At 44.4% G+C, this 72,089-nt stretch overlaps 1 pseudogene across 1 annotated transcript; it reads left to right on the forward strand.

Moving 5' to 3' along the window:
* Positions 1 to 21,768: 21,768 nt before the first annotated feature.
* LOC114261126 (uncharacterized) lies at positions 21,769 to 46,740 on the forward strand (annotated as a pseudogene). Its single transcript, XR_014331240.1, has 8 exons — positions 21,769 to 21,841; positions 22,915 to 23,346; positions 26,484 to 26,487; positions 40,087 to 40,188; positions 45,265 to 45,341; positions 45,670 to 45,799; positions 45,974 to 46,133; positions 46,232 to 46,740. The product of XR_014331240.1 is annotated as an uncharacterized LOC114261126 (transcript).
* The last annotated feature ends 25,349 nt before the right edge of the window (positions 46,741 to 72,089 follow it).

Genomic DNA, 72,089 nt, shown 5'->3' on the forward strand with positions numbered 1-72,089 from the left:
AGAGGCTTTTTGATCTTGGGCAATCGTGATATCCACGAACGGCGCTTCGAATCCAGAGTATTTATTCACACAAACGTGACCTGCACAGATAGGGCTCCGAAATCGGAGGCTTTTTTATCTTGGCCAATCGTGATAACCGTGAAAGGCGCTCCGAATCCGGAGTCTTTATTCGGCCCAAACGTGACCTGCACGGATGGGGCTTCGAATACGGAGGCTTTTTTATCTTGGCCAATCGTGATTTCCTTGAAGGACGCTCCGAATCCACAGGCTTATTCGCCCCAAACGCGACCTGCGCAGATGTGGCTCCGAATTCGGAGGCTTTTTGATCTTGGCCAATCGTGATATCCCCAAAGGGCGGTCTGAATCCGGAAGCTTATGCGGCCCATGCGTGACCTGCACGGATGGGCTCCAAATTCAGAGACTTTTTTTTTTATCTTAGCCAATCGTGATATCCAGGATGGGCGCCCCGAATCCAGAGGCTTATTTGGCCCTTCTTTGACCTGTGCGGATGGGGCTCCGAATTTGGAGGCTTTTTTATCGTGGCCAATCGTGACATCCACAAAGGGCAGTCCGAATCCAGAGGCTTATTCACCCCATGGATCACCTGTATGGATCGCGTACCGAATTCAGAGGCTTTTTCATCTTGGCCAATCGTGATATCCACGAAGGGCGCTTCGAATTCGGAGTCTTTATTCGGCCCAAACGTGACCTGCACAAATGAGAGTCTGAATTCGGAGGCTTTTTGATCTTGGCCAATCGTGATATCCACGAAGAGCGCTCCGAATCCATAAGCTTATTCGGTCAATGCGTGACCTGCACAGATGGGGCTCCGAATTAAGAGGCTTTTTCATCTTGGCCAATCGTAATATCCACGAACCACGATCCGAATCAAGAGGCTTATTCGGCCCATGCGTGACCTGCACGAATGGGGCTTTGAATTTGGAGGCTTTTTGATCTTGGCCAATCGTGATATCCATGAAGCGCGCTCCGAATACAGAGGCTTATTCGGCCCATGCGTGACCTGCATGGATGGGGCCCTAAATTCTGAGGCTTTTTGATCATGGCCAATCGTGATATCCACGAAGGGCGCTCCGAATTCGGAGGCTTATTCGGCCCATGCGTGACCAGCACGGATGGTGCTCTGAATTTGGAGGCGTTTTGATCTTGGCCAATCAATCGTGATATCCAAGAAGGGCGCTCCGAATCCGGAGGCTTAATTGGGCCACGCATGACTTGCACGGATGGTGCTCTGAATTCAGAGGCTTTTTGATCTTGGCCAATCCTGATATCCACGAAGGGTGATCCGAATCCAGAGGCTTATTCGGCCCGTGCGTGACCTGCACGGATGGGACTCTGAATTCAGAGGCTTTTTAATCTTGGCCAATCGTGATATCCACAAAGGGCGCTCTGAATCCAGAGTATTTATTCGGCCCATACGTGACCTGCATGGATGGGGCTTCGAATTTGAAGGCTTTTTTATCATGGCAAATCGTAATATCCACGAAGGGCACTCCGAATCCAGAGGCTTATTCGGCCCATGCGTGACCGACACCGCTGGTGCTCCGAATTCGGAGCCGTTTTGATCTTGGCCAATTGTGTTATCCAACAAAGGCGCTCCGAATCCATAGGCTAATTCGGCCCATGCGTGACCTGCACGGATGGTGGTTTGAATTCGGAGGCTTTTTTATCTTGGCCAATCGTGATATCCGAGAAGGGCGCTCCGAATACGGTGTCTTTATTCGTCGCAAACGTGACTTGCCCGGATGGGGCTCCAAATTCGTAGGATTTTTTATCTTGGCCAATTGTAATATCAACAAGGGGGCCCTGAGAGGCTTTTTCGGCCCATTTGTGTCCTGCATGGATGGGGCTTCGAATTCAGAGGCGTTTTGATCTTTGCCAATCATGATATCCACGAAGGGCGCTCCGAATCCGAAGCCTTTATTCCCCCAATACGTGACCTACACGGATGGGGCTCCGAATTCGGAGGCTTTTTGATCTTGGCCAATCGTGATATCCATAAAGGGCGCTCCGAATCCATAGTCTTTATTCGGCCCTTGCGTAACTTGCACCAATGGGGCTCCGAATTTGGAGGATTTTTTATCTTGGCCAATCGTGATATCCACGAAAGGTGCTCCGAATCCTGACGCTTATTTGGCCCTTGCGTGACCTGCACGCATGGGGCTCTGAATTTGGAGGATTTTTTATCTTGGCAAATCATGATATCCATGAAGGGCGCTCCGAATACGTAGGCTTATTCGGCCCATGCGTGACTTGCACGGATGGGGCTCTGAATTCGGAGGCTTTTTGATCATGGCCAATCGTGATATCCACGAAGGGCGCTCCGAATTCAGGGTCTTTATTCGACCCAAACTTGACCTGCATGGATGGGGCTCCGAATTCAGAGGCTTTTTGTTCTTGGCCAATCGTGATATCCACGAAGCGCGCTCCGAATCCGGAGGCTTATTCGGCCCATGCGTGACAAACACGGATGGTGCTTCGAATTCAGTGGGGTTTTGATCTTAGCCAATAGTGATATCCAAGAAAGGCGCTCCGAATCCGGAGGCTTATTCGGCCCATGCGTAACCTGCACGGAGGGTGCTCTAAATTAAAAGGCTTTTTGATCTTGGCCAATCATGATATCCACGATGGGCGCTCTGAATCCTCAGGCTTATTGGGCCGATGCATGACTTGCACGAATGGGGCTCCGACTTTGGAGGCTTTTTGGTCTTGGCCAATCATGATATCCACGAAGGGTGCTCCGAATATGGAGGCTTATTCGGCCCATGCGTGACCTGCACAGATGGGGCTCTTAATTCGGAGGCTATTTGTTCTTGGCCAATCGTGATATCCACGATGGGCGCTCTGAATTCGGAGGATTATTCGGAGCATACGTGACCTATACGGATGATGCTCCGAATTCAGAGCCGTTTTGCTCTTGGCCAATCGTGATATCCAATAAGGGTGCTTTGAATCCGCAGGCTTATTCGGCCCATGCGTGACCTGCACGGATGGTGCTCTGGATTCTGAGGCTTTTTTATCTTGGCCAATCGTGATATTCACGAACGGCGCTCCGAATCCGGAGTATTTATTTGCACAAACAAGACCTGAATGGATGGGGCTCCGAATTCGGAGGTTTTTTGATCATGGTATATCGTGATAGCCACAAAAGACGCTCCGAATCCGGAGTCTTTATTCTTGGCCAAACGTGACCTACACGGTTGGGGTTCCGAATACGGAGGCTTTTTCATCTTGGCTAATCGTGATTTCCACGAAGAGTGCTCCGAATCTGGAGTCTTTATTCGGCCCAAACGTGACCTGCACGGATGTGGCTCCGAATTCGGAGGCTTTTTTATCATGGCCAATTGTGACATCCACGAAGGGCACTCCGAATCTGGAGGCTTATTCGGCCCATGCATGACCTGTACGGATCGGGCTTCGAATTCAGAGACTTTTTTATCTTGGCCAATCGTCATATCCACGATGGGCGCACTGAATCCAGAGGCTTATTTAGCCCATGTGTGACCTGCACGGATGGGGCTCCAAATTCGCAAGAATTTTATCATGGCCAATCGTGACATCCACGAAGGGCACTTTGAATCTGGAGCCTTATTCGGCCCATGCATGACCTATACGGATCGGGCACCGAATTTGGAGGCTTTTTGATCTTGTCCATTCCTAATATCCATGAAGGGCGTTCTGAATACGGAGGCTTATTCGGCCCATGAGTGACCTGCACAGATGGGGCTCTGAATTCGAAGACTTTTTGATCATGGCCAATCATGATATCCACGAAGGGCGCTACGAATTCGGGGTCTTTATTAGGCCCAAAGGTGACCTGCACGGATGGGGCTCCGAATTCGGAGGCTTTTTGTCCTGGGCCAATCGTCATATCCACGAAGGGCGCTCCGAATCCGAAGGCTTATTGGGCCCATGCGTGTCCAGCACGGATGGTGCTCTGAATTCGGAGGCGTTTCGATCTTCGCTAATCGTGATATCCAAGAAGGATGCTACGAATCCGGAGACTTATTCGGCCCATGCATGACCTGCACGGATGGGGCTCTGAATTTAGAGGATTTTTTATCTTGGCCAATCGTTATATCCATGAAGGGCACTCCGAATCCAGAGTATTTATTCGCCCAAACATGACTTGCACGGATGGGGGTCCGAATTCGGAGGCTTTTCGATCTTGGCTAGTCGTGATATCCACGAAGGGTGCTCCGAATATAGAGTCTTTATTCGGCTTAAACGTGACCTGCACGGATGGGCCTCTGAATTCCTCTGCTTTTTTATCTTGGCCAGTCCTCATATCCACGAAGGGCGCTCCAAATCCAGAGGCTTATTTGTCCCATGCGCGACTTGCATGAATAGGGCTCCGAATTTGGAGGCCTTTTGATCTTGGCCAATCGTCATATCCACGAAGGGCTCTACGAATACGAAGGCTTATTCGGCCCATGCGTGACCTGCACGGATGGGGCTCTGAATTCGGAGGCTTTTCGATCATGGCCAATCGTTATATCCACGAAGGGCGCTCCGAATTCGAGATCTTTATTCAACCCAAATGTGACTTGCACGGATGGGGCTCCGAATTCGGAGGCTTTTTGTTCTTGGCCAATCGTGATATCTACGATGGGCGCTCCGAATCTAGGGGCTTATTCGGCCCATGCGTGACCAGCACGAATGGTGCTCTGAATTCGGAGGCGTTTTGATCTTAGCTAATCGTGATATCCAAGAAGGGCGCTCCGAATCTGGAGGCTTATTCGGTCCATGCGTGACCTACACGGATGGTGCTCCGAATTCAGAGGCTTTTTGATCTTGGCAATCATGATATTCACGAAGGGCAATCCGAATTCGGAGGCTTATTCAGCCCATGCGTGACCTGCACGGATGGGGCTCTGAATGTAGAGGATTTTTTTATCTTGGCCAATCATGATATCCACGAAGGGCGCTCTGAATCCGGAGTATTTATTCGCCCAAATGTGACCTGCATGAATGCGGCTCCGAATTCGGAGCCTTTTTAATCTTGGCCAATCGTGATATCCACAAAGGGCGCTCCGAATCTAGTGGCTTATTCGGCCCATGAGTGACCTGCACGGATGCGGCACCAAATTTGGTGGCTTTTTTATCTTGGCCAATCGTCATATCCACAAAGGGCGCCCCGAATCCGGAGGCCCATTTGGGCCATGCGGGACCTGCACGGATGGGGCTCTGAATTCGGAGGCTTTTTTATCATGGCCAATCATGATATCCACGAAGGGGGCTCTGAATTCGGGGCCTTTATTAGGCCCAAAGGTGACCTGCACGGATGGCACTCCGAATTCGGAGGCTTTTTGTTCTGGGTAAATCGTCATATCCACGAAGGGCGGTTCAAATCTGTAGGCCTACTAGGCCCATGCGTGTCCAGCACGGATGGTGCTCCGAATTCGGAGGCGTTTTGATCTTGGCCAATCGTGATATCCAAGATGGATGCTACGAATCCTGAGGCTTATTCGGCCCATGCGGGACCTGCACGGATGGTGCTCTGAATGTAGAGGCTTTTTGATCTTGGCCAATGGTGATATCCACGAAGTGTGATCCGAATCCAGATGCTTATTCGGCCCATGCGTGACCTGCACGGATGGGGCTCTGAATTTAGCGGATTTTTGATCTTGGCCAATCATGATATCCACGAAGGGCGCTCTGAATCCGGAGGCTTATTTGGCCCCTGCGTGACCTGCACCGATGGTGCTCTGAATTCGGAGCCGTTTTGATCTTGGCCAATCATCATATCCACGAAGGGTACGCCGAATCCGCAGGCTTATTCGCCCCATGCGTGACTTGCACGGATGGTGTTCCAAATTCGGAGGCTATTTTATCTTGGCCAATCGTGATATCCACGAAGGGCGCTCCAAATCCGGAGTCTTTATTCGGCCCAAACGTGACCTATACGGATGGGGCTCCGAATTCATAGGCTTTTTTATCTTAGCCAATCGTAATATCCATGAAGGGGGCTCCGAATTCGGAGACATATTCAGCCCATGCGTGGCCTGCACGGATGGGGCTCCGAATTCGGAGGCGTTTTGATCTTGGCCAATCGTGATATCCACAAAGGGCGCTCCGAATCCGCTGGCTTATTCGGCCCCTGCGTGACCTGCACGAACGGTGCTCCGAATTCGGAGGCTTTTTGATCATGGCCATTCATGATATCCACAAAGGGCACTCCGAATCCGAAGTCTTTATTCGGCTCAAACGTGACCTGCACGGATGGGCCTCCGAATTCTTAGGTTTTTTATCTTGGCCAATGATGATATCCACGAAGGGCGCCCCGAATCCGAAGTCTTATTCGGCCCATGCATGACCGACACGGATGGGGCTACGAATTCAGAGCCTTTTTTATCTTGGCCAATCGTGTTATCCACGAAGGGCGCTTCGAATCTGGAGGCTTATTCAGCCCATGCGTGACCTGCACGGATGGGGCTCCGAATTCGGAGGCGTTTTGATCTTGGCCAATCGTAATATCCACGAAGGGCGCTCCGAATCCGCAGGCTTATTTTCCCCATGCGTGACTTGCATGGATGGTGTTCCAAATTCGGATCTTGGCTAATCGTGATATCCACGAACGGCGCTCCGAATCCGCAGGCTTATTCGGCCCCTGCGTGATTTGCACGGATGGTGCTCCGAATTCGAAGGCTTTTTTATCATGGCCATTCGTGATATCGACAAAGGGCGCTCCGAATCCGGAGTCTTTATCCGACTCAAATGTGACCTACACGGATGGGCCTCCGAATTCGTGGGCTTTTTTATCTTGGCCAATGATGATACCCACAAAGGGCGCCCCGAATCCGAAGGCTTATTTGGCCCATGCGTGACCGGCACAGATGGGGCTATGAATTCGGAGCCTTTTTTATCTTTCACCAATCGTGATATCCACGAAGGGCGCTCCGAATTCAGAGGCTTATTCGGCCCATGTGTGACCTTCACGGATGAGGCTCCGAATTCAGAGGCTTTTTGATGTTGTCCAATCCACGAAGGGCGCTGCGAATCCGCAAACTTATTCGGCCCATGCGTGACCTGCATGGATGGTGCTCCGAATTCAGAGGCGTTTTGATCTTGGCCAATCATAATATCCACGAAGGTGCTCCGAATCTGCAGGCTTATTCTCCCCATGCGTGACTTGCACGGATGGTGTTCCGAATTCAGAGGCTTTTTTATCTTGGCCAATCGTGATATCCATGAAGGGCGCTTCGAATCTGGAGTCTTTATTTGGCCCAAACGTGATCTGCACGGATGGGGCTCCGAATTCATAGCTTTTTTATCTTGGCCAATAGTAATATCCACGAAGGGGGCTTCGAATTCGGAGGCATTTTGATCTTGGCCAATTGTGATATCCACGAAGGGCGCTCCGAATCCGCAGGCTTATTCGGCCCCTGCGTGACCTGTACGGATGGTGCTCCGAATTCGGAGGCTTTTTGATCATGGCCAATCGTGATATCCACAAGGGGCGCTCCGAATCCAGAGTCTTTATTCGGCTCAAACGTGACTTGCACGGATGGGCCTCCGAATTCGTAGGCTTTTTTATCTTGGCCAATCATGATGTCCACGTAGGGCGCCCCGAATCCGAAGGCTTATTCGGCTCATGCGTGACAGGCACGGATGGGGCTACGAATTTGGAGCCTTTTTTATCTTGACCAATCGCGATATCCACGAAGGGTGCTCCGAATCCGGAGGCTTATTCGGCCCATGTGTGACCTGCACGGATGGGGCTCCGAATTCAAAGGCTTTTTCATCTTGTCCAATCGTGGTATCCGCCAAGGGCACTTTGAATCTGCAGGCTTATTCGGTCCATGTGTGACCTACACGGATGGTGCTCCGAATTCGGAGGCGTTTTGATCTTGGCCAATCGTGATATCCACGATGGGCGCTCTGAATCCGCAGGTTTATTCGCCCCATGCGTGACTTGCACGGATGGTGTTCCGAATTCTGTGGCTTTTTTATCTTGGCCAAACGTGATATCCACGAAGGGCGCTCCGAATCCAGAGTCTTTATTTGGCCCAAACGGGACCTGCACGGATGGGGCTCCGAATTCGTAGGCTTTTTGATCTTGGCTAATCGTAATATCCACGAACGGGGCTCCGAATACGGAGGCTTATTCGGCCCATGCGTGGCCTTCACGGATAGGTGTCTGAATTCAGAGGCTTTTTGATCTTGGACAATCGTGATATCCACGAAGGCTGCATCGAATCTGTAGGACAATTCGGCCCCTGCATGACTTGCACGAATGGTGTTCCGAATTCGGAGCCTTTTTTATCTTGGCCAATCGTGATATCCACGAAGGGCGCTCCGAATCCGGAGTCTTATTCGGCCCATACGTGACCTGCACGGATGGGGCTACGAATTCGAAGCCTTTTTTATCTTGGCCAATCGTGATATCCACAATGGGCGCTCAGAATCTGGAGGCTTATTTGGCCCATGTGTGACCTGCACGGATGGGGCTCCGAATTCGGAGGCTTTTTTATCTTGGCCAATCGTGATATCCACGAAGGGCGCTCGAAATCCGGAGGCTTATTCGGCCCATGCTTGACCTGCACGGATGGTGCTCTGAATTCAGAGGCTTTTTGATCTTGACCAATCATGATATCCACTAAGGGCGCTCCGAATTCGCCGGGTTATTCGCCCCATGCGAGACTTGCACGGATGGTGTTCCAAATTCAGAATCTTTTTTATCTTGGCCAATCGTGATATCCACGAAGGGCGCTCTGAATCCGGAGTCTTTATTCGGCGCAAATGTGACTTGCACGGATGGGGCTCTAAATTCGTACGCTTTTTGATCTTGGCAAATCGTAATATCCACGAAGGGCGCTCCGAATCAGGCTGCTTATTCGGGAAATACGTGGCCGACACGGATGGGGCACCGAATTCAGAGGCTTTTTGATCTTGGCAAATCGGGATATCCACGAAGGGCACTCTGAATCCGCGGGCTTATTCGGCCCATTTGTGACTTGCACGGATGGTGCTCCAAATTTGATGGCTTTTTGATCTTGCCCAATTGAAACATCCATAAAGGCTGCTCCGAACCTGGAGGTTTATTTGCCTCATGCGTAACCTGCACGGAAGGGGCTCTGAATTTAGAAGCTTTTCGATCTTCGCCAATCGTGATATCCACAAAGGGCGCTCCGAATCCGGAGGCTTATTCGGCCCAAGCGTGGCCAGCACGGATGATGCTCCGAATTCGGAGGCTTTTTGATCATGGCCAATCGGGATATCCACATAGGGCGCTCCGAATCCAGAGTCTTTATTCAGCCCAAACGTGACCTGCACGGATGGGCGTCCGAATTCGTAGGCTTTTCTATCTTGGCCAATCAGGATATCCACGAATGGCGCCCCGAAACCGGAGGCTTATTCGGCCCACGCGTGAACTGGACTGAAGGGGCTCCGAATTCGAAGGCTATTTGATCTTGTCCAATCATGATATCCACGGAGGGCGCTCCGACTCCAGAGGCGTATTCGTCCCATGCGTGACCTGCGCGGATGGTGTTCCGAATTCGGAGGCTTTTTGATCTTTGCCAATCGTGATATCCACGATGGGCGCTTCGAATCCGGAGGCTTATTTGGCCCATGCGTGACCTGCACGGATGGGGCTCCGAATTCGAAGGTTTTTTTTCTTTGGCCAATCGTAATATCCACGAAGGGCACTCCGAATCCGTTGTCTTTATTCGGCCCAAGCAGAACCTGTATGGATGGGGCTCCGAATTCGGAGCCTTTTCTTATCTTGGCCAATCGTGATATCCACCAAGGGCACTCCAAATCTGGAGTCTTTATTCGGCCCAAAGGTGACCTGCACGGATGGTGCTCTGAATTCGGAGGATTTTTTATCTTGGCCAATCGTGGTATCCCTGAAGGGAGCACCGAATCTGGAGGCTTAATCGGCCCATGCGTGACCTGCACGGATGGGGCTCCGAATTTGGAGGTGTTTTGATCTTGGCTAATCATGATATCCACGAACGGCGCTCTGAATCCGCACGCTTATTCGGCCCTTGCGTGACCTGCACGGATGGTGCTCCAAATTCGGAGGCTTTTTTATCATGGCCAATCATGATATCCACAAAAGGCACTCCGAATCCGGAGTCTTTATTCCGCTCAAACGTGACTTGCACGGATCGGCCTCCGAATTTGTAGGCTTTCTTATCTTTCCCAATGTTGATATCCACGAATGGCGCTCCGAATCCAGAGGCTTATTCGCCCCATACGTGACCTGCACGGGTGAGGCTACGAATTCGAAGCCTTTTTTGCCTTGGCCAATCGTGATATCCACGATGGGCGCTCCGAATCCGGAGGCTTATTCGGCCCATGCGTGACCTGCACGGATGGTGCTCCGAATTCCGAGGTTTTTTTTTTCTTGGCCAATCGTGACATCCATGAAGGGCGAACCGAATTCAGAGGCTTATTCGACCCATGCGTGACCTGCACGGATGGGCTCTAAATTCAGAGGCTTTTTGATCTTGGCCAATCATGATATCCACGAAGGGCGCTCCGAATCCATTGTCTTTATTCGGCCCAAACATGACCTGCACGGATGGGATTCTGAATTCGGAGCCTTTTTTTATCTTGGCCAATCGTGATATCCACCAAGGGCACTCTGAATCTGCATTCTTTTGTCGGCCCGAATGTGACCTGCACGGATGGGGCTTTGAATTCAGAGGCCTTTTGATCTGGGTCAATCGTGGTATCCACGAAGGGTGCACCGAATCCGGAGGCTTAATCGGCCCATGCGTGACCTGCACGGATGGGGATCCAAATTCGGAGGTGTTTTGATCTTGGCCTATCATGATATCCACGAAAGGCGCTCCAAATCTACAGTCTTATTCGGCCCTTGCGTGACCTGCAAGGATGGTGCTCCGAATTCAGAGGCTTTTTGATCATGGCCAATCGTGATATCCACAAACGACGCTCTGAATCTGGAATCCTTATTCGGCTCAAATGTGACCTGCACAGATGGGCCTCCGAATTCCTAGGCTTTTTTATCTTACCCAATGATGATATGCACGAAGGGTGCTCCGAATCCGGAGGCTTATTCAGCCCATGCGTGACCTGCACTGATGGGGCTACGAATTCGAAGCCTTTTTTTCCTTGGCCAATCGTGATATCCACGAAGGGCGCTCCGAATTCGGAGGCTTATTCGGCCCATGTGTGACATTCACGGATGGGGCTTTGAATTCGAAGGCTTTTTGACCTTAGCCAATCGTGATATCCACGATGGGCGCTCCGAATCCAGAGGCTTATTCGGCCCATGCGTCGCCTACACGGATGGGGCCCCGAATTCAGAGTCGTTTTGATCTTGGCCAATCGTGATATCCAAGAAGGGCGCTCTGAATCCGCAGGCTTATTCGGCTCCTGCGTGACCTGCATGGATGGTGCTCTGAATTCGGAGGCTTTTTTATCATGGCCAATCGTGATATCCACAAAGGGCGCTCCGAATCTGGAGTCTTTATTCGGCTCAATTGTGACCCACATAGATGGGCCTCGGAATTCGTAGGCTTTTTTATGTTGGCCAATCATGATATCCACGAAGGGCGCTCTGAATCCGGAGGGTTATTCGGCCCATGCGTGACCTGCACGGATGGTGCTCCGAATTCGGAGGTATTTTGATCTTGGCCAATCGTGATATCTACGATGGGCGCTCCGAATCTGTAGGCTTATTCAGTGCATGCGTGACTTGCACGAATGGTGCTCCGAATTTAGAGGCTTTTTGATCTTGGCGAATCGGGATATCCACGAATGGCGCTCCAAATCTGGAGTTTTTATTTGGCCCAAACGTGACCTGCACGGATGGGGCTCCGAATTTGTAGGCTTTCTTATCTTTCCCAATGTTGATATCCACGAATGGCGCTCCGAATCCAGAGGCTTATTCGCCCCATACGTGACCTGCACGGGTGAGGCTACGAATTCGAAGCCTTTTTTGCCTTGGCCAATCGTGATATCCACGATGGGCGCTCCGAATCCGGAGGCTTATTCGGCCCATGCGTGACCTGCACGGATGGTGCTCCGAATTCCGAGGTTTTTTTTTTCTTGGCCAATCGTGACATCCATGAAGGGCGAACCGAATTCAGAGGCTTATTCGACCCATGCGTGACCTGCACGGATGGGCTCTAAATTCAGAGGCTTTTTGATCTTGGCCAATCATGATATCCACGAAGGGCGCTCCGAATCCATTGTCTTTATTCGGCCCAAACATGACCTGCACGGATGGGATTCTGAATTCGGAGCCTTTTTTTATCTTGGCCAATCGTGATATCCACCAAGGGCACTCTGAATCTGCATTCTTTTGTCGGCCCGAATGTGACCTGCACGGATGGGGCTTTGAATTCAGAGGCCTTTTGATCTGGGTCAATCGTGGTATCCACGAAGGGTGCACCGAATCCGAAGGCTTAATCGGCCCATGCGTGACCTGCACGGATGGGGATCCAAATTCGGAGGTGTTTTGATCTTGGCCTATCATGATATCCACGAAAGGCGCTCCAAATCTACAGTCTTATTCGGCCCTTGCGTGACCTGCAAGGATGGTGCTCCGAATTCAGAGGCTTTTTGATCATGGCCAATCGTGATATCCACAAACGACGCTCTGAATCTGGAATCCTTATTCGGCTCAAATGTGACCTGCACAGATGGGCCTCCGAATTCCTAGGCTTTTTTATCTTACCCAATGATGATATGCACGAAGGGTGCTCCGAATCCGGAGGCTTATTCAGCCCATGCGTGACCTGCACTGATGGGGCTACGAATTCGAAGCCTTTTTTTCCTTGGCCAATCGTGATATCCACGAAGGGCGCTCCGAATTCGGAGGCTTATTCGGCCCATGTGTGACATTCACGGATGGGGCTTTGAATTCGAAGGCTTTTTGACCTTAGCCAATCGTGATATCCACGATGGGCGCTCCGAATCCAGAGGCTTATTCGGCCCATGCGTCGCCTGCACGGATGGGGCCCCGAATTCAGAGTCGTTTTGATCTTGGCCAATCGTGATATCCAAGAAGGGCGCTCTGAATCCGCAGGCTTATTCGGCTCCTGCGTGACCTGCATGGATGGTGCTCTGAATTCGGAGGCTTTTTTATCATGGCCAATCGTGATATCCACAAAGGGCGCTCCGAATCTGGAGTCTTTATTCGGCTCAATTGTGACCCACATAGATGGGCCTCGGAATTCGTAGGCTTTTTTATGTTGGCCAATCATGATATCCACGAAGGGCGCTCTGAATCCGGAGGGTTATTCGGCCCATGCGTGACCTGCACGGATGGTGCTCCGAATTCGGAGGTATTTTGATCTTGGCCAATCGTGATATCTACGATGGGCGCTCCGAATCTGTAGGCTTATTCAGTGCATGCGTGACTTGCACGAATGGTGCTCCGAATTTAGAGGCTTTTTGATCTTGGCGAATCGGGATATCCACGAATGGCGCTCCAAATCTGGAGTTTTTATTTGGCCCAAACGTGACCTGCACGGATGGGGCTCCGAATTCTTAGGCTTTTTGTTCTTAGCCAATCGTGATATCTACAAAGGGGGCTCCCAATCAGGAGGCTTATTCGGCCGATGCGTGGCCGGTACGGATGGGGCTCCGAATTCGAAGGCTTTTTGATCTTCGCCAATCGTGATGTCCACGAAGGGCGCCCCTAATCCGCAGACTTATTCGGCCCCTGCGTGACCCGCACGGATGGTGCTCCGAATTCGAAGGCTTTTTGATCATAGCCAATCGTGATATCCACAAAGGGCGCTGCAAATCCGAAGTCTTTATTCTGCCCAAATGAGACCTGCACGGATGGGCCTCCGAATTCGTAGGGTTTTTTGTCTTGGCCAATCATGATATCCACGAAGGGTGCTCCGAATCCAGAGTCTTATTTGCCCCATGCGTGACCTGCACGGATGGGGCTCCGAATTCAGAGTCTTTTTTATATTGGCCAATGGTGATATCCGTGAAGCGCGCTCCGAATTTGGAGTCATTATTCGGCCCATGTGTGACCTGCACGAATGGGGCTCTGAATACGAAGGCTTTGTTATCTTGGCCAATCGTCATATTCACGAAGGACGCTCCGAATCCGGAGGCTTATTCGGCCCATGTGTAACCTACATGGATGGGGCTCCAAATTCAGAGTCTTTTTGATCTTGGCCAATCGTGATATCTACGAAGGGCGCTCTGAATCCGGAGGGTTATTCGTCCCATGCGTGACCAGCACAGATAGTGCTCCGAATTCAGAGGCATTTTGATTTTGGCCAATCGTGATATCCACGAAGGGCGCTCCAAATCCGCGGGCTTATTCGGCGCATGTGTGACTTGCATGGATGGTTCTCCAAATTTGGAGGCTTTTTGATCTTGGCCAATAATAATAGCCACGAAGGCCACTCCGATTTCGAAAACTTATTCGCCTCATGCGTGACTTGCATGGATGGGGCTCCGAATTCGGAGGCTTTTCGATCTTGGCCAATCGCAATATCCACGAAGGGCGCTCCGATTCCGGAGTCTTTATTCAGCCCAAACGTGACCTACACGGATGGGCCTCCGAATTCGTAGGCTTTTTTATCTTGGCCAGTCATGATATCCACGAAGGTCGCTCCAAATCCGGAGGCTTATTCGGCCCATGCGTGACCTGCACGGATGGGGCTCCGAATTCGAAGGCTTTTTGATCTTGGCCAATCGTGATATCCACAAAGGGCGCTCCAAATCTGGAGTCATTATTCGGCCCATGCGTGACCTGCATGGATGGGGCTCCAAATTCGGAGCCTTTTTTATCATGGCCAATCGTGATATCCACGAAGGGCGCTCCGAATCCGGAGGCTTATTCGGCCCATGTGTGACCTACACGGATGGGGCTTCGAATTCAGAGGCATTTTGATCTTGGCCAATCGTGATATCCACGAAGGGCACTCCGAATCCGGAGGCTTACTCTGCCCATGTGTGACCTGCACGGATGGGGCTCCGAATTCAGAGGCTTTTTTTATCTTGGCCAATCGTGATATCCACGAAAGGGCGCTCCAAATCCGAAGGCTTATTCGACCCATGCATGACCTGCACGGATGGTGCTCCGAATTCAGAGGCATTTTGATCTTGGCTAATTGTGATATCCACGAAGGGCACTCCGAATCCGCAGGCTTATTCGCCCCATGCGTGACATGCACGGATGGTGTTCCAAATTCGGAGGCTTTTTTTCTCTTGGCCAATCGTGATACCCATGAAGGGCGCTCCAAATCCGGAATCTTTATTCGGCCCAAACGTGACCTGCACGAATAGGGCTTCGAATTTGTTGGCTTTTTCATCTTCGCCAATCGTGATATCCATGAAGGGGGCTCCGAATCCGGAGGCTTATTCAGCCCATGCGTGGCCTGCACGGTTGGGGCTCCGAATTCGGATGCATTTTGATATTGGCCAATCGTAATATCCACAAAGGTCGCTCCGAATCCGGAGCCTTATTCGGTCCATATGTGACCTACACGGATGGGGCTCCGAATTCAGAGGCTTTTTGTTCTTAGCCAGTCGTGATTTCCACGAAGGGCGCTCCGAATCCGGAGGCTTATTCATCCCATGCATGACCTGCACGAATGGTACTCCAAATTCGGAGGCTTTTTGATCTTGGCCAATCATGATATCTACGAAAGGCGCTCCGAATCCGGAGGCTTATTCGGCCCATGCACGACCTGTACGGACGGTGCTCCGAATTCGGAGGCATTTTGATCTTGGCCAATCCTGATATCCACGAAGGGCACTCCGAATCCGCAGGCTTATTCGGCCCATGCATGACTTGCACGAATGGTGCTCCGAATTCTGAGGCTTTTTGATCTTGGCAAATCGGGATATCCACGAAGGGCGCTCCGAATCCACAGGCTTATTCGGCCCATGCGTGACTTGCATGGATGGTGCTCCGAATTTTGAGGGTTTTTGATCTTGGCCAATAGTAATATCCACGAATGCCGCTCCGAATCCGAAGGCTTATTCTGTAGCGATCCGGATTTTTCGTAAGTCATTATTTATTATTATTATTATTTCTTTATTTATTTTTGACTTTTTTAATTGTGTGGTTACATGAGGATTTAATGTGATATTTAATGAATTTAAAGTGGTAATTAATTAAGTTAATGTGTTATTTAATTCTATATAATAAATCTAAATATTTAAATATTTATATTTGTATAAAAAAAGATATTATTGATATAAATTTTATAAAAGATATTTATATTTATATAATGTTATATTTGTGATTTATTTGTATAAAAAAAAATATAATGCTATTAGGTTATTATACATTTAGACCTAGGTTTATTAGGTTGTCATCTTAATAGGGTGTAAAAGAATTGGCAACTTAGCAGCAGCCGTGGAGAAGAAAAGAAGAGAGAGAGAGAGAGAGAGAGAGAGAGAGAGAGAGAGAGAGAGAGAGAGAGAGAGAGAGATCAAAATCAAGAGGCTGATCCCAGAAAGCCGAGAGAGAGAGTATTTTGTGCCAAGAGAAAGAAAGGGACGGCAGGAGGAGACGAAAGAAAAAAAAGTAAAGATTAGGATTTTGTTTTGGTGATTTTTTTTAATTTTTTAAGTTACTTTTTGATCTTTAAAAAAAATATTGTGAGTATAAAATTTACTTTTCTTGATTTATGTGTAATTCGTTGTTTTTATTTATTTATTTATTTTTATTTGTTTGATATAAGTTTGATTTTGTTTTTACATAAAGATGATAGATTAATTTTAATTATTGTGATTAGTTGTGGATATAAGATTTAGGGTTTATAGATGATTGATTGATTTTAATTATTTTGTTTAGTTGTGTATGTAAGGTTTAGGGTTTTTAGTTGATTAATTGATGTTAATTATTTTGATTGGTTATGTATGCCAAGTTTAGGATTTTTATATGGATTTATTTTATGGTTGTAATCACACTCATGGTTATATGAAATTAAAATTAATTAAGAGCCCATAGATAAATTCCTTATACTCCACCATGACTCTATGGATTGTTGTTTTATTTGAGTGATGGTGAGAAAGAGTGTATAAAAAAAAGTGAGGATTATGTGATATATTTGAATGCCTTAGGCTTGGCATCGTTATGTTGTTCTCATGAGTGAGATGTTTTGTATATGTATATTGTTGCCTCGTTCTCATGAGTAGATGAGTGCTTTGATTTACGCGCGTACGTATATGCTAACCATCCGGAGAGTGTGAGTCAAACTCGGGACGATATCCCCGTACAAGTTTGGCTTTGGAGCGGTGTTAGGTATACGGGAGGCACATGGGTTATATGTGTAGGCCGGAAGTGGAGGGCCGAAGTGGTGGAGTTCAGGTACAAAGAATTTAATTATGAGATGATTGTTATAGTGTGTATTGTATTGATTTGTACATGTTGAGAATTTGTAAACGACCTCGATAAATTATAAAATTTGAGCAGAGGCATGTATACGTGATTCTAGACAACTTTTGTATTTTAGTTTTTATTAAAAAGATCGATTAGAACTTATAATCGGATGATCTTGATTATTGTCGGTTTGATTCATTTTAGCAATGCAGATTTTAGGAGCCGTTTTAACCCACGAAACGAGCTCATTTTTTTTTGGTTTCATGTAAACTAAAGTAAAACATTATTCTGCACACTTTTCGTGTTTTGAACTTTTTCAAAAAAAATCATATTAGGGAATTTTTTGTACGTTTTCAGTTTCAGATTTTTTCGAATGAATTCCGTCTAGGTTTTTCTATCAAGTTTTTCTCTCAACCTGTTCAGTTTATGTTAAATTCGTTCATGCTATCTTTTAAGAAATTTGATTCTGTACAACTTTCGTTCTTTGAGTTTTGATCAATTCGAATTATTTAAGCATGAAACGGTGCATTTTTATACTTCTTTGGCAAGTTACTTATGATTAATTTATACTAACATTATTTTCTTTTGCAGGATGGTGGGTCTTACTAACTTTTTATATAGGGCTGATCCACCATATTTCTGTTTTTATTTCTTTATTTTGTAATGAATTTATATTTCGTTGTGTACGGACAAGAAACTAAATACCACCGTATCTCGGGAAACTACCCATTTGTCTCGGTGCGGTTGGAACTACTTGTCTTGTCTCGTAACAAGAATTAAATGTATTTTTTTTTGTGTCTGGTAGACACATGTGTGTTAAATCTTGTACTCATACCAGTATACCTGTATACTGACCCGTTTTGTCTCTTGGCAACTCGGGTGCATTCTGTTTGAGCGCAGCTGTAATACCCCTGTTCCGTAATATGCTAATTGGTCCTTAAATTGAGTGTGATTATGTGTTTACCATGATTTTATGTGCCATTATGTGAATATATGTGATTTTGAAAGTTTTATCTGTTCACCGTAGGAATATCTGTTTGAATAATCCGCTTTGGAAATTAAATTGAGGGCCTTATCGGCCACTGAACCTGAAACTGAATACGCCATTGCGATTGGCATAATTTTTAGAGCCTACAGTGAAATTTAATTGAAAATTGATTCTGGTCAATTTAAACTGATTAAAATGATAAACTAAGTACCCCCTTTATTTTATATTATTATATTGACTTAGTGGGGCTTCTTGTATATGAGCACTACTCAATTAAACTCCCTCTCTAATTCTCACTTGGCTGATATACACTCTAAGGAGAGGAAAGGGCCGGCCATTAGAGAGAGAGAAGAGAGAGGAATCTGTGTTTGATCTTGAGGGCTTGGAATCTTGAAGTCCAACTCAAATTGGACCATAGATTGCAGAATTGGACTTCTAGGTAAGCCATTGACTCTTGAAATTATGAATTGAACTTGTAATCTTGTGAGTCCAAGAGTTGTTTGTGATCAAGAGCAGGTAATAAGTTAATTTTGTTGAGTTTGAAGTCTTAGAACTCATGCATGTAAGAAATTACTTTGAATTTACATGTTTGAGCTTGAAACACATGATTCATGTAGAGTTTTGGTTGAAACTCATGTTTTGATCACCATTTGTGTTATCTAAGTTGAGAATGTGGCTAATTCATCACATGCATGTGCAAATTGAGAAGATATGAGCTGGAATGCATGAATTTGTTATATTGATGTTGAGTTTGGCATATTTTGGGACATGCATATGGATAAATCAAGAAATGGAGCTTCATAATGTTATAATCTTGCATTGGTGCCATGTTAGTATGACTATATTGAGATTTGAGCCATTGCATGCAAGTAATGTAGCTGGAAAAACCAATTTGGAGCTCAAGAACACATTCTGGGAAACCCAGAATTTTGATGTCCGCTCGAGCGGGGTAATGGCCGCTCGAGCGGGAAAATCGTGCTCCCAGCACTTTTGCAGAGTTGGATGTCAGCTCGAGCGGGATAACTCACGCTCGAGCGTGGAGTTTTGTAGACGGGCCTTCAGCTCGAGCGCTCTCTTCCACGCTCGAGCGTATTTTTCATGCAACCAGTACTTTTGCAGGCCTTAAGGGTCCGCTCGAGCGGGTGAATTGACGCTCGAGCGGGGACCCTAATTTCTGGAATTTTGCTCATGCGTTCTGTGTTTCGTTTTCCGTTCTCTTTCACTTGTAATCACTCTTAGGTGTGTGTTAAACATTATAAATGAGTTAATGAGTTAAGAATAAAGCCTAAAGAGGAATAAGTGAATTAAGGAACGGATTGAATTGTTAATGACCCTTCTGTGTTCATGGAATGTGTAGGGTCAAGCTCCAGGGCGAATCCACAAGCCGATCACTGTGAGTAATGTCAATATTCGAAATCTTGTCAACGTCCAATTGTTTATTCCCTTAAACTTTATGAGTTGTTAATTGGGATTGTGGACAAGAGTCTGATAGGAATGAATGGATGGACCAAAGGTCGTTTTGATATAAATGAATGGACCAAAGGTCGTCCTGATGTAAATGAATGGACCAAAGGTCGTTTTGACACATGTGAGTGGGCCAAAGGCCGTTTTGATATGAATGAGTAGGCCGAAGGTCGTTTTGACGTGAACGAGTAGGCCAAAGGCCGTTTTGATATGAATGAGTAGGCCGAAGGTCGTTTTGACGTGAACGAGTAGGCCAAAGGCCGTTTTGACATGAATGAGTAGGCCGAAGGTCGTTTTGACATGAACGAGTAGGCCGAAGGCCATTCTGATAGAAATGAATGGGCCGAAGGCCGTTTCGACACAAGTGAATGGGCCGAAGGCCGTTTTGCCATGAATAGGTGTATGAATTGGGCCCAAGGCCGTTTGGAACATGTTGTTCTACATTGTTATGTAATTTCTGCATTTGATATTATTCACTGGGCTATCGCTCACGCTCATTCATGTGTTTGTAGGTGAGCCAAGGGAAGTCCAAACCCAGCCCCAGTGAAGTCCGCTAGGAAAAATCCAAGTTTTGAGGAAGTCAGCCTTGCGTCTCACTCTTGAGACCTACCCTTGCCTTTTTGCTATGTAATTATGCTTTGTCTTGCCGGCAAGGACTTTATGTATATCTGTAAATAGTCTGTCATAGGTTGACTCGTTTTGGTTGATCCTGTCTGTAATGAATTTGGTGGAACTGTACTTTTGATGTGGGTTATTAACGTAACTGAATATGGTCTGCTGATGTGCATGTAAGCACGGCTCTATGGACAAAGTTTTTATTCGATGCTTCCGTTTGGCCCCCTTTACTCTGACAAGTTATGTCTGTTTTGGTCTGAGGCCGTAGGTAATCTCAAGATTGCTGGCCGGTTATGTCTTTAACCCATAGGGGCGGGTTAGGGTCATGACAGCAGCTGAGCTTCCTTTGCAGGATTAGTTGGGTCTACGGTGGTGACGTGGAATTACTATAGTTGTTGGACTTGTCGTTTGAATTTGTTTTGTTTTCTTGAGCTTAGGGTTGATACTAGTTTATGTATTTATTTTTTTTATTTTTATGAGTTTAGTATTGGAATAATTTGGCATGGTTTGTAACCGTACTTTATTTAAGTTGTTTTGACTATTTATTGTTACCTTGATGTTGAGGTATTGGTTAATTATGAATTTATGGAGGATGGTTTGGTTTGCGTTTAGTTTTTTTGTTTCACCCCTAGGCTTTGGATAATGGAATATTGATTGGGCTTAGTCCTAATATAATATTTAATTGTCTGAATTTTGGGGCGTGATAGTTTGGTATCAGAGCTCTAAGTTACCCTAGACTTGTGAGAGTTATCCTCGGATTGTGGAAACATGGGTTAGTTGGTTTAGGTTGGTGGTTGAGTTTATTCTAAATATTTTTGAACGAATTTTTTTTTTTTGTGTTTAACTTAAAGGTGATGGCTAGAAGGTATCTTTAATTTTTTTCAAGAACCCATTAGAGTATTTTTTGATACTCGTATCTCTCATTGTTTCATATCTAGGCAGTTTGTAGAAAGAGAATGTATTGTAACCTATTCGTGTCGAGACCCCTTTAAGAGGGACAGTTACTCTTTATGTCATGTGTAAAGATTTTGAGATTGACTTTGTGGGCAAGGTCTTGTATGCAGACCTAATTGTTTTAGGGTTTGAGGGGTTTACAATTATTTTGGGCATGGATTGGCTGTGAAAACACTTTGTGACTCTAGATTGTGTTGGAAGGACTGTAAATATAGATATTCCTGGTATGCCACGGCTTACCCACACTTCTAGCAATGGAGAAGAGTCGGTGATGACGAGTTTTCTGTGCTCGGTAGAAATCCCTAAGCAGGATATTAGTGAGGTAGATGTGGTATGTGAGTTTGAGGATGTATTTCAAGAGATACCTGGACCTCCATCTTGACGGGTAGTAGAATTTTGCATTGACCTAGTGTCAGGAACTGCACCAATTTCTAAGGCGGCATATAGAATGGCGCCTAAGGAGCTTGTGGAGATAAAAAAGCAGCTGGAAGAGATACTTCAGAAAGGGTTCATTCGATCAAGTAACTCCCCATGGGGAACACCTGCAATCTTTGTCTCCAAGAAAGATGGCACTCTCCGTATGTGCATAGATTACAGAGAGCTAAACAAGGTGACTATCAAGAACAAGTATCCGCTAACTAGAATTGATGACTTGTTTGATCAGTTGAAGGGGGCAGCCATTTTCTCTCAGTTTGATCTCAGAACGGGTTACCATCAGATGGGTGTGTCAGAGGAAAGTATACCGCTTACTGCTTTCCTGTAATGCCTTTTGGTTTGACCAATGCTCCTGCCTACTTCATGGACTTGATAAACAGAATTTTTCAACCATATCTAGATAAGTTTGTGATTATCTTCATAGATGATATCCTGGTGTATTCTAAAAATGCGGAGGAGCACAGAGAACACTTGAAAGTTGTGTTGCAGACTTTGAGGGAGCAGCAGTTATACGCTAAGTTCATTAAGTGTCACTTTTGGGAGAAAGAAGTTTGATTTTTGGGTCATGTTGTATCCAATCAAGGGATAGCGATAGATCTTGAGAAAGTTGTTGCGGTCAAAGAATGGAAGCAGCCCACGAATCCTACAGAGGTGAGAAGTTTTTTAGGACTAGCCGGTTATTACAGGAGATTTATAGAAAAGTTTTCCACTATTGCAGTACCCATGACCAAGTCGACTCGCAAGAATGTAAAGTTTGTATGGACAGATGATTGTGAGAAAGCTTTCCAGGAGTTAAAGCAGCGGTTAACTACAGCACCAGTGTTAACTATACCGGTACAAGGGAAAAAGTTAGTAGTGTTTACTGATGCGAGTGGAACTAGGTTGGGATGTGTGTTGATGCAACATCAGAAGGTTGTATCTTATGCTTCTCGACAATTAAAACCTCATGAGAGACGATACCCTACTCATGACTTAGAGTTGGTAGCAGTTGTTTTTGCGTTGAAAGTGTGGTGACACTACTTGTTTGGGGAACATTTTGAGTTGTACACAGATCACAAAAGCCTCAAATATCTCTTTTCTCAAAAAGAGTTGAACATGAGGCAACAGAGGTGGGTTGAATTCGTCAGTAGTTATGATTTCGAGATCCTTTATCACCCAGGGAAAGGAAATGTGGTCGATGATGCACTTAGTCGACAACATGGGGTTATAGCTTCTTTGATGATTCAAGAATGGAAGTCCTTGGAGTTAATTTTGACGCATGATGTTCAACCAATAGAGTGTGCTGAGAAGGCATACATTGGTAGTTTGACCGTGCAACCGACGTTACTGGGTAAAGTTCGTCAGATGCAGAATTTAGATGTGTTTGTCGTCAGCAAGCTGGATGACCTTGTAGTGGATTTGATCGATGATTGTCCTACTGATTGGTCTGTGGACTCAAATGGGGAATTGCGATTCAAGGACAGGTTGTGTGTACGTAACATTGTTGAATTGAGGAAAGAGATTATGGATGATGCCCATAGGTCTCGATATACGATTCACCTTGGTGGGACTAAGATGTATCATGACCTAAAAAGGACATTTTGGTGGGAAGGTATGAAGAAAGACGTAGGAGAGTATGTTTCTCGATGTTATGTGTGCCAACAGGTTAAGGCAGAACACCAATGACTGTTTGGACTTTTGCAGCCTCTTGAGATTCCTACATGGAAATGGGAGTACATCTCTATGGACTTCGTGGATGGATTGCCGTGATCTAAGTGAGGAAATGAATCTATTTGGGTGATAGTGGATTGACTCACCAAGTCTGCTCATTTTATTCCTATCAGTGTTCACCGAACTGCGGATAAACTGGCTAGGCTGTATATTTGAGAGGTAATGCGACTGCATGGCGCACTCATTTCTATAGTTTCCGATCGTGGTCCGTTGTTTGTGGCAGAGTTTTGGGAGAGTTTTTAGCATTCTTTGGGTGCTAGGTTAGACTTGAGTACGGCTTACCATCCTCAGACAGATGGGCAAACTGAGCGGGTAAATCAGATCTTGGAAGATATGTTGAGAGCTTGTGTCCTCGATCTTGTTGGTAGTTGGGAAGAACACTTGCCATTGATGAAGTTTGCTTATAATAATAGCTATCACTCCAGTATCGGGATGGCCCCTTTTGAGGCTTTGTATGGGAGGCCATGTCGATTACCTGCTTGTTGGATGGAGGCAGGTGATGCGCCGTTGTTGGGGCCAGAGTTAGTGAGAGAGACCACGGAGAAGGTAAACATTATTCGGGAACGTATTAAGACTGCACAAAGTCGACAAAAGAGTTACGTTGATAGAAAATGTAAGGGGATTGAGTTAAATGTTGGAGATTTTGTGTTTTTGAAGATCTCACCGATGAAGGGTATCATGCAATTTGGAAAGAAGGGAAAATTGGCACCTAGATTTGTCGGACCATATGAGATCACTGAGAAGATTGGTAATGTGGCTTACAAATTAGCCCTACCACCTGCGTTATCTATGATTCACAATGTGTTCCATCTATCTTCATTGCGGAAGTGTGTACAAGACCCTTTCCAAGTAGTATCACCAGAAGTGTTAGAGATTAGTGACGATCTAACATATATGGTGCGACCGGTTACTATTCTAGATCGGGATGTAAAGCAGTTGCGGCGCAAGAAAGTGAACTTGGTGAAAGTGCAATGGAGCGAGGATGAGAACGATATTACCTGGGAGTTTGAAGAGAAAGTTCGGCGTATGCACCCGGAACTTTTTGCTTAGTACTCTCTCCTATCGAATCTCGGGACGAGATTCTTTTGAGGTGTGTATATTGTAGCGATTCGGATTTTTCGTAAGTCATTATTTATTATTATTATTACTTTATTTATTTTTGACTTTATTAATTATGTGGTTACATGAAAATTTAATGTGATATTTAATGAATTTAATGTGGTAATTAATTAAATTAATGTGTTATTTAATTCTATATAATTAATCTAAATATTTAAATATTTATATTTATATAAAAAAAAGATATTATTGATATAGATTTTATATAAGATATTTATATTTATATAATGTTGTATTTGTGATTTATTTGTATAAAAAAAAATATAATGTTATCAGGTTATTATATATTTAGACCTAGGTTTATTAGGTTCTAATCTTAATAGGGTGTAAAAGAATTGGCGACTTAGCAGCAGCCGTGGAGAAGAAGAGAGAGAGAGAGAGAGAGAGAGAGAGAGAGAGAGAGAGAGAGAGATCAAAATCAAGAGGCTGATCCCAGAAAGGAGAGAGAGAGAGTTTTTAGTGCCAAGAGAAAGAAAGGGACGGCAGGAGGAGAGGGAAGAAAAAAAAAGAAAAGATTAGAGTTTTGTTTTGGTGATTCTTTTAATTTTTTAAGTTATTTTTTGATTTTCAAAAAAAATATTGTGAGTACAAAATTTATTTATTTTTATTTATGTTTAATTCGTTATTTTTATTTATTTATTTATTTATTTTTATTTGTTTGATGTTAGTTTGATTTTATTTTTACATAAAGATGATAGATTAATTTTAATTATTGTGATTAGTTGTAGATATAAGATTTAGGGTTTATAGATGATTGATTGATTTTAATTATTTTGTTTAGTAGTGTATGTAAGGTTTAGGGTTTTTAGTTGATTAATTGATGTTAATTATTTTGATTGGTTGTGTATGCCAAGTTTAGAATTTTTATATGGATTTATTTTATGATTGTAATCACACTCATGGTTCTATGAAATTAAAATTAATTAAGAACCCATAGATAAATTCCTTATACTCCACCATGACTCTATGGATTGTTGTTTTATTTGAGTGATGGTGAGAAAGAGTGTATAAAAAAAAGTGAGGAATATGAGATATATTTGAATGCCTTAGGCTTGGCATCGTTATGTTGTTTTCTTGAGTGAGATGTTTTGTATATGTATATTGTTGCCTCGTTCTCATGAGTAGACGAGTGCTTTGATTTAAGCACGGACGTATATGCTAACCATCCGGAGAGTGTGAGTCAAACTCGGGACGATATTCCCGTGCAAGTTTGGCTTCGGAGCGGTGTTAGGTATACGGGAGGCACATAGGATATATGTGTAGGCCGGAAGTGGAGAGCCGAAGTGGTGGAGTTAAGGTACAAAGAATTTAATTATGAGATGATTGTTATAGTGTGTATTGTATTGATTTGTACATGTTGAAAATTTGTAAACGACCTCGATAAGTTATGAAATTTGAGCAGAGGCATGTATGCGTGATTCTAGACAACTTTTGTGTTTTAGTTTTTATTAAAAAGATGGATTAGAACTTATAATCGGATGATCTTGATTATTGTCGGTTTGATTCATTTTAGCAATGCAATTTTTAGGGGCTGTTTTAACCCACGAAACGAGCACATTTTTATTGGTTTCGCGTATACTGAAGTAAAACATTATTCTACACACTTTTCGTGTTTTGAACTTTTTCGAAAAAAATCATATTAGGGCAGTTTTTGTATGTTTTCAGTTTCAGATTTTTTCAAATGAATTCCGTCTAGGTTTTTCTATCAAGTTTTTCTCTCAACCTGTTCAGTTTATGTTAAATTCATTCACGTTACCCTTTAGGAAATTTGATTCTGTACAACTTTCGTTCTTTGAGTTTTGATCAATTCAAATTATTTAAGCATGAAACGGTACATTTTTATACTTCTTTAGCAAGTTACTTATGATTAATTTATACTAACATTATTTTCTTTTGCAGGATGGTGGGTCTTACTAACTTTTTATGCAGGGCTGACCCACCATACTTCTATTTTTATTTGTTTATTTTATAATCAATTTATATTTTGTTGTGTGCGGACAAGAAACTAAATGCCACTGTATCTCAGGAAACTACCCATTTGTCTCGGTGCGGTTGGAACTACTTGTTTTGTCCCGTAACAAGAATTAAATGTATTTTTGTTTGTGTCTGGTAGACACGTGTGTGTTAAATCTTGTACTCATACCAGTATACCTATTTACTGACCCGTTTTGTCTCTTGGCAACTCGGGTGCGTTCTGTTTGAGCTCAGCTGAGCTTCCTTTGCAGGATTAGTTGGGGCTACGGTGGTGACGTGAAATTGCTATAGTTGTTGTACTTGTCGTTTGAATTTCTTTTGTTTTCTTGAGCTTAGGGTTGATACTAGTTTATGTATTTATTTATTTTTTATTTTTATGACTTTAGTATTAGAATAATTTGGCATCACTACAAGAAAATACACAATTGGTGACCACTTTTGCCGACTAAAAATATTTTGGTTGCCAAAAGTTGTGGAATTGGCGACCAAAAATTATGTTAGTCGGTAAAAGTACAATATTTGGCTACTAAATTTTTTTGGTCGGGGTATATTAATTTTTGGCGACTAAAAAAAAATTTAGTCGCAAAAAATCTCACAATTGGCGACTAAAAAAAATTTAGTCGCTAAATTTGCCACAATTGGCGACTAAAGAAATATTTTTGTCGCTGTATATATAGTTTTGGCAACTAAAATAATTTAGTCGCTGAAAGAAAAATAAAAATTTACTTTTTATCTTTGGCGACCAAAAGTTTGGTCGGCAAAACTTTAATTTCAGCGACTAAAAAATATTTTGGTCACTGTATATATAGTTTTGGCAACTAAAATAATTTAGTCGCTGAAAGAAAAATAAAAATTTATTTTTTATCTTTCGCGACCAAAAGTTTGGTCGGCAAAACATTAACTTCAGCGACTAAAAAAAATTTTGGTCGCTGTATATATAGTTTTAGCAACTAAAAAAATTTAGTCGCTGAAAGAAAAATAAAAATTTATTTTTTATCTTTCGCGACCAAAAGTTTGGTAGGCAAAACTTTAATTTCAGCGACTAAAAGATATTTTTGTAATACCCCTGTTCCGTAATATGTTAATTGGTCCTTAACATGATGTGATTATGTATTTTGATATGATTTGTGTTCCACTATGTGAAAATATGTGATTTGAAGTTCCATCTGTTCACCGTAGGAATATCTGTTTGAATAATCAGCTTTGGAAATTTAATTGAGGGCCTTATCGGCCACAGAACCCGAAATCGATTACGCCATTGTGGTTGGCATAATTTTTAGAGCCTACGGTGAAATTTAATTGAAAATTGATTCTGGTCAATTTAAACTGATTGAAATGATAGATTAAGTACCCCATTATTTTATATTATTATATTGACTTAGTGGGACTTAATATATTTGAGCACTACACCTTATTTCTCTCCCTTGGCTTATTTTGGCTGATTCTTGAACTCAATTTGAGAGGGAGAGCCGACCATAGGAGGGAGAAAGAGGGATTATGCAACTTTGGTCTTGAAACTTGGAGATTGGAAGTCTAATTCAAGATTTGATCATAGATTGTGAGGATCAAGCTCCTAGGTGAGTGATTCTTGGATTATAATTGTAATTTTGTGCATGTCCAAGCTATCTTGGTGATCAAGAACAAGATTGTAATGAAGTTGAGTTGTGTTTGTTGAATTGAAGCTTAATATGTGCATGCATGTAAGAAATACTTTGAAATTTGCATGTTTGAGCACAAATGTGTATAACCCATGTGAAATATTAAAGGAAACTCATGTCTTGATCACCATTGGTGTTATCTAAGTTGAGAATGTGGCTAATCCATCACATGCATGTACAAATTGAGAAGATATGAGCTTTGAATGCATGAAATGGCTACATCGGTAATGAGTTGGTGGAAAATGAGCCATGCATGTAAATAAATTATGAAATTGAGCTTCAATATGTTGTAATTCTATGTTTGTACCATGTTAGTATATGATTATGTGAAATTTGGTCCGAAATCATGCATTTAGAGCCTTTGAATGTCAAGATGAAGCTCAAGAACTCAATCTGGAAAACCCAGATTTTCGATGTACGCTCGAGCGAGTGAAGTTATGCTCGAGCGGAGAAATCGAGCTCCCAGCATTTTCTGCAGATGTGGTGTTCGCTCGAGCGGGGAAGTTTACGCTCGAGCAGGGAGCTGTGTAGGCAGGCAGTCCGCTCGAGCGGCCTAGTTCACGCTCGAGCTGGAATAGAAGGCAACCAGTACTTTCGCAGACTTAAGGGTCCGCTCGAGCGGGTAAGTCCACGCTCGAGCGGGGACCCTATTTTCTGAAATTCTGTTTTTGCATTTTGTGTTCTGTTTTCCGTTCTCTTTCACTTGCAAGCACTCTTAGGCATATGTTAAGCATTGTAAATGAGTTAATGAGATAATAATAAAGCCTAAAGAGGAATATGTGAATTAAAGAACGGATTGAACTGTTAATGACCCTTTTGTGTTCATGAAACGTGTAGGGTCAAGCTCCAGGGCAAATCCACAAGCCGATCACTGTGAGTAATATCAATATTTGAAAACTTGTCAATGTCCAATTGTTATTCCCCTATAAATATTATGAGTTGTTAATTGGGATTGTGGACAAAAGTCTGATAAGAATAAATGAATGAATGGGCCAAAGGCCGTTTGACATGAATGAATGGGCCAAAGGCCGTTTGACATGAATGAATGGGCCAAAGGCCGTTTGACATGAATGAATGGGCCAAAGGCCGTTTGACATGAATGAATGGGCCAAAGGCCGTTTGACATGAATGAATGGGCCAAAGGCCGTTTGACATGATTGAATGGGCCAAAGGCCGTTTGACATGAATGAATGGGCCAAAGGCCGTTTGACATGAATGAATGGGCCGAAGGCCGTTTGACATGAATGAATGGGCCAAAGGCCGTTTGACATGAATGAATGGGCCGAAGGCCGTTTTGCCATGAATGGAAACCCGGATGGGCCAAAGGCCAGAATGTTTGGAACTACAACTACTTGACTTGCATTTCGTATAGTTATATATATTTTGCTGTTAAACAGAAGTATGAATTGGGCCCAAGGCCGTTTGGAGCATGTTGATCTACATATTGTTATGTAATTGTTATATTTGATATTATTCACTGGGCTATCGCTCACGCTCATTCATGTATTTGTAGGTGAGCCAAGGGAAGTCCAAACCCAGCCCCAGTGAAGTCTGCTAGGAACAACAGGAGTTTTGGGAGAGTCAGCCTTGTGCCTCGCGCATGAGACCATCCTTTCCCTTTTACTATGTACCTATGTTTTGTCTTGTTGGCAAGGACCCAGTGCATGTCTGTACATAGTCTGTTATAGGTTGACTCGTTTTGGACGATCCTGTCTGTAATGAATTTTGTGAAGCTGTACTTTTGATGTGAGTTATTAACGTATCTGAGTATGGTTTGTTTGATGTGCATATAAGCACGGCTCTATGGACAAAGTTTTAAATTTTTGCTTCCGTTTGGCCCCCATTAACTCTGTTAAAATACGTTTAGAACAGTTTGAGGCCGTAGGTAATCTCATGATTACTGGCCGGTTACGTCCTTAACCCACGGGGGCGGGTTCGGGTCGTGACAGAGTGGTATCAGAGCACGAGTTAATAACTCACACACTTGTCCAAAAGAGCAATAAGCGTCTAGAAAAGATCTAGGATGCATTCATGAGATAAGTATGAATTCGAAAGCATCGAGAATATGCTTAAGTGTTTTGATTTGGGCAATTATGTGCTATAAGTTGTGTTGTACTTGCATTGCAAACTGTTTGATTACATATACTCTCTAGTATATGCATATTCGTAGAATCTTTTGTATATTGTATAATGCAAGTTTAATCAGACGGTGAATAAGAACTCCGTAAAGTTGTGTTTAACTTTAAATATTTGTTAATGATATGAAATGACAAAGTCCCCTAAAATGTTATGTTGGTATGAATTAATGATTGTTCAAAATTTTCCTTGAACATAATTGTGGTATCCTTAGCAGAGGCCCTCGTCCAGGGGACATAATACTGTGGCTTATGGTCATGAGGCCCTAGCCCGGGGGAAATAATACCGTGGCCTATGTATGAGACATGTTGCCAGTATCGAAGATTCCCTTATGGAACTTGATGTGCTTGACCAATATGATATGTTACGCTAAGGGAAGTACCACACATGACTTGAATATGAGATATGAATTGTTACACTAACGTGTCAAACAAGTTTGTTTTGTTGAAATGCACACCCATGAAAAGTTGTTTATGTGCATCCAATTCTGCCTACGGGTGTCTATGTGAAATATGAACATGATTTGAGTATATAATTACTTAGTAAATGTTCAGCATGCGATATTTGATAAATATGCAATTATCTGTTACGTAAGTGATTAATTGCGTGCGATATGTGAAAGGAGAATATAACAATGTGTCTATGTGCGAATGTACTCATGTGATTTTGTGTTTAATTTCGTATTGGGCATCCCAGTATTTGGTAAAGTTTGATAAGAATTTGTGTAGAGTGTGGGCAAATTAAGGGCATACGGGTTGGAAGGTTCTTCCACAGCCCGACTTAATAGTTCGGAAAGAGTAGTACAAGAATTGGCAGAGATCTTGAGACAACAGCGTCAGTTGCCGCTACGGCAAGAACCTTTGCCACCACCAGTGTGAGAAACACCGAGGAGTTTGTTATCAGACTCCTGGGGCTCGTTATAGATATGGTAAAATGGACCATACGGTAAGGAACTGTCCCCGGATTGAACGAAGTGTGAATGAATCCTCTGCCTTGGCTAAATCCGTACCAGTGGTAGGAATTGCTACTCAGGATGGAGTAATCACACTCATCCCAGAAAGCACTCAGAATGTTGTAACCATTATCCCAGGTATCTATACTGTTTACAAAACGAATGCTTATGTGTTGATTGATTCTGAATTAGTACGTTTGTATGTCTTCGCTTGGGATATTATTTGATTCGGATCGGCATATATTTCATATCTGCTGCATGTGTATCTAGATTGGTTAGACCCACATGATCGAGACTGTATTCATTGGAGGTATATGCCCCGTTTGGGAAATTTGTGAAATACGTTTTGGGATATTGATGGACTCTGCACATGCACATATATCTATCTACACCTAAGCTCAGGGTGATTTATTATGTTATCGTCGTCAATGACTAAACCACTGGAATTGTGACCTTGTGATTGTATAACTAAGTTGAGCACCCCAAATAATAAACTCTGCAAATTATGGATCATGTATGTGGAACTGGTAGAAAATTGACTGAACTGCGTGACTAAACTGAGCTTGACTCGTAAGTCTTTGTTTTGTGACCGATTTGGAACTTTTGCGTGACAATCCTAGGTTATGTGTAACTGAGGAACCTTGTTTACCGTGTTACTGTGCACTATGTACTTGCATATAAGACTTATTTGGGAACTGCTGATTTGATTATGATACATACCTTTTTATATGAACAACTGCATGCAAATGCATCTACACCTGGACTTATGTGAACAATGTCGTATTGTACGTGACCTGAGTCATTTTGATATAAACAGTTGTGATGAATGACCCTGATTTGACTTTGAGAACTGATAGACTTAGGACAGTTGTGTAACTATCAACCAAGTACCTAAGCAAACGAAGTATGCCTTACAGAACCGAATGTGCCTATTTGAGAAAATTTTTATCTGATTCGATCCGGTAGAACCTTTGCCTGATATTGTTCCGATGGAACCCTCATTTGATATAATTTGATGGAACCTTTGTTCGATCTAATCTGACAAAACCGTTGCTTGGATCGACCGATAAGACCCTCTATCTAATTTGATTTTGTAAAAAGGGGATTAAGAATGGCTTGTGAATAAATAGCCAGATTATTCTTGGCAGAAAAACTGATAAACCCAAAACTTGAATTCATTCGGGATACTTGATTTATTTGAAAGACCTTTTGTGGGCTATCAACAGATTGATCTGACTATGAACACCGTTGAGAACCAATCCCCAACTATTGAGAACATACGTGTTAAAAACGAACGGAATTGTACAAACCCCGTGATTGGGTGTCGTAAGGAGTGTTGTTCCATTTTGTTTGTTTGACGCTATGGGAACCGATGACGGTAGACTGATTTGATTTTGAGCAGTACTGAACATTTGTCTTTGACTGATCAGAACATGTTTTGTAAGGGAGAGTGGTTGTTTCAGTATTATCAGATTTTGGAGAAATCAGGTTATAGTGAATGGTGTTGTGTTGCTTTGATGACATTCTTAGAGTGTCCTTTTATGCTAGGGGACGTTAAGCCTATGTAGCACCTTTGATTGAGATACCTTTTGCCACCGACGGTTTCGTACGGGTGGGTTTGACTAATCGATCTGGAATCGGCCGCCGACGGTCGCAAACGGGTGTGCTTCGATTCCGAGACGATTATTCCTTTGTTTTGTTTGGAATGTCATCCTTTGGCATTATGTAAATGTTATAGACGTCCAAGAAGCTTTGAAAAATCCTGATCAACCATAAGTGTGCGAATTCAGTGCACCATGTGAACGCCTGCCCAGCGCCATCATATTCTGTAATTGGGGCCCTGAGGATGTGTAAATTGTGCTTAACATGTGATTGACTCCTTTGATACCACCTTTGCCATTATGGAGGTTTATATATGAATTGCCTTATGCTTTTAACGACTATAAGATAAAGTAGAAAGACTTGATGGAACAGAGAATTGAATACTGAACTGAATTGTGAATTACAAACTGTAAACTGTTGAATGAACTGAGAATACGTGTGTTCTATTAGAAGTCGATTGCCTCAGTGTTATTGTACCTTACAATCAGTATTATGGGGATGTCTGGACTATGTGTATTGTGTGGGTAATTACTTCGATGTTACCTTTGTTGTTTCGGGAATCAGTATCTGGATCCATCTTATGTTCCTGAAGACTGCTAATTGACCTTGGATAATTGTGATGAGTCACTGGACTAAATACCGAATCAGATCGTGAATTGGGAAAATTATTGAAGAATGAATTGAACTTTTGTGACACAGAATAGACCGAACTTCTGTGATAAAGTTAGCCGACATCTAAAATAAATTTGTTGGTGACCTACCATGAATGGGGCAATTAGTGAATTTGTGTTTGAATATTTTCGGTACCAACAGGTCGAAGTCGAATATCAGTGGTGGCAGAACTGCTTCAATCTCTCCATTTTGGAATGGGAATGGGAATATGTGGCTACGAATTTCGTTGTGGGGCTACCTTGAGCACCCAAGGTATAAGTCCCATTTGGGCTATTGTAGGTAAAATTATTGAAGTTGCCCATTTCTCCCTATAAAATTTTGTATGATGCTTGTAGACTAGCCACTGTTTACATCGATGAGATCGCTCATTTACATGGAGTCCCAGTACCTATTGTTTAGACAGAAATTCTAAAATGTGTTTGAATCCGGAAAAGCCTTCAAAAGGCAATGGGGGCTCAGCTTCTGTTCTGTTATGTTACCCGGACCCGAAGGTTCCCTTATGAAACTGGTTATTCGTAACCTCACATGTATATGTTCTGTACTGTTCCGTTCTGTTCTGTTCTGTTAATGCTAATGGATGTGTCACGTAAACTTAATCATGACTTATGATTTCTGTATATGATCTGGACAAATTACGAATTTGATACGAAACTGAATTATGATTCGGCGCCGTTTTTCCATCCGCAAATTGATGTATGATCAGAAAGAACTTGTTAGACTCTGGGAGAAATGCTCCAAATGTGTACCTTAGATTTTCGAGGAATTGGAAAGATCTATTCATCGTTGGCAGACCTTACTCACGACGACGGCTTACACTTTAGTTTCGGTATGGCACCATATAGGCCTTGTATGGAAGAAAAGGTAAGTCTCTGACCGAGTAAGAACTGAGTTTTGTTTGACTTTGGGGCTAAGTAAGTGGCTATCAAAAAGAAATGGAACCGTTGAATAAGAAAGTATTCCGAATTATTTTCGACTACAGGTAAATTAAGTTTGGAGGACCAAACTTCCTAAAGGGGGGAAGACTGTAATACCCCTGTTCCGTAATATGTTAATTGGTCCTTAACATGATGTGATTATGTATTTTGATATGATTTGTGTTCCACTATGTGAAAATATGTGATTTGAAGTTCCATCTGTTCACCGTAGGAATATCTGTTTGAATAATCAGCTTTGGAAATTTAATTGAGGGCCTTATCGGCCACAGAACCCGAAATCGATTACGCCATTGTGGTTGGCATAATTTTTAGAGCCTACGGTGAAATTTAATTGAAAATTGATTCTGGTCAATTTAAACTGATTGAAATGATAGATTAAGTACCCCATTATTTTATATTATTATATTGACTTAGTGGGACTTAATATATTTGAGCACTACACCTTATTTCTCTCCCTTGGCTTATTTTGGCTGATTCTTGAACTCAATTTGAGAGGGAGAGCCGACCATAGGAGGGAGAAAGAGGGATTATGCAACTTTGGTCTTGAAACTTGGAGATTGGAAGTCTAATTCAAGATTTGATCATAGATTGTGAGGATCAAGCTCCTAGGTGAGTGATTCTTGGATTATAATTGTAATTTTGTGCATGTCCAAGCTATCTTGGTGATCAAGAACAAGATTGTAATGAAGTTGAGTTGTGTTTGTTGAATTGAAGCTTAATATGTGCATGCATGTAAGAAATACTTTGAAATTTGCATGTTTGAGCACAAATGTGTATAACCCATGTGAAATATTAAAGGAAACTCATGTCTTGATCACCATTGGTGTTATCTAAGTTGAGAATGTGGCTAATCCATCACATGCATGTACAAATTGAGAAGATATGAGCTTTGAATGCATGAAATGGCTACATCGGTAATGAGTTGGTGGAAAATGAGCCATGCATGTAAATAAATTATGAAATTGAGCTTCAATATGTTGTAATTCTATGTTTGTACCATGTTAGTATATGATTATGTGAAATTTGGTCCGAAATCATGCATTTAGAGCCTTTGAATGTCAAGATGAAGCTCAAGAACTCAATCTGGAAAACCCAGATTTTCGATGTACGCTCGAGCGAGTGAAGTTATGCTCGAGCGGAGAAATCGAGCTCCCAGCATTTTCTGCAGATGTGGTGTTCGCTCGAGCGGGGAAGTTTACGCTCGAGCAGGGAGCTGTGTAGGCAGGCAGTCCGCTCGAGCGGCCTAGTTCACGCTCGAGCTGGAATAGAAGGCAACCAGTACTTTCGCAGACTTAAGGGTCCGCTCGAGCGGGTAAGTCCACGCTCGAGCGGGGACCCTATTTTCTGAAATTCTGTTTTTGCATTTTGTGTTCTGTTTTCCGTTCTCTTTCACTTGCAAGCACTCTTAGGCATATGTTAAGCATTGTAAATGAGTTAATGAGATAATAATAAAGCCTAAAGAGGAATATGTGAATTAAAGAACGGATTGAACTGTTAATGACCCTTTTGTGTTCATGAAACGTGTAGGGTCAAGCTCCAGGGCAAATCCACAAGCCGATCACTGTGAGTAATATCAATATTTGAAAACTTGTCAATGTCCAATTGTTATTCCCCTATAAATATTATGAGTTGTTAATTGGGATTGTGGACAAAAGTCTGATAAGAATAAATGAATGAATGGGCCAAAGGCCGTTTGACATGAATGAATGGGCCAAAGGCCGTTTGACATGAATGAATGGGCCAAAGGCCGTTTGACATGAATGAATGGGCCAAAGGCCGTTTGACATGAATGAATGGGCCAAAGGCCGTTTGACATGAATGAATGGGCCAAAGGCCGTTTGACATGATTGAATGGGCCAAAGGCCGTTTGACATGAATGAATGGGCCAAAGGCCGTTTGACATGAATGAATGGGCCGAAGGCCGTTTGACATGAATGAATGGGCCAAAGGCCGTTTGACATGAATGAATGGGCCGAAGGCCGTTTTGCCATGAATGGAAACCCGGATGGGCCAAAGGCCAGAATGTTTGGAACTACAACTACTTGACTTGCATTTCGTATAGTTATATATATTTTGCTGTTAAACAGAAGTATGAATTGGGCCCAAGGCCGTTTGGAGCATGTTGATCTACATATTGTTATGTAATTGTTATATTTGATATTATTCACTGGGCTATCGCTCACGCTCATTCATGTATTTGTAGGTGAGCCAAGGGAAGTCCAAACCCAGCCCCAGTGAAGTCTGCTAGGAACAACAGGAGTTTTGGGAGAGTCAGCCTTGTGCCTCGCGCATGAGACCATCCTTGCCCTTTTACTATGTACCTATGTTTTGTCTTGTTGGCAAGGACCCAGTGCATGTCTGTACATAGTCTGTTATAGGTTGACTCGTTTTGGACGATCCTGTCTGTAATGAATTTTGTGAAGCTGTACTTTTGATGTGAGTTATTAACGTATCTGAGTATGGTTTGTTTGATGTGCATATAAGCACGGCTCTATGGACAAAGTTTTAAATTTTTGCTTCCGTTTGGCCCCCATTAACTCTGTTAAAATACGTTTAGAACAGTTTGAGGCCGTAGGTAATCTCATGATTACTGGCCGGTTACGTCCTTAACCCACGGGGGCGGGTTCGGGTCGTGACAATTTTGGTCGCTGTATGTATAGTTTTGGCAACTAAAATAATTTCGTCTCTGAAAGAAAAATAAAAATTTATTTTTTATCTTTCGCGACCAAAAGTTTGGTCGGCAAAACTTTAATTTCAGCGACTAAAAGACATTTTGGTCGCTGTATGTATAGTTTTGGCAACTAAAACAATTTCGTCGCTGAAAGAAAAATAAAAATTTATTTTTTATCTTTCGCGACCAAAAGTTTGGTCGGCAAAACTTTAATTTCAGCGACTAAAAGACATTTTGGTCGCTGTATGTATAGTTTTGGCAACTAAAATAATTTCATCGCTGAAAGAAAAATAAAAATTTATTTTTTATCTTTCGTGACCAAAAGTTTGGTAGGCAAAACTTTAATTTCAGCGACTAAAATATATTTTGGTCGCTGTATGTATAGTTTTGGCAATTAAAATAATTTCGTCGCTGAAAGAAAAATAAAAAATTATGTTTTATCTTTCGCGACCAAAAGCTTGGTCGGCAAAAATTTAATTTCAGTGACTAAAAAATTGTTTGGTCGCTGTATGTATAATTTTGGCAACTAAAATAATTTCGTCGCTGAAAGAAAAATAAAAAAATATTTTTTATCTTTCGCGACCAAAATCTTGGTCGGCAAAAATTTAATTTCAGTGACTAAAAAATATTTTGGTCGCTGTATATATAGTTTTGGCAACTAAAATAATTTAGTCACTGAAAAAAAAATAAAAATTCGCTTTCTATCTTTAGCGACCAAAATTTTGGTTGGCAAAAATTTAATTTCAGCGACTAAAAAATATTTTAGTCGCTATATAAATAGTTTTGGTAACAAAAATAATTTAGTCGCTGAATGAAAAGTAAAAATTCACTTTTTTATCTTTGGCGACCAAAATTTTTATCGGCCAAAATTTAATTTCAGTGACTAAAAAATATTTTAGTCGCTGTATAGATAGTTTTGGCAACTAAAATAATTTAGTCGCTGAAAGAAAAATAAAAAATTACTTTCACTCATTACTCTTTCTCTCTCTTTCTATCTATCTGTCTCTCTTTTTCTCTCTGTGTCTCTACCTCTGTCTCTATTCTCTTTCTCTCTCTCTCACTCATCACTCATCACTCTTCTCTGTCTGTCTGTCTGTCTCTCTCTGTGTCTCTATTTTTGTCTCTATCTCTCTTCTCTTTCTCTCTCTCACTCATCACTATTCTCTATCTGTCTGTCTCTCTCTCTGTGTCTCTCACTTATCTCTCTTTTCTCTATCTCTCTCATCTCTCGTCTCTCTTCTCTTTATCTCTCTCGCTCATCTCTTCATGTATCTCTCTTGTTTATCTCTTTTCGCTCTTTTTCTCTCTCTCTCTCTGTCTGTCTCTTTTCACCCATTTTTCATCTTCCTCTCTCTATTCTTTTTCTCTCTCTTATTCATCACTCTTCTCTGTTTGTCTATCTATATGTCTCTCTCTGTCTATGTGTCTCTCACTCATTTATCTCTTCTCTCATCTCTTTTCTCTCTCTGTCTCTTTCGTTCATCTCTCTTGTCTCTATCTCTCTTGCTCATCTCTCTTCTCTTGCTCTCTCTCATCTCTCTTTTCTCTCTGTCTCCATCGCTCATCTCTATTATCTCTGTCTCTCTCTCTGTCTCTCTCATTCATCTCTCTTCTCTCTATGTCTCTCTAGCTCATCTCTCTTCTCTCTATCTCTCTCTCTATCTATCTCGTTCATCTCTTCTCTCTCTGTCTCTTTTTCTGACTCTCACTCTCTATCTCTTTCTCTCTTTGTCTTTCTCTCTCTCACTCATCACTCTTCTCTGTCTGTCTGTCTTTGTCTCTGTCTTTGTCTCTTTTTCTCTTTGTCTCTCGCTCATCTCTCTTCTCTCTATCTCTCTCATCTTTTTTCTTTCTCTATCTCTCTCTCATTCATCTCTCTTCTCTCTATCTCTCTCTATGTCTTTCCTACTCATCTTTCTTCTCTCTCTATCTCTCTCTTTTTCAATGTCTTTCTCTCGATCATCTCTTTTCGTTCTCTTTCTTTCTCTCTTTGTTTATCTCTCACTCATCTCTTGTTTCTCTCTGTCTATGTCTCTATCTCTTTCTTTCTCTCTCTATCTGTCTATCTCTCTGTCTCTCTTTCACTCATCACTCTTCTCTCTCTATGTCTCTTTCTCTATCTCTTGTTCATTTCTTGTTGTTGTCTCTCTCTCTCTCTGCGTGTGTGTCTATCTCTCACTTTTTTTCTTTCTCTCTGTCTCTCACTCATCTCTCTTTTCTTTCAATCACACTCATTTCTTTCTCTGAGCCCATTGTTGTTGAAAGAGGAAAAAGTCAAAAAATGAAATGGGTCTCTCTTTCTCTCTGTCTCTCGCTCATTCTCTTCTCTTTCTCTTTCACTCATCTCTCTTCTCTATCTCTCTCATCTCTTTTCAAATATTTTTTTTCAAATATTTTTTTTTCCAATTATTTTTTTTTCAATTATAATGTGTATGATCCCATCGTCATAAATAATAATAAAAAATATAAATATTTTAGGCCTAGACAAACATGTTTTTTAGTTTATATTTTAATTTTTTTTAAACATTTTGTTCAAATCAAATGCGTTTGTAATTTATGTTTTTCTAAAAATAAACAAAAATCAATTTATAAAATTTATGGAAAATATTTTTCATTAAAATATTACCCCTACTTCTACCAAATAAAAAAAAAAATCATTAAAATAAAAATGAAACAAAATTTCCCCTTTTTTTCACTGACCCGCCCGCCCAAACTTAATTTCCTCCCTTTTTTCGCTCTGCTTTTCCCCCCCCATTTTTTCATTTCCTTTCAGGTTTGCAGAGCCCTAAGTTTCAAAACATCACTCTCTCTCTCTCTCTCTCTCTCTCTCACACGGAGGCGAGCGACGAGCGGCGAATTTTGGTTTGGACGAGCGACCAGCAGGACCATGATTCTCGACAAGGGTCAACTTCTCGAGACCGAGCAAATGCTCCGCGACACCGGTGAGCAGTGGCCTGTTATTATCCCTGAGGAGGAGATCCGCCAAGCAGCCCCTGGTACTAAGGTAACAGTTTCTAATCAAATCTCGGAATTTTTTGATTCATACATTTGATTGAACAGTTGGTGGGTCTTGATTATTCTTTCTTCATTGTTATTGTGGGTTTGATTTTCCGTTACATGAATTTGATGGGTTTTTTGTTTTATTCAAATTTTCTATATATATATATATATATATATATTATGAGCAATTGGTGGATTCTTCAATCATGCATGTGTCAATAGACTCAATATTATATTTTTTGTTTTGTCCAAACCCGGCAAAAGAACCGGAGTGACTATCCATGTGCCTGTTATATTTTTGATTGGTTTCAGTTGTTAGACTTGCTTCATGGATTTACTGCTGAAGTTTGCCAAGGCTGGTGGCCAAATCTTTTAGGTGTGCATGAAAATTGTTTCGTTGTCGATTGATATTTATCAGAAACATCTTTTAGGTGATTGATATTTATGGTGATGGATAAAAAATTAGCAAAGAGAGAAAGAGATTTAACCAGGCCCAGTAATTACTCTCTCATAGGCCCAGTAATGAATACCATGTTCCATTATATGGTACCTGTATTGTAGTTAACAAAGAGAGCAAGAGATTTAACTATCCCCTATTTTTGGAGATCAGCTTCCAAAAGAATTAAAGCTTTAATAGAAAGTTCTTTTTTATCAGGGACAAGCCCTCCTTTTGTTTTTTTTTATTAGAGAAGGTGTTATCAGAAGGAACTGTGTTCAAAGATTTGACCATCACTGTCTATGGGTTGATCAGTGTATTGGAGTAGTATGTAATTTCTGGATGATCTTATCCTCAATACTTGGAATACTTCTATGAAATGTTGCTGTACAAGAAGTGATTCATTCATTTCTGCTATAAATTTTGTGATCAGTATTTCGTCCACTTACAAATAGAAACTTGAACATAAATAAATGCATATTAAAGAACAATTTTTCACAAAGAGGCACAGATGTTCTGTAATAATTATTTCTTTGTTGCATGCAATCTCTTAATTGTGTGAATGTGAATGATTATTTCTTTTGTTCTCTTGTATTTTTTTCCTCTTATTCTTATTATTATTTTTTCTCCTTTATGGAAATTGGATTTGAATTCCAAATGGGATGTTTTAAATTTGAATATCCATGTCATTTGATATCCTATACTATAGTCTTGTAGATAGGATGTCTTATAATTCTATGAAGTGCTATGAGAGGCAGATAGGATGAAGTGCTATAATTAGGATGAAGTGCTATGAGAGGCAGATAGGATGAAGTGCTATTAAATTTATTTTTATCTTGTTTGCTCTTTTTTTTTTTCTTTTTTTTTCTTTTGGGTTCAGTTTCTTGTTTCAATTAGTTGATTTTGGGAATTTTGTGTTATGTGCTTGAATGAAGTGATTATTAATAGTGCAACATAATTTAATTTATTTGGGTTTGTTACTCTGTCTATTGTTTTTTAGCCGGGTTTGAACTTTGAAGTCTTTATGAGGACTATACCTTTGTCAATTTCTATTGAAGGCAACCACTACATGGTATGTATATTGTTTATGTTACTTTTTGATCTAGCTTTACAATTTCAAGTCACCAAATAGTCTTTGAACTGTTTGTTAAAATGTCTGACCCGGAAATGTTTATTTTGAAATGATAAAGAATTAAGATGAGAAGGAATGGCTAGGCTACCAATGAGAATTTTATTTATTATTTTGTGGTTGGAATTGGGATTTTTTTTTTTTTTTTCTCTGATGTTCAAAATTCAGAAATTTGAAATGGTCAAATAGCGTTCGACTACTATTATTCAAAAACCTGAAATTGTTGGGATGTTTAAACCTTGAAAGCGTAGTGAATTTTTTAACCCCAATATGAACACTTGTGCATGTCAAGCTTTGGAATGACTTAGATGCCTTTGTTTTCACCTTTTCAACAGTGCTGCCAATATTTATTGGTCCTCCTAACTGCCCAAAGAGCATCCTTTAATATTGCATCATAGCCCTTTAAGTTATGCTTTCCAAATTTCCTAATGGATAGTAGTGTAGTCGTTACTTCCAAGTTCCAATCTACTTAAGTTATGCCTCCATTCATTTAGGGCCCCTTCTGTTTGTGGGAGTAAAATATGAATGTAGTGATATCAAGGTTCAAAAAATATAGGGACTTTGCTGATGTTGATTATTGCAGGACAGTGGTAGTTAACTTTAGTAGTGATATTAACATTCTAGAAGTGGTGAAATTTAGTAGTTAATAGAATGGCATACACAATGACTTTAATACATACAAAAGCAGAAAGCTTGTGTTGAAGTTTGAAATATTGATGATGACATATGTATGATACCTGTATTTTGATATCGACACGTAATCAATTCCATGATTTGTCAAGAGTTTTAATCTAGAGATTTCAAACATTTGGAATTGGCTTTTAGAAGATGAAATTAATGTAGTCCTAATATGTGGTTTTTCAATATATGTTTCCTTGTTGCAACTCATTGCTGTGATGGAAATATGAATAGGTTGAGCTTTGTTATAGCATTATTCAATTCAAGTTTTATTTGGTTGTGTTCTTTGTGCATGTTGGCAAAAGAAAATTTTACCATAATATTGTTATCTGCCTCAATCTGCAATATTTTGTTTGAAAACCCGTATAGTCATTTAATTGGCCTATATGCATACGTGAATGTGAATCTGTCGGAGATTTTTTCTGATGTTCGAACTCATCAAATGAATTCAAGTACTCATACAATCGTTGATATTGAGGCTTGATATTGAGGCTTCAGTTGTTTGATCTTCATGAGTCAAAGATCCAAAAAAATGATAATAATAATAAAAAAAATTAATAAATAAAATTAAAAAAAATCTTGATGACATTTTTTTAAATAACATATGTTACGTGGAGCTGTGTGCATGAACTTGGGCAGGTAAGTGCAGGTACCATTACTTGTGCGCAATTCAGTGTTTATGGTTTTGTTGTAAACAGGGTAGACTGGCTTTTTAAGGTTCGAGAAAAGAACAATGGTGTACTATTTTTTTTTTCTTTTTTCCTTCTTCGTGCTTTTTCCTCCCTGTTTTGTGTGTGTGTGTGTGTGTGTGTGGTTGTTAGAGACCGATGAAAACCTAAAAAGCATGGACACTATGGAGGAGGTGTGCCATGTCGGACAAGACACTCTACGAGTACTCCCAAGAGCGTGTTCGACGCTTCTTCAACCTGTCTTAATTGAAATTTAAATTCATAATATCGGACACTTCATAAACACTTCTTGAACCCTCCAAACTCAACTTATGTGATGAATCTCTTCATAGTAACAATCTGCATTAAGTATGTTTTGAAACATTTATTAGATAAATACATTATGTGTAATTTAATGTTCTACAATTGTTTTGCATTCTTTAAAAGCAATTGTTATGTGAATGATATCTTAATGTTAAGTTATGGTATATATGACTTTTTAATTTTAGTTATTGTCATGTTTCTCTATTTTTTTTTTCAGTACATTTGAATAAACTATGCATATGTTAGACATATAATAAATTTATAAAAATATAAAATTTTAATGTGTCTCAAGCTTATTGTCCTCATTTTTTGAAAATTGCCATGTCGCTGTTTCGTGTCACGTGTTTGTGCTATTTAGAAGTTAGATGAAAACCAATCTATTCATGGCTTCACTAGTTGAGGGATGTTATGATATGATTCTATAACTGGGGGAGACACTCTCAAGTTGATTTAGGCTATCTCACATTTAGATTGAAAACCTCAAGGAGAAAGAGTAGATAGAGCAAGCTGGAGACATATTTCATTTGGCTAGTTGCCAATAAGGTGAGCTATACCCATTGAGGGAGACAAACCTTTGTCAAATTGCCTACGTGCCTACAGCTACTTTCATTCTGCATGATAGTTACTGAATACTAGTTTCAATAGAAGAGACCTATCTTGACCCCATAGATCCCATAAACTCATCATTCAACATATAAGAAGGGTCTTGTAGGGCGTTAAGTAACAAAGGTCTAAGCATCTGGTGACAAACGTAAAATAAATGAAGTATATTTCATCTCGATGGTGGTAGTTGAAGTCAACAAGGGAGAGGAATGAGATACATCTAAAAAAGTGCCAAGGGCACTCCTTTATTATTCCCTTACAAGCACAAGTATTCCATCAGGAGCTGTTTGGTGGCCTCAAAATGTTATTTGGACCATTTTAGAAGCTGCAAACCAGAACAGGGTGAAAAGAACTAAAAGTCCTTTTAAGTTCGTCCGAAAATTATGCTTATGCACCATGCTCAAAATTCTTGGTAAACAATTGAATCAAAGGTCCGGAGGAGAACTGGCCATTGAATCTTGTGAATTAAATGAGATTAGAATTGGAGAAAGAGATACAATTGGAGGGAATAACCAACTAATGAAAGAACATGAAACCTTTTTGTTTCAATGGAGGAACAAGAAACAGTTGGGGGCAATAAAGTAGGTAAAGTGATTGGATTTTGCGTGTTGTTCCCCCATGTTGTTCCCCCATTTATGAATTAGATAATTAGATGTGTTTGGTTGTAAAATAATTCCCAAATCTACTATATTTTGCTTTTGTATTAAAAATTTAAAATCAATCATTCGTTATAAACTAAAGAATTACGTAATCTATAATTGGGAGATTTAATATATATATATATATATATATATGTATTTGTCCTCTTATGGCTATACCAGTTTTTGAATTAACTAATTTAGGATTGCTCATTGGAATTATTAAATTCTAAATGGAGTGGTTGAATTTGTGCAACCAAATGTGGCCTTTCTATGATGGGTACTCATTACTGAAATACAAGAATGTATTGCGTGGTAGATTATTGGAGGGTCACTAGTCATGTTCGTATCTCATGGCTTTAGTTAGGAATTGAAACTCTGAACCAGGGTTGAATTGCTGGACCTGAATTTATACTCATATATATCAACAAACACGTGTATATACGTATATTGATGCATGAATATGCACATTGGTCACATTCACGAGCATGAAGTATGTAATGGATTAGCTTCTCTTCTTTTTCTTTCTTTTTTTTTTTTTTGGTGCGTGTGTGTGTGTGTGTATGTTAAGTATGAAATCATTACTTGATGAATTTTGGTACAGTTATCCATATGTGACTGGTACATCAGTAATTGGCATCAAGTTCAAGGATGGTATTCTCATGGCTGCTGATATGGGAGGTAGCTCCTTAACTTGTCTTACTTGAATTCGCATGACATATACTTATTTATTGATTTAATTGATTTGATTTTTTTTTTGGTCAATATCCAATTCATTGGTACCAAAACATCTGTTTGAAGAGTATAATTGTTTAGATGCAGACAGTGGATAATCTACTGGAAGTCAACACCGAAGATTTGGCTATTTGCACTTTTTAGTTATTCATACTAGTAGAGATAGCATTGATACTTCTTTATTCCTCATGTTTCACATGTGCTTCTATCTGGGTACTTGAGACAAAATTCTAAAATTATGTGTACTTCAAGTGATTGATGCTTTCATTTACAGGTTCCTATGGGTCTACCCTGCGTTATAAGAGTGTGGAGCGATTGAAGTCTGTTGGGAAACACTCTCTCCTTGGTGCAAGTGGCGAAATAAATGATTTCCAGGAGATTTGATGCAACCTTGACAAGCTCATGTAAGCATCTGATCTTGTAAAAAGACTTGGCAAGTGATAAAATGCTTACCCTTTTGTATTTATTAATTTTTATTTGTTTTCTATTGTTACTATCACTATATGGAGGATGGTGGCGCTCCTAGTGTTCATTGTAGATTCGTGCTGACTTTTTTTTGTGAGTGCTTAATTTGGCAGTTTGTATGACAATATGTGGGATGATGGGAACTCACTAGGGCCTAAGGAAGTGCACAACTATTTGACTAGGATGATGTACAATCGTCACAACAAGTTCAACCCACTATGGAATTAACTTGTACTTGGAGGAGTGAAAAATGGTCAGAAGTATCTTGGAACGGTAATCCTGTCAGTCACTTAGTTCATTTTCTTGATGCTCAAGGATAAGCTTTCAGTAACCTGGAATATGAATAATTTGTTTTAGTAAATGTGATCCAGGTTAATATGATTGGTGTCCATTTCGAAGACGATCATGTGGCAACTGGATTTGGTCAGTGCATTGGAGTAGTAAGTAATTTCTGGATGATCTTATCCTCAATACTTGGAATACTTTTATGAAATGTTGCTGTACAAGAAGTGATTCATTCATTTCTGCTATAAATGTTGTGATCAGTATTTCGTCCACTTACAAATAGAAACTTGAACATAAATAAATGCATATTAAAGAACAATTTTTTACAAAGAGGCACAGATGTTCTGTAATAATTATTTCTTTGCTGCATGCAATCTCTTAATTGTGTGAATGTGAATGTGAATAATTATTTCTTTTGAAAAGGAAAATTAAAAAAAATAAAATTTTGAAGTAAATACAAGATATCAAGGACACTTGAAGCATATAATTTCTTGTTGTAAATGGGCTTAGCAAAAGGAGAGAAACAAAAGCAGCTAAAGATTTGAGACAGAGACTAATAGAACATGTAATCTTTCACTCATGTTCAATTATATGCTGCAATGGTTCATCTACAAGACATTATTGTTTCTTGCAGAACATCCTTGTTGTCTCAAAGTATTACTGAAGGATTACCTTGGCGAGACTTGCTGAGCTGCTTTGTCTCATTGTTTAGGTATGCCAATACTTAATTGTGGTATAGTCATCATCAAATGTTTGTAATGTAATCATATAAATTTTTTGCCATATGGTTAATTTTTTTCATTTTGGATGTTTTTCTAGATTTTAACTTTTCGTATTTTATTTGTAGGTGACTTCCAAAAACGATCAAGCACAAGGCTGATGCTTCAAAACCATATATATTCATGTTGTAGAAAAATATTTTGGATTCCTTCATTGATTTTCCTTTTAATTTTTGTTCAGTTACTTATTGGTTTTCAATGGATGGATGTTTAAAACTTGTCTCAATTAAGGTTTTGAATGGAATGATTGTAAAGTTTGGGATTGAGCAGGAAAATATGATGAATTTTAATGTTATATTTAGGTTGGGTTGAATGAATTTTGTTCAATATTGGATTGAATGTTTATAAACAAAAATTGATTGTGCAAAAAAAAAAAAAAAAAAAAAAAAAGATTCGGCGAATAGCTAATTAGTCGTTGATTGTTTAATGTCTTTTGGCGACAAAATATTTGGTTGAGAAAAGTTTTGGTTGGTCGCCAAATTCTACACTTTTGCGACTAAAATCATTGGTCAGCAATTCCTTACCTTTTGGCGACTAAATTATTAGTTGGTGATTCCTCAACTTTTGGCGACGAAAATAGTTGGTCGCTGATTTTTTGCTTTTGGCGACAAATATATTTGGTCGGGAAAATATTACTTTTCGCGACCAAAGTGTTTTAGCGACTAAATGAATTAGTTGTGGTAATGATATATTTAGCGATCAAAAATTTAGTCGTTGAAACTTTTTCCCGACTAACAAAGTTTTGGTCGCCAATTACTTTTGCCGACCCTCAATTGGCGACCAAAGTGGCGACCAAAAATATTGGTTGCGAATGCTTTTTGCCGACTAAAAATGGACTTTTGCCGACCAAATTTTTAGTCGGCAAAAGTGAAATATTTTTTGTAGTGAATATTGCCGACCAATCTTTTGGTCATGGAATGTATTGCCAACCAAATTTTTTGGTCGCGGAATGTGACAATTTGCGACCAAATTAGTTGGTCGTGGAAATGGGCGACAAATGCCGACCAAACTATTTGGTCATTGAATGTGCGAATCGGCAACTAACATGTTTGGTCGGGAAAATATGACTTTTCGCGACTAAAGTGTTTTAGCTACTAAATGGATTAGTCGCATTAATTATATATTTAGAGACCAAAAATTCAGTCGGCAAATATAACTTTTTCGTGACTAAAAATTTTAGTCGCTAATTACTTTCCGCGACCCTCAATTGGCGACCAAAGCGGCAACCTAAAAATTTAGTCGCGGATAACTTTTGCCGACTAAAAATGAACTTTTGCCGACAAAAATTTTAGTCGGCAAAAGTGAGAATTCTTGTAGTGCATGGCTTGTAACCATACTTTATTTAAATTGTTTTGACTATTTATTGTTACCTTGATGTTGAGGTATTGGTTAGTTATGAATTTATGGTGGATGGGTTGGTTTGCGTTTAGTTTTTTTGTTTCACCCCTAGGCTTTGGATAATGGAATATTGATTGGGGTTAGTCCTAATATAATATTTAATTGTCTGAATTTTGGGGCGTGACAATTCGCCTCATGCGTGTCCTGCACGGATGGGGCTCCAAATTCGGAGGCTTTTCGAACTTGGCCAATCGTGATATCCGCGAAGGGCGCTCCGAATCCGGAGTCTTTATTTAGCCCAAACGTGAGCTGCATGCATGGGCCTCCAAATTCGTAGGCTTGTTTATCTTGGCCAGTCATGATATCCATGAAGGGCGCTCCAAATCCGGAGGCTTATTCGGTCCATGCGTGACCTCCATGGATGGGGCTCCGAATTCAGAGGCTTTTTTATCTTGGCCAATCGTGATATCCGCGAAGGGCGCTCCGAATCTGGAGTCATTATTCGGCCCAAGCGTGAACTGCACGGATGGGGCTCCAAATTCGGAGCCTTTTTTATCTTGGCCAATCGTGATATCCACGAAGGGCGCTCCGAATCTGGAGGCTTATTTGGCCCTTGTGTGACCTACACGGATGGGGCTCCGAATTCATAGGCTTTTTGATCTTGGCCAATGGTCATATCCACGAAGGGCGCTCTGAATCCGGTGGGTTATTCAGCCCATACGTGACCTGCACAGATGGTGCTCCGAATTCGGAGGCATTTTGATCTTGGCCAACCGTGATATCCACGAAGGGCGATCCGAATCCGCAGGCTTATTCAGCGCATGCGTGACTTGCACGAATGGTGCTCCGAATTTAGAGGCCTTTTTATCTTGGCAAATCGAGATATCCATGAAGGGCACTCTGAATCCGTAGTTTTTGTTCGGCCTAAACGTGACCTGCTCGGATGGGACTCTGAATTCGGAGGCTTTTTGATCTTGGCCAATTGTGATATCCGCGAAGGGCTCTCCAATCTGCAGTCACTATTCGGCCCATGCATGACCTGTATAGATGAAGCTCCGAATTCGGAGCCTTTTTTATCTTGGCTAATCGTGATATCCACGAAGGGCGTGCCGAATCTGGAGGCTTATTCAGCCCATGCGTGACCTGCACGGATGGGGCTCGGAATACGGAGGCTTTTTGATCTTGGCCAATCGTGATATCCACGAAGGGTACTCCGAATCCGAAGGCTTATTCAGCCCATGCGTGACCTGCACGGATGGGGCTCTGAATTTAGAGGCTTTTTGATCTTGGCCAATCATGATATCCGCGAAGGGCGCTCCGAATCCAGAGTCTTTATGCGGCCCATGCGTGACCTGCACGGATGGGGCTCTGAATTCGGAGGCTTTTTCATCTTGGCCAATCTTGATATGCACAAAAGGCGCTCCGAATCCGGAGGATTATTTGGCCTATGCGTGACATACACGGATGGAGCCGCGAATTCAGAAGCTTTTTTATCTTGGCCAATCGTGATATCCATGGAGGGCGCTCCAAATCCGGAGGCTTATTCGGCCCATGCGTGACCTGCACGGATGGTGCTCCAAATTCGGAGGCGTTTTGATCTAGGCCGATCGTGATATCTACAAATGGCGCTCCGAATCCACAGGTTTATTCAGCCTATGCCTGACTTGCACGTATGGTGCTCCGAATTTGGAGCCATTTTGATCTTTGACAATTGTGATATCCACGAACGGCGCTCCGAATTCGCAGGCTTATTCGGCCCATGCGTGACTTGCACGGATGGTGCTTCGAATTCGGGGGGTTTTTGATCTTGGCCAATCGTGATATCCATGAAGGGCGCTCCAAAACCGGAGTCTTTATTCGGCCCGAACATGACTTGCACGGATCGGGCTCCGAATTTGGAGGTTTTTTTTATCTTGGCCAATCGTGATATCCACCAATGTCGCTCCGAATCCGAAGTCTTTATTCGGCCAAAACGTGACCTGCATGGATGGGGCTCTGAATTCGTAGGGTTTTTGATCTTGGCCAATCATGGTAACCATGAAGGGCACTACAAATCCGAAGGCTTATTCGGCCCATGCCTGACCTGCACAGATGGGGCTCCGAATTCAGAGGCGTTTTGATCTTTGCCAATCGTGATATCCACGAACGGCGCTCTGAATCCGCAAGCTTATTCGGCTCATGCATGACCTGCATGGATGGTGCTCTGAATTCGGAGGCTTTTTGATCTTGGCCAATCGTGATATCTACAAAGGTCGCTTCGAATTCAGAGTTTTTATTCGGCCAAAATGTAACCAGCACCGATGGGGCTTCGAATTCGTAGGCTTTTTTATCTTGGCCAATCCTGATATCCATGACGTGCGCTCTGAATCATATAGCTGATTCGGCCCATGCAGGACCTGCACGGATGGGGCTTCGAATTCGGAGGCTTTTTGATCTTGCCAATCGCGACATCCACGAAGGGTGCTCCGAATCAGGAGGCTTATTTGGACAATGCGTGGCCGGCACGGATGGGGCTCCGAATTCGGAGACTTTTTGATCTTGGCTAATTAGGATGTCCACGAAGGGCGCGCCGAATCTGCAGGCTTATTCGGCCCATGCGTGACCTGCACGGATGGTGCTCCGAATTTGGAGGCTTTTTTGTCATGGCCAATCGTGATATCCACAAAGGGAGCTCTGAATTCGGAGTTTTTATTTCGCCCAAACGAGACCTGTACGGATGGGCCTTCGAATTCGTAGGCTTTTTTGTCTTGGCCAATCATGATATCCACGAAGGGGGCTCCGAATCTAGAGTCTTATTCACCCCATGCATGACCTGCACGGATGGGACTCCGAATTCGGAGTCTTTTTGATATTGGCCAATCGTGATATCTGCGAAGGGCACTCCGAATCTGGAGTCATTATTCAGCCCATGCGTGACCTGCACGGATGGGGCTCCGAATTCGGAGGCTTTGTTATCTTGGCCAATCGTGATATCCACCAAGGGCGCTCCGAATCCGGAGGCTTATTCGGCCCTTGTGTGACCTACATGGAAGGGGCTCCAAATTCAGGGCCTTTTTGATCTTGACCAATCGTGATATCTACGAAGGGCGCTCCGAATCCGAAGGCTTATTCGGCCCATGTGTGACCTGCACGGATGGGGCTCCAAATTCGGAGACTTTTTGATCTTGGCCAATCATGATATCCACGAAGGGTGCTCCGAATCCGAAGGCTTATTCGGTCCATGCATGACCTGCACGGCTGGTGCTCCGAATTCGGAGGCATTTTGATCTTGGCCAATTGTGATATCCACGAAGGGGGCTCCGAATCTGCTGGGTTATTCGCCCCATGCGTGACATGCACGGATGGTGTTCCGAATTCAGAGGATTTTTTATCTTGGCCAATCATGATATCCATGAAGGGCGCTCCGAATCCGGAGTTTTTATTCGGCCGAAACGTGGCCTGCACGAATGGGGCTCCGAATTCGTAGGCTTTTTGATCTTGGCCAATCGTGATATCCATGAAGAGGGCTCCGGATCCGGAGGCTTATTTGGCTCATGTGTGGCTTGCACGGATGGGGCTCCGAATTCGGAGGCATTTTGATCTTGGCCAATCGTGATATCCATGAAGGGAACTCCGAATCTGGAGGCTTTTTCGGTCCATGTGTGACCTCCACAGATTGGGCTTTGTATTCAGAGGCTTTTTGTTCTTGGTCAATCATGATTTCCACGAAGGGCGCTCCGAATCCGTAGGGTAATTCATCCCATGCGTGACCTGCATGAATGGTGCTCCGAATTTGGAGGCTTTTTGATCTTGGCCAATCGTGCTATCCACAAAGGGCGCTCCGAATCCTGAGGCTTATTCGGCCCATGTGTAACCTACACGGATGGGGCTTCAAATTCAGAGGCTTTTGATCTTGACCAATCGTGATATCCACGAAGGGCGCTCAAATCCGAAGGCTTATTCAGCCATGCATGACCTGCACGGCTGGTGCTCCGAATTCGGAGGCGTTTTGATGTTGGCCAATTGTGATATCCATGAAGGGGGCTCCGAATTCGCTGGCTTATTCACCCCATGTGTGACATGCACGGATGGTGTTCCAAATTCGGAGGATTTTTTATCTTGGCCAATCGTGATATCCACGAAGGGCGCTCCGAATCTGGAGTCATTATTCGGCCCAAACGTGGCCTGCATGAATGGGGCTCCGAATTCGTAGGCTTTTTGATCATGGCCAATCGTGATATCCACGAAAGGGGCTCCGAATTCGGAGGCTTATTTGGCCCATGCGTGGCCTGCACGGATGGGGCTCCGAATTCAGAGGCATTTTGATCTTGGCCAATTGCGATATCCACAAAGGGCGCTCCGAATCCGGAGGCTTATTCGGCCCATGTGTGACCTACACGGATGGGGCTCCGAATTCAGAGGCTTTTTATTCTTGGCGAATCGTGATTTCGACGAAGGGCGCTCCGAATCCGGAGGCTTTTTCGTCCCATGCGTGACCTGCACAAATGGTGCTCCAAATTCGGAGGCTTTTTGATATTGGCCAATCGTAATATCCACGAAGGGTACTCCGAATCCGGAGGCCTATTCGGCCCATGCGTGACCTGCACGGACGGCGCTCTGAATTCGGAGGCGTTTTGATCTTGGCCAATCGTGATATCCACGAAGGGCGCTCTGAATCCGCTAGCTTATTTGGCCCATGCGTGACTTGCACGAATGGTGCTCCGAATTCAGAGGCTTTTTGATCTTGGCAAATCTGGATATCCACGAAGGGCGCTCTAAATCCACGGGCTTATTCAGCCCATGCGTGACATGCACGGATGGTGCTCCGAATTCGGAGGCTTTTTGAGCTTGGCCAATAGTAATATCCACGAAGGCTGCTCCGAATCCGAAGGCTTATTCACCTCATGCATGTCCTGCGCGGATGCGGGTCCAAATTCGGAGGCTTTTCGATCTTAGCCAATCGTGATATCCACGAAAAGCACTCCGAATCTGGAGTCTTTATTCGGCCCAAATGTGAGCTGTACGGATGGGCCTCCGAATTCGTAGGCGTTTTCATTTTAGCCAGTCATGATATCCACGAAGGGCGCTCCGAATCTAGAGGCTTATTCGGCCCATGCGTGACCTCCACGGATGGGGCACCGAATTCGGAGTCTTTTTGATTGTGGCCAATCGTGATATCCGTGAAGGGCGCTCCGAATCTTGAGTCATTATTCGGCCCATGCGTGAACTGCACGAATGGGGCTCCGAATTCGGAGCCTTTTTTATCTTGGCCAATCGTGGTATCCACGAAGGGCGCTCCGAATCCGGAAGCTTATTCACCCCATGTGTGACCTACATGGATGGGCCTCCGAATTCATAGGCTTTTTGATCTTGGCCAATCGTGATATCCACGAAGGGCGCTCCGAATCCAGAGGGTTATTCGGCCCATGCGTGACCTGCACGGATGATGCGCCGAATTCAGAGGCATTTTGATCTTGGCCAATCGTGATATCCACGAAGGGCGCTCCGAATCCGCAGGCATGTTCAGCGCATGCGTCACTTGCACAAATGATGCTCCGAATTTAGAGACTATTTTATCTTGGCAAATTGGGATATCCACGAAGGCGTTCCAAATTCGGAGTTTCTATTCGGCCCAAACGTGACCTGCACGGATGGGGCTCCGAATTCGGAGGCTTTTTGATCTTGGCCAATCGTGATATCCACCAATGGCGCTCCGAATCCGGAGTCTTTATTCGGCCGAAACGTGACCTGCACGGATAGGGCTATGAATTCGTAGGCTTTTTTATCTTGGCCAATCGTGGTGTCCACGAAGGGTGCTCCGAATCCGGAGGCTTATTCGGCCCATGCCTGACCTGCACGGATGGGGCTCCAAATTCGGACGCTTTTTGATCTTGGCCAATCATGATATCCCCGAAGGGCACTCCAAATCCGGAGGCTTATTAGGCCCATGCGTGACCTGCACTGATGGGGCACCGAATTCGGAGGCTTTTTTACCTTGGCCAATCGTGATATCCGCGAAGGGCGCTCTGAATCCGGAGTCTTTATGTGGCCCATGCGTGACCTGCACGGATGGGGCTCTGAATTCAGAGGGTTTTTTATCCTGGCAATCTTGATATCCACGAAAGACGCTCCGAATCCGGGGGCTTATTCGGCCCATGCGTGACATACACGGATGGCGCCGTGAATTCGGAAGCTTATTGATCTTGGCCAATTGTGATATCCACGGAGGGCGCTCCAAATCCGGAGGCTTATTCGGCCCATGCATGACCTGCACGGATCGTGCTCCGAATTCCTAGGCGTTTTGTTCTAGGCCAATCGTGATATCCAAGAAAGGCGTTCTGAATCCGCAGGCCTATTCGGTCCATGCTTGACTTGCACGGATGGTGCTTCGAATTTGGAGCCTTTTTGATCTTTGACAATTGTGATATCCACGAAGGGCGCTCCGAACCTGCAGGCTTTTTCGGCCCATGCGTGACTTGCACGGATGGTGCTCTGAATTCGGAGGGTTTTTGATCTTGGCCAATCGTGATATCCATGAAAGGGCGCTCCGAAATCGGAGTCTTTATTCGGCCCAAACATGACCTGCACGGATTGGGCTCTGAATTAAGAGGCTTTTTTATCTTGGCCAATCGTGATATCCACCAATGGCGCTCCAAATCCGGAGTCTTTATTCGGCCAAAACGTGACCTGCACGGATGGGGCTCTAAATTCGTACGCTTTTTGATCTTGGCCAATCGTGGTATCTACGAAGGGCGCTCCGAATCTGGAGGCTTATTCGGCCCATGCTTGACCTGCATGGATGGGGCTCCGAATTCGGAGGCGTTTTGCTCTTGGCCAATCGTGATATCCATGAACGGCGCTCCAAATCCGCAGGCTTATTCGGCCCGTGCGTGACCTGCATGGATGGTGCTCCGAATTCGGGGGCTTTTTGATCTTGGCCAATCGTGATATCCACGAAGGGCGCTCTGAATTCGGAGTCTTTATTCGGCCAAAATGTGACCTGCACCGATGGGGCTCCGAATTCGTAGGCTTTTTGATCTTGGCCAATCGTGATATCCACGACGTTCGCTCCGAATCCGATAGCTTATTCGGCGCACGCGTGACCTACACGGATGGGGCTTCAAATTCGGAGGATTTTTTATCTTGGCCACTCGTAATAACCACGAAGGGCGCTCCGAATCCGAAGTTTTTATTCGGCCCGTGCGTGACCTACTTGGACGGGGCTTCGAATTCAAAGGCTTTTTTATCTTGGCCAATCGTGATATCCTCGAAGGGCGCTTCGAATCTGGTGGCTTATTTGGCCCATGCGTGACCTGTATGGATGGGGCTCTGATTTTGGAAGCTTTTTTTATCTTGGCTAATCGTGATATCCACGAAGGGCGCTCCGAATCCAAAGGCTTTTTCGTCCCATGCGTGACCTGTACGGATGGGTCTTCGAATTATGAGGCTTTTTGGTCTTAGCCAATCGTGATATCCGCGAAGGGCGCTCCGAATTCGGAGTCTTTATTGGGCCCAAACGTGACCTCCACGGATGGGGCTACGAATTTGGAGGCTTTTTGATCTTGGCCAATCGTGGTATCCACGAAGGGCGCTCCTAATCCGGAGGCTTATTCGGCCCATGCGTGACCTACAAGGATGAGGATCCGAATTCGGAGGCGTTTCGATCTTGGCCAATTGTGATATCCACGAAAGGCGCTCCAAATCCGGAGTCTTTATTCGGCCCAAATGTTACCTGCACAGATGGCACTCCGAATTTGTAGGCCTTTTGATCTTGGCAAATCGTGATATCCACGAAGGGGGCTTCGAATCCGGAGGCTTATTCGGCCCATGCATGGGTTGCACGGACATGGCTCCAAATTCGGAGGCATTTTGATCTTAGCCAATCGTGATATCCACAAAGGTGGTTCCGAATCTGCTGGCTTATTCGGCCCCTGCGTGACCTCCGTGGATGGTAGTTTGAATTCGGAGGCTTTTTTATCATGGCCAATCGTGATATCCACAAAGGGTGCTCTGAATCCAGAGTCTTTATTCAGCCCAAACGTGACCTGCACGGATGGGCCTTCGAATTCATAGGCTTTTTTATCTTGGCTAATCATGATATCCATGAAGGGCACTCCGATTACGGAGGCTTATTCAGCCCATGCGTGACCTGTATGGATGAGGCTCTGAATTCGGAGGCTTTTTTTATCATGGCCAATCATGATATCCACGAAAGGCGCTCTGAATTCGGGGTCTTTATTTGGCCCAAACGTGACCTGCACGGATGGGGCTCTAAATTTGGAGGCCTTTTGTTCTTGGCCAATCGTGATATCCACGAAGGGCACTCTCAATCCGGAGGCTTATTCGGCCCATGCGTGACCAGCACGGATGGTGCTCCAAATTCGGAGGCGTTTTGATCTTGGCCAATCGTGATATCCAAGGAGGGCGCTCCAAATCAGGAGGCTTATTCGGCCCATATGTGACCTGCACAGATGGTGCTATAAATTTAGAGGCTTTTTGATCTTGGCCAATGGTGATATCCACGAAGGGCGATCCGAATTAGGAGACTTATTCGGCCCATACGTGACCTGCATAGATGGGGCTCTGAATTTAGGGGATTTTTTATCTTGGGCAATCGTGATATCCACGAAGGGCAGTCCGAATCCGTAGTATTTATTCGCCCCAACGTGACCTGCACGGATGGGGCTCCGAATTCGGAGGATTTTTTATCTTGGCCAATCGTGATATCCACGAAGGGCGCTCCGAATCCAAAGGCATATTCGACCCGTGCATGACCTGCACGGATGGGGCTCCAAATTCGAAGGCTTTTTGATCTTGGCCAATCGTGACATCCACGAAGGGCGCTCCGAAATCTGGAGTCTTTATTCGGCCCAAACGTGACCTGCACGGATGGGGCTCTGAATTCAGAGGCTTTTTGGTCTTGGCCAATCGTGATATCCACGAAGGGGGCTCCGAATCCAGAAGCTTATTCGGTCAATGCGTGACCTGCACAGATGGGACTCTGAATTCGAAGGCTTTTTGATCTTGGCCAATCGTGATATCCACGAAGGGCGCTCCGAATCCATAGGCTTATTTGGTCCATGCGTGACCTGAACGGATGGGGCTCCGAATTCGGAGACTTTTTGATCATGGGCAATCATGATATATACAAAGGGCGCTCCGAATCCGGAGGCTTATTCGGCCCATGCGTGACCTGCACGGATGGTGCTCCGAATTCGGAGGCGTTTCGATCTTGGCCAATCGTGATATCCACGAAGGGGGTTCCGAATCCGTAGGCTTATTCGCCCAATGCGTGACGTACACGGATGGTGTTCCGAATTCAGAGGCTTTTTTATATTAGCCAACCGTGATATCCAAGAAGGGCGCTCTGACTACGGAGTCTTTATTCGGCCAAAGCGTGGCCTACACGGATGGGGCTCCGAATTCATAGGCTTTTTTATGTTGGCCAATTGTAATATCCACGAAGGGGGCTCCGAATCCAAAGGCTTATTCGGCCCATGCGTGGCCTACACGGATGCGGCTCCGAATTTAGCGGCGTTTTGATCTTGGCCAATCGTGATATCCACGAAGGGCGCTACGAATACAAATTCCTCATTCGTCCCATATGTGACCTGCGCGGATGGCGCTCTGAATTCAGAGGCATTTTGATCTTGGCCAATCGTTATATCCACGAAGGGCGCTCCGAATCCGGAGCCTTATTCGAACCATGCGTGACCTGCACAGATGGGGCTCTGACGTTAGAGGCTTTTTGATCTTGGCCAATCGTGATATCCACGAAGGGCGTTCCGAATCCGGAGGCTTATTCGGCCCATACGTGACTTGCATGGATGGGGCTTCGACTTCAGAGGCTTTTTGATCTCGGCCAATCGTGATATCCATAAAGGGCGCTCTGAATCTGCAAGGTTATTCATCCCATGCGTGACCTGCGCGGATGGTGCTCCGAATTCAGAGCATTTTTTTTATCTTGGCCAATCGTGATATCCACGAAGGGGGCTCCGAATCTAGAGGCTTATTCGGCCCATGCGTGGCCTGCACAGATGGGGCTCCGAATTCAGAGGCTTTTTGATGTTGGCCAATCATGATATCCATGAAGGGCACTCCGAATTCGGAGACTTTATTCGGCCAAGGCGTGACCTGCACAGATTGGTCTCTGAATTCAGAGGCTTTTTGATCTTGTCCAATCGTGATATCTAGGAAGGGTGTTACGAATCCGGAGGCTTATTCATCTCATGCGTGACCGGCGCGGATGGTGTTTCGAATTCAGAGGCTTTTTGATCTTGGCCAATCGTGATATCCAAGGAAGGCGCTCCGAATCCGGAGGCATATTCGGCCCATGGGTGACCTGCACGGATGGGCCTCCAAATTCGGAGGTTGTTTGTTCTTGGCCAATCGTGATATCCACGAAGGGCGCTCTGAATCCAGAGGCTTATTCGGCCCATTTGTGACTTACACAGATGGGGCTCCGAATTTGGAGGCCTTTTGATCTTGGCCAATTGTTATATCCACAAAGGGCTCTCTGAATCCGGAGTCTTTATTCAGCCCAAACATGACCTGCACGGATGGGGCTCCGAATTTGGAGCCTTTTTTTATCTTGGCCAATCATGATATCCACCAAGGGCGCTCCAAATCCGGAGTCTTTATTCGGACCAAAGGTGACCTGCACGGATGGGGCTCTAAATTCGGAGGCTTTTTGGTCTTTGCCAATCGTGGTATCCATGAAGGGTGCTCTGAATCTGAAGGATTATACGGCCCATGCATGACCTGTACGGATGGGGCACCGAATTCGAAGGCGTTTTGATCTTGGCCAATCGTGATATCCACGAAGGGAGCTCCGAATCCAAAGACTTATTTGGCCCCTACGTGACCTGCACGAATGGTGCTCCGAATTCGGAGGCTTTTTTATCAATCCACTATGGGCACTCCGAATCCGGAGTTTTTATTCGTCTCATACGTGACCTACACGGATGGGCCTCCGAAGTCGTTGGCCTTTTTATCCTGGCCAATCATGATATCCACGAAGGGCGCTCTGAATCCGGAGGCTTATTCGGCCCATGCGTGACTTGCACGGATGGGGCTACGAATGCGGAGCCTTTTTTAACTTGGCCAATCTTGATATCCAAAAAGGGCACTCCGAATACGGAGGCTTATTCGGCCCATGCGTGACCTGCGTGGATGGTGCTCCGAATTCGGAGGCGTTTTGATCTTGGCCAATTGTGATATCCACGAAGGGCGCTACGAATCCGCAGGCTTATCGCCCCATGCGTGACTTGCACGGATGGCGTTCCAAATTCGGAGGCTTTTTTATCTTGGCCAATCGTGATATCCACGAAGGGCGCTCCGAATTTGAAGTCTTTATTCGTCCCAAACGTAACTTGTACGGATGGGGCTTCGAATTCGTAGGCTTTTTTTATCTTAGCCAATCGTCATATCCACGAATGGGGCTCCGAATCCAGTGGCTGATTCGGCTCATGCATGGCTCATACGGATGGGGCTTCGAATTCAAAGGCGTTTTGATCTTGGCCAACCGGGATATCCATGAAGGGCACTCCGAATCCACAGGCTTATTCGGCCCCTGCGTGACCTGCACGGATGGTGCCCCAAATTCGGAGGCTTTTTGATCATGCTCAATCGTGATATCCACAAAGGGCGGTCCGAATCTGGAGTCTTTATTCGGCTCAAACGTGACCTGCACGGATGGGCCTCCGAATTCGTAGGCTTTTTTATCTTGGCCAATCATGATATCCACGAAGGGCACTCCGAATCCGTAGGCTTATTCGGCCCATGCATGACCGGCACAGATAGGGCTACGAATTTGAAGCCATTTTTATCTTCGCCAATCGTGACATCCACAAATGGCACTCTGAATTCGGAGGCCTATTTGGCCCATGTGCGAACTGCACGGATGGGGCTCTGAATTCGGAGGCTTTTTGATCTTGGCCAATCGTGATATCCACAAAGGGCGCTTCGAATCTAGATGCTTATTCGGCCCATGTGTGACCTGCACGGATGGGGCTCCGAATTCAGAGGCGTTTTGATCTTGGCCAACCGTGATATCCACAAAGGAAGCTCCGAATCCGTCGGCTTATTCGGCCCTTACGTGACCTGCACGGATGGTGCTCCGAATTCAGAGGCTTTTTTATCACGTCCAATCGTGATATCCACTAGAGGCGCTCCGAATCTGGAGTTTTTATTTAGCTCAAACGTGACCTACACAGATAGGCCTCCGAATTCATTGGCCTTTTTATCCTGGCCAATCATGATATCCACGAAGGGTGCTCTGAATCGGGAGGCTTATTCGGCCCATGCGTGACTTGCACGGATGGGGCTACGAATTCGGAGCCTTTTTTATCTTAGCCAATAGTGATATCCACGAAGGGCGCTCCGAATCCGGAGGCTTATTCGGCCGATGCGTGACCTGCACGGATGGTGCTCCGAATTCATGATATCCACGAATGGTGCTCCGAATTCAGAGGCGTTTTAATCTTAGCCAATCATGATATCTACGAAGGGCGCTCCGAATCCGCAGGCTTATTCGCCCCATGCGTGACTTGGCCGGATGGTGTTTTGAATTCGGAGGCTTTTTTATCTTGGCCAGTCGTGATATCCACGAAGGGCGCTTTGAATTCGGAGTCTTTATTCGTCCAAAACGTGACCTGCACAGATGGGGCTCCAAATTCATAGGCTTTTTTATCATGGCCGATCGTAATATCCAAGAAGGGGGCTCCAAATCCGGAGGCTTATGCGTGGCCTACACGGATGGGGCTCCGAATTCCGAGGCGTTTTGATCTTCTGAAATCGCGATATCCACGAAGGACGCTCCGAATTCACAGGCCAATTCAGCCCCTGCATGACTTGCACGGATGGTGCTCCAAATTCGGACGCTTTTTTATCATGGCCAATCGTGATATCCACAAAGGGCGCTCTGAATCCGGAGTCTTTATTCAGCTCAAACGTGACTTGCACGAATGGGCCTCCGAATTCGTAGGCTTTTTTATCTTGCCAATCATGATATCCACGAAGGGCACTCCGAATCCGTAGGCTAATTCAGCCATGCATGACAGGCACGGATGGGGCTACGAATTTGGAGCCATTTTTATCTTGGCCAATCGTGATATCCACGAATGGCGCTCTGAATCCGAAAGCTTATTCGGCCCATGCGTGACCGGCACGGATGGGGCTCCAAATTCAATGGCTTTTTGATCTTGGCCAATTGTGATATCCTAGAAGGGCGCTCCGAATTCGGAGTCTTTATTCGGCCAATGCTTGACCTGCACAGATGGGGCTCCGAATTCTGAGGCTTTTTGATCTTGGCCAATCGTGATAACCACGAAGGGCGCTCTGAATCCGGAGTCTTTACTCGTCCCAAACATGACTTGCACGGATGTGGCTTTGAATTCGGAGGCTTTTTGATCTTGGCCAATCGTGATATCCACAAAGGGCGCTCTGAATCCGGAAGCTTATTCGGGCCATGTGTGACCTGCACGGATGGGGCTCCGAATTCGGAGACTTTGTTATCTTGGCCAATCGTCATATCCACGATGGGCGCTCCTAATCCATAGGCTTATTTGGCCCATGTGTAACCTGCATTGATGGGGTTCCGAATTCTGAGGCTTTTTTATCGAGGCCAATCCTGACATCCACGAAGGGCACTCCGAATCCGGAGGCTTATTCGGCCTATGCATGACCTGTACGGATCGGGCTCTGAATTCGGAGGCTTTACTCGGCAGAAACATGACCTGCACGGATGGGGCTCCGAATTTCGAGGCATTTTGATCTTGGCCAATCGTGATATTCACGAAGGGCGCTCTGAATCCAGAAGCTTATCCGTTCAATGCATGACCTACACGGATGGGGCACCAAATTCAAAGGCTTTTTTATCTTGGCCAATCGCGAAATCTACGAAGGGCGCTCCGAATTCAGAGGGTTATTCGGCCCATGCGTGACCTGCTCGGATGGTGCTTTGAATTCAGAGGCTTTTTGATCTTAGCCAGTCATGATATCCACGAAGGGCGATCCGAATCCGGAGGCTTATTCGGTCCATGTGTGACATGCACGGATGTGGGGCTGAATTCGTTGGCTTTTTTATCATGGCCAATTGTGATATCCACGAAGGGCGCTCCGAATTCGGGGTCTTTATTCGGCCCAAATGTGACCTGCACGGATGGGGCTCCGAATTCGGAGGCTTTTTGTTCTTGGCCAATCGTGATATCCACGAAGGGCGCTCCGAATCCGGAGGCTAATTCGGCCCATGCGTGATCAGCATGGATGGTGCTCCGAATTCGGAGGCTTTTTGATCTTGGCCAACCGTGATATCCATGAAGGGCGATCCGAATCCAGAGGCTTATTTGGCCCATGCGTGACCTGAATGGATGGGGCTCTGAATTTAGAGGATTTTTTATCTTGGCCAATCGTGATATCCACGAAGGGCGATCCGAATCCAGAGGCTTATTTGGCCCATGCATGACCAGCACGGATGGGGCTCCGAATTCCAAGGATTTTTTTATCTTGGCCAATTGCCATATGCACGAAGGGCGCTCCGAATCCGGAGGCTTATTCGGCCCATGTGTGACCTGCACGGATGATGCTCTGAATTCGGAAGCTTTTTGACGTTGGCCAATCGTGACATCCACGAAGGGCACTCCGAATCCGCAGGCTTATTCGCCCCATGCGTGACTTGTAGAGATTGTGTTCTGAATTTGGAGGCTTTTTTTTATCTTGGCCAATAGTGATATCCACGAAGGGCGCTTCGAATTCAGAGTTTTTATTCGGCCCAAACGTGACCTGCACGGGTGGGGCTTCGAATTCGAAGGCTTTTTGATCTTGCCTAATCGTAATATCCACGAAGGGGGCTCCGAATCCAGAGGCTTATTTGGCCTATGCAAGGCCTACACAGATGGGGCTTCGAATTCGGAGGGGTTTTGATCTTGGCCAATCGTGATATCCACGTAGGGCGCTCCAAATCCGCAGGCTTATTCGCCCCCTACGTGACCTGTACGGATGGTGCTCCGAATTTGGAGGCTTTTTGATCATGGCCAATCGTGATATCCACAAAGGGCGCTCCGAATCCGGAGTCTTTATTCGGCTCAAACATGACCTGCACGGATGGGCCTCCAAATTCGTAGGCTTTTTTATCTTGACCAATCATGATATCCATGAAGGGCGCTCTGAATCCGTAGGCTTATTCGGCCCACACGTGACCGGCACGGATGGGGCTAAGAATTCGAAGCCATTTTTATCTTGGCCAATCGTGATATCGACAAGTGGCGGTCTCAATTTGGAGGCTTATTCGGCCACTGTGTGACCTGTAGAGATGGGACTCCGAATTCGGATGCTTTTTGATCTTGGCCAATCGTGATATCCACGAAGTGCTCTCTGAATCCAGAGGCTTATTCGGCCCATGCATGACCTGCACGGATGGGGCTTTGAATTCGGAGGCGTTTTGATCTTGGCCAACCGTGATATCCACGAACGAAGCTCCGAATTCTTAGGCTTATTTGGTCCCTACGTGACCTGCACGGATGGTGCTCCGAATTCGGAGGCTTTTTTATCATGGCCAATTGTGATATCCACTATGGGCGCTCCGAATCTGGAGTTTTTATTCAGCTCAAACGTGACCAACATGGATGTGCCTCCGAATTTGTTGGCCTCTTTATCGTGGCCAATCATGATATCCACGACGGGCGCTCCAAATCCGGAGGCTTATTCGGCCCATGCATGACTTGCACGGATGGGGCTACGAAATCGGAGCCTTTTTTATCTTGGCCAATCGTGAAATCCACGAAGGGCGCTCCCAATTCGCAGGCTTATTCGACCCATGCGTGACTTGCACGGATGGTGTTCTGAAGTCAGAGCGTTATTTATCTTGGCCAATCGTGATATCCAGGAAGGGTGCTCCGAATCTGGAGTCTTTATGTGGCCCAAACGTGACCTGCACGGATAGGGCTCTGAATTCGAAGGCTTTTTGATCTTCGCTAATCGTAATATCCAGAAAGGGGGCTCCGAATCGGGAGGCCTATTCGGCGCATGCGTGGCCTACACGGATGGGGCTCTGAATTCAGAGGCGTTTTGATCTTGGCCAATCGTGATATCCACGAAGGGCGCTCCGAATCCGCTGGCTTATTCGAGCCCTACGTGAGCAGCACGGATGGTGCTCCAAATTCGGAGACTTTTTGATCATGGCCAATCGTGATATCCACAAAGGGCGCTCCGAGTCCGGAGTCTTTATTCGGCTCAACCGTGACCTACACAGATGGGCCTCCGAATTCGTAGGTTTTTTTAACTTGGCCAATTATGATATCCACGAAGGGTGCTCCGAATCCATAGGCTTATTCGGCCCATGTGTGACCGGCACGGATGGGGCTACGAATTCGAAGCCATTTTTATCTTGGCCAATCATGATATCCACGAATGGCGCTCTGAATCCGGAGGCGTATTCAGCCCATGTATGACCTGCACGGATGGGGCTCCGAATTCAGAGGCTTTTTTATCTTGGCCTATCATGATATCCACGAAGGGCGCTTCGAATCCAGAGGCTCATTCGGCCCATGCCTGGCCTGCACGGATGGGGCTCTGAATTCGGAGGTGTTTTGATCTTGGCCAACCGTGATATCCACGAAGGAAGCTCCGAATCCGCAAGCTTATTCGGCCCCTACGTAACCTGCACGGATGGTGCTCCGAATTCGAAGGCTGTTTTATCAAGGCCGATTGTGATATCCACTAAGGGCGGTCTGAATCTGGAGTTTTTATTCATCTCAAATGTGACCAACCTGGATGGGCCTCCGAATTCGTTGGCCTTTTTATCCTGGCCAATCATGATATCCACGATGGGCGCTCCAAATCCGGAGGTTTATTCGGCCCATGCGTGACTTGCACGGATGGGGCTACGAATTCGGAGCCTTTTTTTTCTTGGCCAATCGTGAAATCTACGAAGGGCGCTCCCAATCCGCAGGCTTATTCGACCCATGCGTGACTTGCACGGATGGTGTTCCGAATTTGGAGCGTTATTTATCTTGGCCAATCGTGATATCCAGGAAGGGCGCTCCGAATTCGTAGTCTTTATTCGTCCCAAACGTGACCTGCGCGGATGGGGCTCCGAATTCATAGGCTTTTTGATCTTGGCCAATCGTAATATCCAAGTTGGGGGCTCCTAATCTAGAGGCTTATTCGGCTCATGCATGGCCTACACGGATGGTGCACCGAATTCGGAGGTGTTTTGATCTTGGCGAATCGTGATATCCACGAAGGGCGCTCCGAATCCGTAGGCTTATTCGGCCCCTGCGTGACCTGCACGGATGGTGCTCCGAATTTAGAGGATTTTTTATCATGGCCAATCGTGATATCCACATAGGGCGCTCCGAATCTGGAGTCTTTTTTCGGCTCAAACGTGACCTGCACGGACAGGCCTTTGAATTTGTAGGCTTTTTTATCTTGTCCAATCATGATATCTACGAAGGGCGCTCCGAATCCAGAGGCTTATTCGGCCCATGCGTGACCTCCACGGATGGGGCTCCGAATTCGGAGGCGTTTTGATCTTGGCCAATCGTGATATCCACGAAGTGAGCTCCGAATCCGCAGGCTTCTTCGGCCCCTATGTGACCTGCACGAATGGTGCTCCGAATTCGGAGGGTTTTTTTTATCAAGGCCAATCGTGATATCCACAAAGGGCGCTCTGAATCTGGAGTTTTTATTCGGCTCAAACGTGACCTACACGGATGGGCCTCTGAATTTGTATGCCTTTTTATCCTGGCCAATCATGATATCCACGAAGGGCGTTCCGAATCCGGAGGCATATTCGGCCCATGCGTGAACTGAGCGGATGGTGCTCCGAATTCGGAGGCGTTTCGATCTAGGCCAATTGTGAAATCCACGAAGAGCGCTCCGAATCTGCAGGCTTATTCGCCCCATGCGTGACTTGCTCGGATGGTGTTCCGAATTCGGAGGCTTTTTTATCTTGGCCGGTCGTGATATCCACAAAGGGTGCTCCAAATTCGAAGTCTTTATTTGTCCCAAACGTTACCTGCACGGATGGGGCTCCGAATTCATAGGCATTTTTATCTTGGCCAATCCTAACATCCAGAAAGGGGGCTCCAAATCCGGAGGCTTATTCGGCTCGTGCGTGGCCTACATGGGTGGGGCTCCGAATTCGTAGGCATTTTGATCTTGGCCAATCTTGATATCCACGAAGGGTGCTCCAAATCCCCAGGCTTATTCGGCCCCTGCGTGACCTGCACGTTTGGTGCTCCGAATTTAGAGGCTTTTTCATCATGGCCAACCGTGATATCCACAAAGGGCGCTCCGAATCCGGAGTCTTTATTCAGCTCAAACGTGTCCTGCATGGATGGGCCTCCCAATTCGTAGGCTTTTTTTATCTTGGGCAATCATCATATCCACAAAGGGCGCTCCGAATCCGTAGGCTTATTCGACCCATGCGTGATCGGCACAGATGGGGCTACGAATTCGGAGCCATTTTTATCTTTCCCAATCATGATATCCACGAATGACGCTCCGAATCTGGAGGCTTACTCGGCCAAGGTGTAACTTGCACAGATGGGGCTTCGAATTCGGAGGCTTTTTGATCTTGGCCAATCGTGATATCCACAAATGGCACTCCGAATCCAGAGGCTTATTCGGCCCATGCGTGACTTCCACGGATGGGGCTTCGAATTTGGAGGCGTTTTGATCTTGGCCAATTGTGATATCCACGAACGGAACTCCGAATCCGCAGGCTTATTTAGCCCCTACGTGACCTGCACGGATGGTGCTCTGAATTCAGAGGCTTTTTTATCAATGCCAATCGTGATATCCACTAAGGGCGCTCTGAATCCGGAGTTTTTATTCAGCTCAAACGTGACCTACACAGATGGGCCTCCGAATTCGGTGGTTTTTTTTATCCTGGCCAATCATGATATCCTCGAAGGGCGCTCCGAATCCGGAGGTTTATTCGGCCCATGCATGACTTGCAGGGATGGGGTTACGAATTCAGAGCGTTTTTTATCTTGGCCAATCGTGATATCCACGAAGGGCGCTCCGAATCCGGAGGCTTATTTGGCCCATGCGTGACCAGCACGGATGGTGCTCCAAATTTGGAGGCGTTTTGATCATGGCCAATCGTGATATCCACAAAGGGCACTCCGAATCCGCAGGCATATTCGCTCCATGCGTGACTAGCAAGGATGGTGTTCCGAATTCGGAGGCTTTTTTATCTTGGCCAATCATGATATCCACGAAGAATGCTCTGAATCTGGAGTCTTTATTCGGCCCAAACGTGACCTGCACGGATGGGGCTCTGAATTCGAAGGCTTTTTGATCTTATCTAATCGCAATATCCAGAAAGGCGGCTCCGAATCTGGAGTCCTATTCAGCGCATGCGTGGCCTACACGGATAGGGCTCTGAATTCAGAGGCGTTTTGATCTTGGCCAATAGTGATATCCACGAAGGGCGCTCCGAATCCGCTGACTTATTCGGGCCCTGCGTGACCTACACGGATGGTGCTCCAAATTCGGATGCTTTTTTATCATGGCCAATCGTGATATCCACAATGGGCGCTCCGAATCTGGAGTCTTTATTCGGCTCAAACGTGACCTACACGGATGGGCCTCCGAATTCGTAGGCTTTTTTAACTTGGCCAATCATGATATCCACGAAGGGCGGTCCGAATCCATAGGCTTATTCGGCCCATACGTGACCGGCACGGATGGGGCTACGAATTCGAAGCCATTTTTATCTTGGCCAATTGTGATATCCACGAATGGCGCTTTGAATCTGGAGGCGTATTCAGCCCATGTGTGACCTGCACGGATGGGGCTCCGAATTCGGAGGCTTTTTTATCTTGGCCAATCATGATATCCACGAAGGGCGCTCTGAATTCAGAGGCTTATTCGGCCCATGCGTGGCCTGCACGAATGGGGCTCTGAATTCGGAGGCGTTTTGATCTTGGCCAACCATGATATCCATGAAGGAAGCTCCGAATCCGCAGGCTTATTCGGCCCCTACGTGACCTCCACGGATGGTGCTCCGAATTCGAAGGTTGTTCTTTCCCGGCCAATTGTGATATCCACCAAGGGCGCTCCGAATCTGGAGTTTTTATTCGGCTCAAACATGACCAACACGGATGGGCCTCCAAATTCGTTGGCCATTTTATCCTGGGCAATCAAGATATCCACGAAGGGCGCTCCAAACCCGGAGGCTTATTCGGCCCATGCGTGACTTGCACGGATGGGGCTACGAATTCGGAGCCTTTTTTATCTTGGCCAATCGTGAAATCCACAAAGGACGCTCCCAATCCGCAGGCTTATTCGACCCATGCGTGACTTGCATGGATGGTGTTCTGAATTTGAAGTGTTATTTATCTTGGCCAATCGTGATATCCAGGAAGGGCGCTTCGAATTCGGAGTCTTTATTTGTCCCAAACGTGACCTGCACGGATGGGGCTCCGAATTCTTAGGCTTTTTGATCTTAGCCTATCGTAATATCCACGTTAGGGGCTCCTAATCCGGAGGCTTATTGGGCTCATGCGTGGCCTACATGGATGGGGCACCGAATTCAGAGGCGTTTTGATCTTGGCCATTCGTGATATCCACGAAGGGCGCTCCGAATCCGTAGGCTTATTCGGCCCCTGTGTGACCTGCACGGATGGTGCTCCGAATTCAGAGGATTTTTTATCATGGCCAATCGTGATATCCACATAGGGTGCTCCGAATCCGGAGTCTTTATTCGGCTCAAACGTGACCTGCACGGATGGGCCTCTGAATTTGTAGGCTTTTTTCTCTTGGCCAATGATGATATCCATGAAGGGCGCTCCGAATCCAGAGGCTTATTCGGCCCATGTGTGACCTCCACGGATGGGGCTCTGAATTCGGAGGCGTTTTGATCTTGGCCAATCATGATATCCACGGATGGGAGCTCCGATTCCGGACGGATGGTGCTCTGAATTTGGAGGGTTTTTTATCAAGGCCAATCGTGATATCCACGAAGGGCGCTCTGAATCTGGAGTTTTTAATCGGTTCAAACGTGACCTACACGGATGGGCCTCCGAATTTGTTGGCCTTTTTATCCTGGCCAATCATGATATCCACGAAGAGCGCTCCGAATCCGGAGGCATATTCGGCCCATGCGTGACCTGAGCGGATGGTGCTCTGAATCCGGAGGCTTACTCGGCCCAGGTGTAACTTGCACAGATGGGGCTTCGAATTCAGAGTCTTTTTGATCTTGGCAAATCGTGATATCCACGAAGGGCGCTCCGAATCCAGAGGCTTATTCGGCCCATGCGTGACCTCCACGGATGGGGCTTCGAATTTGGAGGCGTTTTAATCTTGGCCAATTGTGATATCCACGACCGGAGCTCCGAATCCGCAGGCTTATTCGGCCCCTACGTGAGCTACACGGATGGTGCTCAGAATTCGGAGGCTTTTTTATCAAGGCCAATCGTGATATCCACTATGGGCGCTCCGAATCCGAAGTTTTTATTCTGCTCAAATGTGACCTACACAGATGGGCCTCCGAATTCGTTGGCCTTTTTATCCTGGCCAATCATGATATCCTCGATGGGCGCTCGGAATCCAGAGGCTTATTCGGCGCATGCGTGACTAGCACGGATGGTGCTCCAAATTTGGAGACGTTTTGATCTTGGCCAATCGTGATATTCACAAAGGGCACTCCGAATCCGCAGGCATATTTGCTCCTTGTGTGACTTGCACGGATGGTGTTTCGAATTCGGAGGCTTTTTTATCTTGGCCAATCGTGATATCCACAAAGAACGCTCCGAATCCGGAGTCTTTATTCGGCCCAAATGTGACCTGCACGGATGGGGTTCTGAATTTGAAGGCTTTTTGATCTTCGCTAATCGTAATATCCAGAAAGGGGACTCCGAATCTGGAGGCCTATTCGGTGCATGCCTGGCCTACACGGATGGGGCTCTAAATTCAGAGGCATTTTGATCTTGGCCAATCGTGATATCTACGAAGGGCGCTCCGAATCTGCTGCCTTATTGGGGCCCTGCGTGACCTGCACGGATGGTGCTCGGAATTCGGAGGCTCTTTGATAATGGCCAATCGTGATATCCACAAAGGGCACTCTGAATCCGGAGTCTTTATTCGGCTCAAACGTGACCTGCACGGATGGCCCTCTGAATTCGTAGGCTTTTTTAACTTGGCCAATCGTGATATCCACCAAGGGCGCTCCGAATCCATAGGCTTATTCGGCCCAAGCGTGACCGGCATGGATGGGGCTACGAATTCGAAGCCATTTTTATCTTCGCCAATCGTGATATCCACGAATGGCGCTCTGAATCCAGAGGCGTATTCAGCCCATGTGTGACCTGCACGGATGGGGCTTCGAATTCGGAGGCTTTTTTATCTTGGCCAATCATGATATCCACGAAGGGCGCTTCGAATCCAAAGGCTTATTCGCCCCATGCGTGGCCTACACGGATGGGGCTCCGAATTCGGAGCCATTTTGATCTTGGCCAACCGTGATATCCATGAAGGAAGCTCCGAATCCGCAGTCTTATTCGGCCCCTACGTGACCTGCACGGATGGTGCTCCGAATTCGAAGGCTGTTTTATCAAGGCCAATCGTGATATCCACTAAGGGCGCTCCGAAGCTGGAGTTTTTATTCGGCTCAAACGTGACCTGCACGGATGGGCCTCCAAATTCATTGGCCTTTTTATCCTGGCCAATCACGATATCCACGAAGGGAACTCCGAATCCGGAGGCTTATTCGTCCCATGCGTGACTTGCACGGATGAGGCTACGAATTCGGAGCCTTTTTTATCTTGGCCAATCGTGATATCCATGAAGGCCACTCCGAATTCCGCAGGCTTATTCGCCCGATGCGTGACTTGCAGGGATGGTGTTTCGAATTCGGAGGCTTTTTTTTTGTTGGCCAATCGTGATATCCACGAAGAACGCTCCGAATCCGAAGTCTTTATTCGGCCCAAACGTGACCTACACGGATGGGGCTCCGAATTCGAAGGCTTTTTGATCGTGGCTAATCGTAATATCCAAAAAGGGGGCTCCGAATTCGGAGGCCTATTCGTCCCAATCGTGGCCTACACGGATGGGGTTCTGAATTCGGAGGCACTTTGATCGTTGCCAATCGTGATATCCACGAAGGGTGCTCCAAATCTGCAGGCTTATTCGGCCCCTACGTGACCTGCATGGATGGAGCTTCGAATTCGGAGGCTTTTTGATCATGGCCAATCGTGATATCCACAAAGGGTGCTCCGAATCCGGAGTCTTTATTCGGCTCAAACGTGACCTGCACGGATGGGTCTCTGAATTTGTAGGCTTTTTTATCTTGGCCAATCATATATATCCACGAAGGGCGCTCCGAATCCATAGGGTTGTTCGGCCCATGCGTGACAAGCAGGGATGGGGCTACGAATTCGAAGCCATTTTTATCTTGGCCAATCGTGATATCCACGAATGGCGCTTTGAATCCGGAGGCGTATTCGGCCCATGTGTGACCCGCACGGATGGGGCTCCGAATTCGAAGGCTTTTTTATCTTCGCCAATCATGATATCCACGAAGGGCGCTCCAAATCCAGAGGCTCATTCGGCCCATTCGTGACATGCACGGATGGGGCTCCGAATTCGGAGGCGCTTTGATCTTGGCCAACCGTGATATCCACGAAGGAAGCTCTGAATACGCAGGCATATTCGGCCCCTATGTGATCTGCACGGATGGTGCTTCGAATTCGGAGGCTTTTTTATCAAGGCCAATCGTGATATCCACTAAGGGCGCTCCGAATCTGGAGTTTTTATTTGGCTCAAACGTGACCTACACGGATGGGCCTCCGAATTCGTTGGCCTTTTTATCCTGGCCAATCATGATATCCACGAAGGGCAC

Source organism: Camellia sinensis, chromosome 5 (genome assembly GCF_055761805.1).
Source record: "Camellia sinensis isolate YWXY chromosome 5, ASM5576180v1, whole genome shotgun sequence".
Classification (NCBI taxonomy): Eukaryota; Viridiplantae; Streptophyta; class Magnoliopsida; order Ericales; family Theaceae; genus Camellia; species Camellia sinensis.